We start from the raw sequence: 55,241 nt of genomic DNA on the forward strand, positions 1-55,241 counted from the left end.
CTTACGTACAAACTTTGGTTGAAATCTCCACTGCTGCATGGAAATGCATAGCGAGCAGGCAAACAGACATCCTCTTTTATATATGAGAGGGTGAGAAGCCAACGGATAGCAGCGATTTTTGTTCTAAACAGAGTTAAGTACAGAAATTAGATAAAGAAAACAAACTAGATTAACGACATGTTTAGTAGTGAATTTGATATTCCACTCGATGTCAGCATAGAACAGATTGAATTGACCACCATATTTTTTAAAAATAATTCTTCTATCTATTTATATATATTTTTATTCATTTAAATAATTTTCACATACAGCTATGACGACAATTTACAGTGAAATTTTTAACAATGACATGAATTAGACACAACACAGTAGCAATATAAAAACAACTATACTTCACTCTGTTCAGAAAAAAATAACCATGCCCCTTAGTTTCTCAGCTCCTCATATATAAGCAGATAAATTTCTGTAAGTGTTTTTATAAAAGTAACTTGTACCCCTTGGCTTCTCTCCTCCAAACGTGTGCCATTCAAACGCTTGCGACTACGTCCGCGGTGAGATCTAAAACCACGTATCTAAACTAACATTCGGGTTGAATCATCACTGAGTGGGTGAATCTAAAGTTCGCCCCGGTGTCCCCCTCCCTCTTCCCCTGTGCCCCCGACTGTACCTCCCCCGCCCGCTTCGCCACCACTCCCTTCTGCTCTTGCCCCGCTTCCCCTGCGACTGCCACACCGCCGACTGCAGCTTCTCCTCGAACTCAACCCTCAGAGCCTCGCAGTCCTCCGCCACCCAGCTCTCGATGACTCTCCTCCTCTCCTGCCATTTCTCCTCTTCGCCCCGCGCCCCCGCCGACTCTCCGAGGTCCCCTTCCTCCTTGGAAGTCCCCGTACTCAGCGGCTCGACCCTCGACGTGCACTGTCTCAGGACCAGACTCCTCAGTTCCTGAAAATAAAGTTGTTCACTCGGATCCGAAACTCGTAGATCCTTTTAACCTCCTCGGTCCTGGCGTAATGCATGGAGTTGAAATCAGGACCCAGGTTGGGCTAAGTATATTTAGAGCTTTTATCGTTAGCTTTTAGTACTCATCCGCTCAACATCAACTTGAAAATGAACATAATCTGAATAGGTAAAGGAGGTCGATTCAATGACCTTTTTGACATACCTTGTGTCGTTCAACCTTGGAATTAGTGAATCGACAATTAATCCTGTGGTTTCATATGATTTTAGAGGGGATCGATACTATGACTTTATGTCATATATTGTCTCGCTTACCCCAAATATTTGCATTAATTAGTCAGTCGGGCAGTGATCGGGAAAGGGTTTTATAGTAGGAGGGTTGTTCAATAAGTCATTAGAATCTTGAAGAAATTGCTCTCTTAGTATCGAAAATTAATGTTAACTAGAAAGTAGCACTCGTGACTAGTCTGTTGCTAGAGTTTCAGCTGTATCGATCCAATAGTTTTATTGCTGTTGCCGAATATTTTTCATTTGTTCATTTGTTTTTTAAAAGTGGATAAAATTGAGTTATTTGCGGTAATCAAAACTTGGTTTTGAAAGGGCTAACGCCGAAAGATATAAAAACTAACTTGAATGAAGCTTATGAAAGATCTGCTCCTGCGTTCTAAAATATTTCCAATTGGGTAAATGAGTTATAATGTTGGCATACATTAAAAAAAATCAACACTGTTCCGGACACTCTGTGGAAGTGTCTACCCCCCAAATATGATTGACAAAATCCACGATAAGGTTTTTAGTGCTGGACGAATCAAAATGCGCGATCTAGATGAGGCCTTAGGCATAACGCAATGCATAATTACTTTAACATTGCATGAAAACTTGGGTGTGAAAAAATATCGGCAAAATTGCTGCCACGTTTTCTCACATTGGAGAATAAACGCAATCATGTGGTCAACTCAAAGGCTGTTTTGGCGCTTTTCCTTCGCAATCCTGAAGATTTTCCGCATCAATTCATAAATTTTGATGAAATATAGATTCATTACTTCACCACAAAAAACAGGTAAACAATGGAATTTTGAAGATGAACGAGCTCCAGAGCTGCTGCGAAGATGTTGAAATGGGTCGGTCAAGTTATAGTTACGATATTTTGGAATGTAGGTGGAATTATATGCATCGATTAATTGGGAAAGGGAAAAATGAAAACAGGTGAGTATTATGCATCGTTTTTGGACCGGTTGATGGACAGAAAAGAAAAGCGCCCTCATTTGAAGCAAAAAATGTCTACCTTCAAAAAGACAATGCACAGTTGGACAAATGTTCAAAGTCAATAGACAAAATTATAGAAATAAAGTTTCAATTATTACAAAATTCACCGCATTCACTAGATTTGGCATCCGGTGACTTTTTGTAATTTCATTACTTTAAAAAATGGCTATGTGGCCAAACGTTTACGGCTAAGGAAGAGGTCATCGCCCAAACCAATGCCTATTTTGAGGAGTTCCCGAAATTATATCCCGAAATTTTTGGACTGTTTAAAATGCTTGGAAAAAAGCTTAAAAAATTAATTGGCTGAAAGAAGACTGAAATGATAAAAATATAAAAATTTACTGACTAATAATTTATTTTTATACCTTTATCTAAAGACTTATTGAGCGACCGTTCTAGCTCTCACCGTTTGCTCCCGCAGATGTCGTTCCATCTTCCTCAGCTCCTCTTCCTTCAGCCTCAACTCTTCCTCCTTCCTCTTTTCCCGCTCATCCATCTCCTTCCTTCTCCTCTGCTCCCACTCCCTCGCTTCCCTCTCCCTCTTGACAAACCCATCGTTGATCATGTCCCTCTTCCTCTCCAACGCCTTTTTCTCCTCGTCAATTTGCCGGTAGAGTTTCTCCTCGCGCACCTTCAGCTCCGCCTCCTTCCGCCGGACCTCCTCCTCCCTCTGTGCCGCGTACTCCGACACCTCCTTCCTCCACTTGTGCACCCACTCCATAGCATTCGCCTCCCTTAATAAAGGCGTAAACCGGCGTTTTTTGGAATTATTCCGATCTATTTTCAACCCGATCGGATTTCACCCCGACCGGTTTGCATACCAATCGATTTTCATCTCGATCGGTTTTCATTCTGATCGGTTACCATCCCGATTGGCTTCAATCCCGATCGGGCTTCACCCCGATCGGCTTTCGTCCCGATAGATTTTCATCCCGATCGGTTTTTATCCTGATCGGTTTTCATTCCGATCGATTTTCATCCCGATCGGTAATCATTCAGAACGGTTGATTCTGTTTGGTTAACAACGGAATTTACTCTTCTTGACAATAATGAGAAAGTTCTAAGAAGAGTTGGAGAAAAGAGAAGTCTTCTAAAACTTTAAGGAGAAGACGGGACAACTTGGTTGGCCAAATTATGAGACAGGATGGCCTAATGAAAACAATCGTAGGAAAGATGGACTGGAAAGGCAAGTGACGGCCCAAAATGAGTTACAAAGGAGAGGATATGAAGGATTTAAAAGAGAGGAATCTCGTCGCTATCAAAAGGCTAGTTGATTGGAGGACGGAATGAAGAGCTGCGTCAAACCAATCTTGGGATTGTTGACTCATGATGATGATAAGATTTTCATTCTTACGACAATATGAGTCCTCGCAGTGAGTCTTCGGAGTACAATGAATTAAAAAAATGAATGTTTTCTGTTTTGTATAGGTCAACATCGTTCACAGCATCTTCCTTTTTCAGTTATGTACCACATCCCTACAAACTTACAATAAGTTAGTTATTTTTTATTTGACCATCAAAACATTTACCAGAAATAATTTATATGGCAAAACAACGTTTGCCGGGCGAGCCGGGTATATCTACACATAATGTTACAAATCTGAGTAATCCCGCTTACCTCCTCTCCCTCTCCTGTTCTTCCTTTTCGAGGCGCCATTTCCTCTCGTCACGGTCCTCTGCCTCCCGTTTGCCCAGACGGCTGGCCCACGCCTCCACGTCCTGGTAACAGCGCTCCCTCAGGCTCTCCTCCGCCTTCCTCACTTCCCTCTCTCTCCTGTTCAAATCCTGCAGCCACACCAGCCCATCCGGCGAGTCACCCCGGAAGAGTTCCAAGGTCCCATCCCGAGCCATCTAAGCTCTTTGATCTGAGATCCCCAAAGCAGAAACAGGGAGTTACCTGATTTAGTGTTTTCCCGAGGGTGATACCGGTGAATTCCTCTCAGGTTTTACACCGCGAGGGATGCTTGCAGGCAGAACCCTGAGGATGATGCAGCCATAGAAATATCGGTTAACAAGCCACTCACCAGGTGAAAAAAACCCGAGAAGATTTCTCCAGGGACACAGAGTTGCATGATTTGATTCTTTCCCAGCGTATTACACTGTTGAAATATTTTCGGGTTTTCCACCGGGTAAGTTTCTTGAAGGATGGGAGCCTTATTCAGGGCCTCAGGGCATGATAGTAGAGGTGTCCATCGAAACTTCAGCCCAGAAGAAACTCAACCGGTGGAAAACTCGAGGAGATTTCTCCGTTTCACCGATTTCATGTTAGGAGGACGGATGATTCACAAACAAAACATCAAACTATTCACATAACCAAAGTTTCTGTCTATTATTATCATCATCATCATAAAATACTTGCAGTTCAATCCATTTCAATTAATCTGATTAATATTACTTATAGACTCGTGTAAGGAGTAGTAAAATATCCCTGAGAAAGCCACTAAACTCACCATTTTCAACCAATTATCTTAATAGTTTTCTGGGAGAGGGCACCCTCACTACCTGTTTACCTTGGTGCATATTCCATACCCCCCAGTATTTAGTTGCGTCTAAAACCCCCCTCGGCTCAATTCCTAGCTGCGCCCTGCCCGTGATAATCAGTCTCCTTCAACAAAGAGGTCAATTAATCTTCCTTCTCCCTCACTCCGGACGATATATCCGAAATGGATAAGGTCTTATCTTCCTCACCAACACCCAAATTCGATCCGGTGATGTTCGTTAGCAACACTACCATATCGACGGCTAGCATTGATTGCCATAAGAGCTCTTAAACCATCTAATAGACAGCATGCCATGCCACTGCAAAGTATTCTCTGTCGTTAGGGGTAAACATACACCCTATTAACAGTATATTTTGTCCTGGAAGACAGTCAAGTTTTGTTAGTTTTTGTCAAAGGTGTAATTTAGGATTCAGAACCTTTCTGACACTGCTTTTGTGGACAAGTTGAGTGACATATGGCGTGTAATTCAATTTCCGTTTGTTCAGCAAACCATCTGACATTCCCATCCGGCAGTTTGGCATCTTTTAGTGATTATGCCGAACTTTTGGACACTATTGCATCTAGCGCCAGGGGTCCACGTGATTTTTGACGGTTTCTGTGAAAATTGTAAACAATGCTCTCAATAATTAATTCGATGACTTCCGAGAAATATGCCATCAAAAATCAATTTTGACACTAAAAAATTGTATATAGATAAAAGTGATGTCCAAATTGTCTTCGGTGCTGATATACTTTTGGGGATCGCCTGGGGACATCAACAACATTTTCGACCGCTCCAAGACCACACATGCATGGAATGTTGCAAGAGAACAGGGCCAGATCAAGGGGCCCGTGACCTGGACAACCCACCAAGTTGTACATCAATCAACACGACGTCTAAAGGACTGACAATGAGAAGTCCGCAGTACTATATGTATATTATCATTATTATAAAAATACTGTAATATTGGGCCAAATTTATGAAATTAGTCCCCCTCCTAAATTCGCCTATGATTGTTGACCAATGATGACAATGAAAACACATAATATTACAAAACTGAGTTACTCCATATATTTTACTCCGTTCTTCATTTTGCTTAGCTGCTATGTCACACCATCAAATCAGTTATTTTATTCCTAAAGCTGACGTTTCAAGGCCCATAATTTTGAGCTCCCTCATCCCTCTATTTTTAGAACAACATTGAATGTACTAAACTATGAGATAGACGAGTCTCTTTATAACAGATAAAAAGTTATAGCCATTGAAAAAAACAAGCTAAAAATCAATTGCAAATAAAATGAAGTATTTAATTTAACTGATCACTTTCTGGTAATAATAGTAGATACTTACCATTTTCAACCCTTCCCAAACCATGCATGCACGTAATGTTGCATGAGATAAAAGGCCGGATTAAGAGTGGGGCAAAGGACACCACCCACCAACCCAGGGCCACATGAGCCTTCAGGGTCAATATAGGGGTAAATCTCACAAAATCGGAACAGAAAAAAGCCATCATGTATGTGGGGATTCGGAGTGAAGCTGGTTCATTCTTTTTTTAACATGCTGTTGTAAACACTGACGTTAATAAATGATAAATAAACACTATCCGTTGGCGTTGATATTGTAGCTTTGAACGCAACCAGTAGCACGCCAAGCGGTTTCGTCGGATACACAATTTGCGCGTGCAGCTCTTTGTTTATTTAGGCCTCCCACCAAAACGGCATCCTAAATCTGGGCCTGCACGAGATATAGCATTGAAGAAAACATCCTTCGCTGAAAAGATCGACAATTTAACATTATGAGTTCTACCAGTGTATAATCGTTGACAGATATTCTTGTAGACGAACTATCATGTACACCGCAAGTAATTATTTGATTACTTGATCGAAGGTGAATGATTTCTCATCTCACTAAGGAGAACCCTACTTTTTTGTGAAACTTGCGCTGGTGGCACAACTTACCTTTATCGAACTCCGCTCCGGGCTGCCTTCTGTGAATTCCCGTCGGCATCAAACGAAATCAGCTCCCTCCTATCGGCGCCCAGTAGAAGTAATGACGACGGTAATCTTACCACGACCATTATCATCTTGAATGACATGATACCTGAGGCCAAAGATATAGAGCTTACGTTGATAAGAACGAGATAATGACGTCACGAGTCACGCCAGGGAATTGGTTGACGAAAATAAAATTGAACTAAGAAATTTTAAGCGTGCGCCGTTGGATTAATAAAGAGTTAGTTGAGGACCACCCAAGTGCCCCTTCACGTCGGTCAAAATTGAATTCAGCTTCTTCCCATTAAAGTGCAAAAGTAGCGTTGAAAAATGTGAATTCTCTAACAGCGTTTAGCCAAGAGCATTCCTTATGCTTTCTTCTTTCATGCTTCCCTATCATATATATTCTTCCCTATGATTGCTTGTGGGCATGTAAACTTGAACCACCACAAGGTTGGTGGGTCGTGCCCCAATTTCTATCACAAGAATTCTGTCGCTAACCTGATCTATACCTACCACACGCTTACCCATCTTCCCGTTTAATACTAAAGCTACCCCTCGTTGACTTTCCTCCCCACCACTTTGTATACCCCTGTACCCGTCAATCCAGTAGTCCCCACTGTCCTTCCACCTAGCTTCGGATAGACCCAAGATATCTATCCTCCCTTTCTTCATTTCCTATTTTGTATTTTCTAGCTTACCCGCCCTCATAGTTGTCCTCACATTCCACGTCCCTACATTCATCGATGCCTTCTTCTTCTCCATCCTCTTGGTCTTCTTGTCCTCCTCCTTGGATGCTGCTGCTGAAAAATATGACGATGATGCGTCTCTGAGAGGATTTCGTATGATTAGGACCCCGCTCGTGAGGGCTGGGTCCCGCGATTCCATCCTAGTCTCGTTCGATCAAACTCCATGCTTTCAGGGAAGAGATAGTTGGTAGGGTTTCCCACTTCCATTCCAACATTGCTTTTTCCCTGTAACCATCACGTGGACCACCTTTCGCCTGGCTCCTTTTCCTCGACCTATCTGGCATGGGTGGCAATACCGGGAATAATTGCGAATTAATCCCGCCAGCGCAACTCTAGGGGTCATAGGAACGCGCAAGGATTTTCCACCGCGACAAGGATGTAGCCCAAGTGAAAGATTCTTAATATCATATCACGCTATTCACGCTAACGATATAAGCTATGGTAATGTTTCTCAGTACATTTTCTTGCCCATAACTTTTTTCTATATTTTAAGTCGTCTTCATCCACTTTCCAAATCCTTTCATCTCCGCTTCTTTGAGTCGCTTCCCTGAGTTCTAGCAAACACTCGAAATATTTGTTTATTTGAAAAGAGGTTATTTTCGTAACCTTTTTTAACCCTTCATTGCATTGGGTATCCTATTTGCATTGGATATACTACGCTCATTGCCGGCTATTTCTGAAGGGCACAATTCTTTATCCCTAACGCATGATGAATAAGATATGTTCAACTCAGTCGTCATAGCATATGGTCCTCGAAGCAGTCAGTAGGTGCAAAAGGTAATCAGCTTCTAATTATGTTGAAGAAAGTCAGCTTCCCGCATGAGAAACTAGTAAGAGGATTTACCCGAGTGATATCTATTTATTTATGTATAAGGCCCCTTAACCACCACTCACTCGTACAAATGTTTGGGATGAACGAGACGAGAAACGACAAAAAGTCTTATGGCGACCCGCTCTAAAATTGTCTGAACCCCAAGGAAAAATTATGAAAACCCTACATTTCCCATTATTTATCTGTCTATTAATTAAAAATTGAATAGATGGTGATTAGTTTAAAAATGGTCACCAAAATCCAATGGCAGCGCGGCGATAGTTGGAAGGAAATTCAAACAAATAATCATAGCAACATATTTGTATATGCAAACTAAAGGAGCAAAATTGGAGAAGAAGATAAAGGAATAAAAACGAAAAGATGATAAAGATAAGGTAGGAAATTTACAAAGTAATTTTTGAAAAGTCTATTTCTTAATGGCTTCTTTCCATATGAACGAATTTTTTCGCATCAAAGCGTAATCAAAGGAAAAGAGGAGAATTATAAGGAGGAAAATTACCTATTCGTTAAATTACATTCTGTACATAAAATTTCGGTGTTATTAAATCGAAAGTGTGATTGTTATCAATTCCATAGTTAACAAGTGCACATAATGCCATTTTAAAAACATGATTCGTGCTTTTGACTGTATTTTCCTGTCTTGTTGCCGATAGACGATTGCAGTAGAAAGATATCAAAACAAACCTTCCTTAGAAGAAAGGTAGGCCAAATGATTTTATTTTCATTTTTTGTGGTGGTGATAGTGTTTTATTTTTTATTACATTCTGTTTTCTGCTAATATCCTTTTTAATGTGCAATTTTATCCGTGAGCTGGGGCATCAAAGGCAGTGAATAATAAAATATGGAGGCTAAGTGAAATTTTAGGTATTTCTTATTCAATTATTTGTCTTACGAAGATCACATTTCATTGATTGACTACGTTATTTAGCTGTAAGCATCTTCGAAATCGTCAAATTTCTAAGCTCACCAGATGATCTTACTGCGCCTTGTATTGGATATTAAATTTGTAAGGAGGTTTTAGTGTATCCCGGCTCATTGAAACTTTATTGAGAGGTATTCCTTAAGTGGTGTCATTCGCGATTATGATAAATAATCTTTCGATAAAAATCGTCATACTAGGCCCAATTCATGCTAAGAATCTCCTCTTTGCGAATTTGCACTAGATATTGATATTTAGTTCCTACGTAATTCTGTTGTCTGTATCCTCCTCTCATAAGCTTACGAAGGGAAACCGCAGTCACACCTTATTCATATTTCAAGAATTCAGTTGAGTAATATGAAAAATAATTAATAAGCGTGTTTTTAATATTTAACATGGCAATCAACTAGCCTGGTCGATAGAGTCTGTAACTACGCGTGGGGGGCCCGTGTTCAAAACCCTATTCAGGCACATTTCTTCTCCGCTTTTTTGTATTTATTCTGAGGAAACCTACATTGAAATACTAATTTTATGATTTTCAATCAGAACAACGTTTTTCTGGGAGGAAAATCTTTCATTTGCTCACGCTACGTGGGGTTTATTATGCGTTTGATCATATTTTTTTACCGAATTGATGGGTGCCATGTTAATGGTATTTATAGAACTGCATTTATCAAAATTGTTTTGTCAAAGTAACAGAAATATGTAATGCTCCATATTAATCCTAAAAAGTTATAAATTTGCATTTTCTTATATGCTTGTTCGGTTGTGTATTTTGTCCAACACAAAGTCGAGCCACGCCACCTGTTGGCGATGCCACGAAATATCGAATTTCAATTTTCTTTTGTTTTTTGGCACTCCGCGAACGGGAGTGAATTTGTGTTGTAAGTGAGTCGTCCTGTGAATTTCCTACGTGCGTTATCGAAGAGCAACCCTGGAAGACGGAACCATCGTCTTGCCCGCGGCGTGCCCGGATCGGTAAGTGGTATGCGACAGCATGGCTCGACTTTGATCGAATAATTGTAATAGTAATTCGTTATATACAGTCCAAAATTAATATAATCACGTTCCAGAGTGATCAATGCTCTTATTTTTTCTTTTATTTTACTTACAATTTCGTCACATTATATGTTTTTTTCCACGTATAATTTTTAATAACGTATTTATAATGTATAAAAAATTATTATTTTTTGTGGCTAGAATTGCATTTAAATTTAATAATGGTAGCCTCCACACTGGTGTTAACCACTGATGCTACATAACGCTCTTTCAAATTGTCTTACCAAAGTTATAAATTTTAGACATTTGGAGCAATAAACTTATGATTATTATTTCGAGGCAAATGAAATTAGCACATAATTTCTCTCATCACTTCAAATTCCTTTCGAAACAGAATAATCTCACTTTCATGCTTCTCTTTAATTTATTTTCACAACCCTTGTAATTAGCATATCACTGTGTTCCCGTCAGATTAGTACAAGCTAATCTTTGTAAGAATCAACGTCATTTCAAAGATGAGAATTCTTCTCAATTATTGAGGCTGATTCGTAGGTATTCCCCACGCTCGCCTCCTCAATACTTCTACAAGGCGATTCACCACCTTCACTTCCTTCTTCACTACGTCTCCACTCTGGGCTTCGCACCGAACATCCATCTCATGCTCTTGGTTAGCGTTCTTCACTTCTTCACTCTGTCCCCCAGTGGAGTACTTGTTACCTACCAGCGGATCATAGTTTGATTCATGAAGCTGTTCCTCGTAGTTACTGAGGTCATACATTTGCCATTTCTCACTATCATCGAGCTTTCGTTGCAACTGGTATAATCCTTTTTCTTTCATTTCAAGGTTTTCTTTTAATTTGTTTGTATCTCTTTTGCAGTTCTCAAGCAGAATGTTCATTTCCACCTCCATTTCCATTCTCACAGCCCTCTTCGCTTCATCCACGTCTTTCTTCATTTTTTCTTCCCAGTTTCTCGTCATATTATTTTTCTCTTCCATCCAATCTCTTCTGTTCTTTTCCGTTTCCCTTTTCCATTCTTCCCTCTGCAATTCCGCATCCGATTTCAACCTTCTGTTTTTCTCCTCCAACTGCATGCTCAAACTCTCTACCTCCACCAATTTCCATCTCATTTCCTCCATCTCTTTCACATTTTTCGCCGTCTCACGTTCCCATTCCATTTTCTCATTCTCCAATTTACCCTTCAATTCGCTATTCTGAGTCTTCCACCACGAATCCACCTCCTCCACCCTCTTCCTCCACTTTCCCTCCATCTCCTCCTCCGCTTTCCTACTCCATTCTTCCCCCGGAAATTCCGCATTTGATGTCGATCTTTTGTTTTTTTCCTCCAACTGCATGCTCAACCTCTCCGCCTCCACCAATTTCAATCTCATCTCCTCCATCTCCTTCACATTCCTCGCCTTCTCACGTTCCAATTCCACTCTCTCATTCTCCCATTCATCCTTCAACTCGCTATTCTGAGTCTTCCACCATGAATCCACCTCCTCCACCCTCTTCCTCCACTTTCCATTCAACTCTTCCTCCACACTCCTCCTCACCTCCTCCTCCACTATCAACCGTTCCTTCCTCATTCCAACTGCGATCGCCTGCCTCACGGTTTGCTCCCTAAGTTCCTCGTTTTTTTCCAATCCTTCCGTTTCCTTCTCCATACTCGCCCTCTCCTCCTCCAGTTCTTCCTCAACATTTTGCATCGTCCCCATCACTTCATTTTGGATAATCTCATCCTTCATCTTCTGATCCACTGTTTTCGATATATTCTCTTGTCCTCTCTTCTCTTTTTCTGCCTTTGAATCCCTCTTTCTAGTGTTCCCGATATCTGTACCCTTCGTTTTCAATTCCAATCTGCAGTGTTCTTCCATCCTCTTCATCATTTCATCCACTTCAGTCTTCTTTCTCTCCAGGTCTTCCACTACCCTACGGATGTCTTCCTCCTTCCTCTCAAGATAGCCACTTTTCATCTTCAGCTCTTCCTCTTTTTCCTTTAGCAATCTATCCACCTGTTCCTTGATCACCATATTCATGTATTTTATGGCATCCTTGTCTCCTTCCTTCCTCGCTGATCCCATGCCTCCGCTTCTGTCTTCTCCTTCCATGGTCTTTGATTCTCCCGCAATATTTCCTCCTTTATATTCCGTTTATCCACTTAGATCATCTACTTGCCCGTCACCTATTTATCTATCCAAATAACCTCTTTTTTAAACTGCAGCGTCGCGTAAGGTTCAAGTCAATCGTCCACGTTTTGTGAGGGAAGGTGTTGCGTGACCAAATTTTCGTTTTCACTACGCCGCGCCGCGCTGCTACCAACTTGGACGATCACAATCACCCTATTTATCCATCGAACTCACTTCCGTTTTTGCTGCAGCGTCGGGCGAGGTTCCAATCAATCGTGGGTGGGGTTCCAATCAAAGGCAGGAGTTTCGTGACGAAATTTCCGTCTTGACGATCATAACATCTCCCTAAAAAAAAAGAATAAATATTCAAAATTTTACACTTGCTGCTAAGGTTACAAGTTCTAAAAAAGTTTCCTACCAAAGCTCACAGCTCCCGAATACCCGCAGAAAAATGGCGTGGAAAAGAAGTCACTCTGATTAATATCAGAACTTTTGGTTTGTGTAGCCAAGCCTAAAATACCTTCGGAAGGAAGTAGGATGGATGGCTCTGAAATTCGGGAGGTTGCAGCAAACGGAAACCTTGTCAGCGACATAACCTTTCCCAACCCATTGTCTTTATTACTCCTCACCCTTCCAAAACCCAAACCCGACAACCCGAATCACACACCTTGTTTTCCCCCCTCCTCCCCTACCCCCATTTAAGTTATATATTGAGCAATTTAAATTTCTCTAAAAACAGAGTGAAGTCTTAGGATCGCAAATGAAGGGTTGGATATTTCTGGATCCAAATACAAAAACTTCTATACCTCAATCTCGCAATGACTAATTTAAATCATTTTTTCTCAAGAAAACAACCTTAATTTTTGCAATGATATTCTATCTGTTTTAGATACAATTAATTTTGAATACAACACATATGATAAGGGTTTGTTCATTGATTCATCTGATGTCAGTTTAAAGACTGTTTTCTTACATACTGGAATATAACTTTCCTCGAAATCATTAGCTCATGGAACTGAGATGAAAGAATCTAACCAGAATATGCAAAAAAAATTTTCATTGCGCAAAATTTGTGGCAACTCAAAAGTAACTGCAAATTCACTATGCATAAAGTTTGACTACACGAAATGCTGTTGCTTCTCCTGCAAGTGGGAAAGCAGAGACAGAAAACTCGTTAATAGAAAAAAGATTGACAATAACGTTAAGCACTCGTTTCTGCATCGAAAATGTCCTTTTTCTACCTTTTTACGATCCTAAAATATTATTTTGACGCCTATCTATGTATTAAATTAGGGCATTTAAAAATTTTATAAAAGATATGTACTAAAATGGTGCTGAAAAATGGTACTTCTTTAAAACAAATGTCATTTAAGTTAGTGAGGCAAAGATCAAAGAAGGAATTTTTATTGGGCAAAAGATTTTTTCAAGAAGTTCTGATGTATTCGAAACTTTGACAGCAAGAGTTCAACAGAAAAAGCGCGTGGAAGGCATTCAAAAATTCAGTTAAAGATTTTATAGGAAATATAATGTTTAAATATTTTTGTGATCTGGTGGCTGATATAATTAAATTGCACAAAGAATGGGCTGCTCTACGCCTTTAAAAATTCACTTCATCGGCTCACAGCTGGACTTTTTTCCTCCAAACCTTGGCGCCGTTATTTATGAACACGATAAAGTTTCCACCAGAATAATTTATAAATGCACAAACGGTACCAAGAGAAGTTCAGCAACATGTTATCAGATTACTGCTGGAAACTGAAAAGGGATTCACTAGAAGCTAAATATGCGAGAAAATTCCAAGTAATAACCATTTTTTCACATTATTTTCATTCACAATTTATTTCCTAAAACTCCATTTAATCCTCATTTAATGCGATCATGCTAAGAAAACTTAACGTGATAAAAAACATCAGGCCCAGTTTTGGAATCAGTCCGAAAAATACCTATGGAATCACCAAAAAATATGACTAGAACAGAAAATAATATTTTTTGTTGATCAGTGTTATCGAATGAGTTGCAATCTTATCTCATGATCTAGGGCTATCATTCTGATTTCAACAACGAGTGCATCTGGCTATTTATTGATTTTTATATTCCATTGTCTTACGAAGAAATTTCTGAAAGACTAGATGCAAAATAATTTTTAAAAAAATCCACAATTCAATGGAAGCAAAAGTTTCAAAGAAATCTTAAACTCTACAAAACCATCTATTTGTTCAATAGCACAAACTCACTTCAAATATGCTTACGGAATGACATAATTTCATCATAATTTTTTTGAGACTTTATTCCATGGAGTTGATTCTCGTTCTCCTTTCGCCCGCGTCTTCGCTTCCCCAAGGCAACTCCAAGCGAAGCGAAAATTTTCTCCGCGATTATTCGCATTCTTTTCGCCACGCCTATCGCTTCAGTTCGGGTAACTTCGTTCTCTTGGCGAAATGTTGTGACGTAAGGAATGTTGAATTACCCATACGCGCACGGGGAAAAGGATAATTCCAGCGATCAACACACTGCTTCCTCAGTCCGTAGCAGTTGAACAGGTTTGTTGGTGAGTTCAAATCATATTTCTAAAGTATATTATGCCATGTTTTGTTTATTGAGTGAAACTATCAAATTTTTATATTTATTATTTTTGTACAATATTGCTAATTCATTAGCCATTTCCCGTAGTTGAACATAAAACGATTCTCTTTGTTTTCTATATTTTTCGTAATGTAAACGATGAGTCCAAAAGTAACTCCGGCGAAACTTAGGACTAATGTTTTAGTTAGTATTTTCAATTTTAACCTAACCCAGATGGCGCCATATAAGAGATTTATCTGTTTCTAGTGGTTATCTTAAGCCTGAGTCACACGATCGTTTTATTCCGTCGCGAAAAGTAAGCGCCCTAGTGATCACTTTTCTGAATCACACGGTCCCTCCTCCCGTCGCCTTTCGCATCACTTCCGATATCACAGCTCGATGTCAGAGGACCCGTATAACGAAAATATAGAGCGTGTTTGTTTATCTATGTAGTTCCCACGATTGTCAAACGTTACGCTGCAATCGCTCCATACGGGAATGCGTTCTGATTGGCTGATATGGGGTTTTAATGACGGTTTCAATGACGGAAAAAGTAACCGGACGAGTGATGGAAAATAGTGATGGGAATCCTCATCATTAGAGTGATCGCGAAAAATACGAGTTTGGTTTGAAAAGTTCTCGGAGTGTAATAAAAAAATATTCTTACATCACTGAAACTTATTCAATTTTTCAATATAGTCTCCTTTTAGATTACTACATTTGGTCCAACGACATTCTAGTGCCTTGATCCCATCTAGAAAATGAGATTTCTCTAGGCCTGAAAAATAGCAGTCAACTCCGGCTTGCAGTTGTTCATTTGAAGTAAATCATTTTATCCACCAGGTCCACCATCAAGAAATATCAATTTTGGGAAGAGATGGAAGTCTGACGGAGGCACATTAGGTGAATAAAGCGGAAGTGGCAGCAATTATAACCATGGTTCGTGTAACTTTGCCATGGCGACAGCACATGTGTGAAGGCGCGCATTGTATTGATGAAAGATGACGTTCTTCCTTGCTAAATCTGGCCTTTTTTCGCGTATATTTTGCTGAAATTAGTCCAAGAGGTTAGCATAGTATTTTCTATTAATTGTTTGCCTAGTGGGGAGAAAATCTATAAACAGAACACTGATGCCACCTTCACTGATCCCCTTCACATCCCAGAACACTGATGCCATGACCTTTCCAGTCGAAAGAATTGTCTTTGCGTTCTTTGGTGGTGGATAATCATCATGTTTCCACAGCTTTGGCTGTTTTTGTCTCTGGGGAATAGTAATGGACCCAAGTTTCATTTTTGATCAAAAAACGGTGCAAAAAAACTTGTTATTTTTCCCTAAAAACGGTTAAACATTGTTCGGATATGTCCATTCTCATGTGTTTTTTATCCAGCGTCAAGAGTCGCGGCACTCATCTTGCAGATAATTTTTCCATTTCTAATTTTTCCGTTAAAATATAATAAACCCTTTTTTATGACATCTGGCAAGCAAGAGTAATTTCATCCACTTTCAATCGGCGATCCTTCATTATCATTTCGTACACTTTTGAAATGATTTCTTGAGTAGAGACACTTCTTGGCCGACTTTGGCCATCATCTAAGCTCCCCCGACCAAATTTAAATTCTTTTGATCTCTTGGCAACAGTTGACTATGAAGGTGCAGAGTCCCCAAGTGTATTCTGGAAATCGGCATGAATTTCCTTTGCTTTCATAGCTATTTTTACGAAGTACTTAATCACTGTACGAATCTCGATTTCTTCCATCTTTGCAAATTACTATGCGGGAACAACAAAAAAGTCCCGTCACCGTCACAGTTCTCTTCCACGAGAATTGACGTTGTATGTGTTTACAGCGAACAGTCCTATAGATATCACGTGAAAAGTTCGTTGCTCTAGCGCTGACAACTCGTGGTGATTCCAAGAACTTTTCAAACGACTCTCGGGGTATATATAAAGAATTCTGTGGTTAAGGGCGGTTCAGCGTCTCCTGATTGGCTACCAGTCCCCTTGTATTTTTAAGAGGTGGTCCCATATATGGCTTAAATTATAGCCACAGTCTCTGAGTATTCGGTATTGGATTCCTGAATCCCTGATGGCGATGGTCGAGTTGTCCATCGAAACGTTCGAAGGAGAAATGGAGGACCTGACCCGGTGCGAAACTCGAGAAAACATTACTGCAATTGTTCTCCGGGAAAAAACCAAAAATGATATCAGACTAAAAATGAGCTTTATGGAAAAGTGTTTGTAAAGAGTCTATTTGACATTTAAGTCTATTTCCTTGGGTATCGTTTCGGAGAAATCAAAACACAGCGAATCTTAAGACCTTAACGACGCTCTCACATTGCTACGGCAGTAGAAATCATTGGTACAAAGTGTTGGATCCCTGGTAAGCGATAGAGTGTGGTGAATAATAAACAATAAATGGATTTGTGCGGTACACTTACTTGCCGACTGCGAAGTCTGACACCGCGCAGACTGAGGTGATTTCCATTCGGCCGATATAGATGTTATCTTCTTACTTACAAAGTTTAGAAGAATTGCTGCCACTGGTGATATTTCCTCGACTATAATTATCTCACAAAAAATGATAAAAGAGTCCAAAGATTCGACAGTCTCGCAGATAAGGAGAGAGAAATGACTTAATGAATAACGTCAGTAAGATTATTGCAGTAAGTTGACATTCTTTCCTCAACAAACTTCGTTCGAGTGCTACTTTATCACTCTCACCTCTTCATCGGTCTTTGGATATCTTAAAATTATGATTAAAAGGCACCAAAAATGGCAACGAAACAAAAATTAAACGAGAATGGCTGGTGTCTCTCCACAGAAGGCCTAATGCAAATTTACCTTTGCTAAGATGATGGTCACGGGAACAATTCGCTTTCTTAATATCCTATTAAATTTGAATTATGCTCTAATTGAATAATAGATTCAAATTATGTATGTTCCGCAGCTTGGCTGTTAATTTTATTATAATAAAAAAATTAAATATCTTTATCCAAGTTGAAATAAGGTACATTAATTAAACTAATCACGCGGAATCTTTGCAAATAGTTAAAATATTAGGCACAACTTGGAAAAATGCATGCCTTAGTGCGCTGCTGGCGTAGATAATATTGAACTAACAGCGAGGTCTGTGCTGTAACCTGTTACTTACACAAACGCCCAGGTTGTATACAACAATGCACTTACAAGCACACAAAAACAAATGAGTGACGAAACACAAAATGCAACACTCCGCCTTATTTTACTTTTAGGTAGACTTTGTCGAAGAAAATAAAATTTAATAAATTGAGCAAATGCCAAAGCTTTGCAAAGGCTGGTTTTTTAGTTCCTTTGGTAAGAATATCAAATAGCTCGTCGAGGAAAGGGTTCCGGATTAGCGACCCTTCGGAGGGTGTGCCACGCCCATCCTGGGAGCAGGGATGGGCATGAGTCGTCTTCATGAATCACGAATCGCGAATCACAAACTGTGATTTTTGATTCGTGATTCGGATCATTTTTTTCAGGATTCGTGAACCGTGAGTCGACTCCTATTTTACTAGTTGAGGTGATTCGTGAGCCGAATATTTGTGATGCAGCTCACGATAAACTGACGAATCACGAATTAATTTCACTGCTGGAAACGTACGTCATTCTTTCACCGAAAGTTACTGTATACGTATAAGTCAGAAGTGCAACCACACGGATAATTCAAACTTCAAAAATATATTTTACACTGTATTACTGATTCGGTCAAATATGAATTACAATCGTTTTGAACAAGATAGAAATGAAATTTGAAAATAGCAAAGACATCTACCTGGGAGTAGCTGCTCCATGACCCCGCGAAACGCATCTTAACCGTTTCCTTCTAATTTGTCACTAAAACTAGTAAAGGAAACAAAATATAATAATCCAGTTTAGTTTTCTTTTAATATTATTGGTTTTTAATGGCAGTCCATGGACTTAATTTTGTACGATTAAAGGAGACGGACCCGTATATCTGTGAAAACCCAATTTTAGTCGTCTCTATCAACACGCAAAAAATATTTGATGCTATAGGTTATTAACTTCCAGGTTATTTAAGGTTAAAATCAAGATTTTTTGCGTCCAGAAGCTATAAGGAGACGACATATTCCGTGTTCATGAATAAAATTTTTTAGAATGATTAAATTTAAGCATAAGTTAGTCCAAAATATTTCTCCGAAAATGGAGAAGAAAAAATTTAAGACAATTTCATTTCACTAAATACTAAGCAAAGAATGTTTTGCCTCCACAGGTATGTTTTTTCATTCTTCAGCGCATGATAGGAACTCAAAATAGGGTTCATTCTGAGGCATGCGTGTCATAATAGAAGAGTGAATTTTTTTTACAAATAAATAGACGCTGTAATATTTTATTGATATAGTCATAATACGCAGAAGTTTTAAAATGTAACTGGAAGTTAAACTGGAGTAGACAGAACAAAATACTAAATATTACTGAGTAAGTCATGAATAAGCTGTGGTTAGTGGTCAATCAATAGTAATGCCTCATTTACAGATATTCTTAGCATCCTGGCTCTTCCGGAACTTCCACTTTTTCTGTCTTTAAATCGTCTTTATCCGCTCAAGAACTATTTTAGACCTTTCTGTACACTTATAGGTAAAATCTACACTCTTTTGACAGTTCACTGTTATTGCACCATTGTCATGTTCATTTTTCCATAAAATCATTATCTTTCTATGTCTCCGATGATCTTTTCATTCCCACCTAATAATATTTAGACCTGGCTTAGTTACATCTGTTGGAAGTGAGATAGAGAATACAATTCCTTCGGCGTTGACAGCATGTTACATTATACTGCCTTCTTTAGCATCACATCATTATTTTTTCATACGTCCACCGTAATTCTTCATTGATAAATGCTCAGATTTCGTTCACTGCGATTCTTCTGGATAAACGTTGCATTTCATGAACAGAGTTAATTCAATGTAAAGCATTTCATTATCGTTACAATAATAAACTATGTCTCATATGTCCTCCCTCTTTTTCGCACAACATTTTTCAGTTCATCGATACTTTCTGTCTTTCAACTCGTCTCCACCCAACTCCTCCCCTCCTTCCCTGAATACGTTTCCCTCATTGCTAGTCAACAACTCACTGCTTTGATCATTTGATTGCAGTTGGCATTGGCGATTCGTTTCCCTCATCCTTTCCATTTCCTTTCGCAACTTCATCATCTCACTATCGTGTTTCTCAATTTGCTTTCGCATTTCCATCATCTTCTGGTCGCATTTATCTTTAATTTTTGATATGCTTTCATTAAACTTATCATCAAGCTCCCGTTCTGTTACCACAAGCCAATCCTGGGAGGAATCACTGTCATTCCCGACATGTGAATTCTTACCATTCACCGAGGCTGATTCGCAAGTTCTGCTCCCAATCGCCACCTCAAAGTCTTCTTTACCGTGATTGGCTGACTTCACTTCTTTCTTCACCACGTCTCGACACAGGTCTCCGCACGCAACATTCATGTCAACCTCTTGATCAGTGTTCTTCACATCATCACCCTGTCCCCTAGCGGAGCACTTGATACCTGCTAGTGGATCATATTTTGATCCATTAAGCTGTTCCCTGTGGTTACTGAGGTCTTGCATTCTGTATTTCTCACTACCTTGTCCTTTGCCATTTGAAAAAGACAGCACTTTCGCATCATCTTGGTTAAACGCATCATACACTTTCCTAGAATTAGTTAAATCCTCATGCTCTTCCACCGACCCAACTACTGCACTCGCAACGTCACTCATGAATGAAAATAATGAAATTCTTTTCGAATATGCATTCGTGAATATTTTAGTTTTGCTTTTTCCTGCACATTCCCCGCTTTTTCCGAAATCCTCCAACTTCCCACTCACCTGGTGAACGTATTCAATCCACTTTCTCTCCAATTCTCCAATAAACTTCTCCTTTCTTTCAACCGCTTTTTGTCTAGCATTCCAGGAGTCACAAGTGTCACCAGACATTCCTTGTCTCACATTGTGGGAATAAGACACAACTCTTGTGTCAAGAGCATCTGAATGTTTGGGCCGCTGTTGAGTAGCCAATTGTGAATAATACTCCGTCCGATATCCCGCAAAACGCCTGACTTCGCTGACTGTCCAACGTTGAAGTTCATTCAACTCCTTCAATTGCATGCTAAACTCTTTCTCCTTAGCGTCAACCTCATTTATCTTGGAATTGAGAACATTTTTAGTGTCATAATTTTGTTTTTTTAACTTAATAATTTCAATTTGATACTTATTATTCAATTCATATTTTTCATCCTCATACTTTGAAGATATAGCATCGAGCTTTCGTTGCAATTCATATAACCCTTTTTCTTTCATTTCAACGTCTTCTTTTAATGTCTTTATTTCTCTTCCGTAGTTCTCATGCATATTATTAAATGTTTCCTCCATTTCCATTCTACCAGCCTCCTTCGCTTCATCCACGTCTTTCTTCAATTTTTCTTCCCATTTCCTCGTCATATTATTTTTCTCTTCCATCCAATCTCTCCTGTTCTTTTCCGTTTCTCTCTTCCATTCTTCCCTCTGCAATTCCGCATCCGATTTCAAACGTCTGTTTTTCTCCTCCAACTGCATGCTCAAACTCTCCGCCTCCACCAATTTCAATCTCAACTCCTCCATATCCTTCACATTTTTCGCCTTTTCACGTTCCCATTCCATTTTCTCATTCTCCCATTCACCTTTCAACTCGCTATTCTGAGTCTTCCACCACGAGTCCACCTCCTCCACCCTCTTCCTCCACTTTCCCTCAATCTCCTCCTCCGTTTTCATACTCCATTCTTCCCCCGGAAATTCCGCTTCTGATGTCAACCTTTTGTTTTTCTCCTCCAACTGTATCCTCAACCTTTCCGCCTCCACCAATTTCAATCTCATCTCCTCCAACTCCTTCACATTCCTTTTCTGTTCACGTTCCAGTTCCACCCTCTCACACTCCCATTCACCCTTCAATGCACTATTCTGTGTCTTCCACCACGACTCCACTTCCTCCACCCTCTTCCTCCACTTTCCATTCAACTCTTCCTCCACACTCCTCCTCACCTCCTCCTCCACTATCAACCGTTCTTTCCTCATTCCATCTGCGATCGCCTTCCTCACGGTTTGCCTCCAAAGTTCCTCGTCTCTTTCCAATCCTTCCGTTTCCTTCTCCATACTCGCCCTCTCCTCCTCCAGTTCTTCCTCAACATTTTGCATCTTCCCCATTACTTCATTTTGGATCAACTCATCCCTCATCTTCTGATCCACTGTTTTCGATATATTCTCTTGTCCTCTGCTCTCTTTTTCTGCCTTTGAATCCCTCTTTCTAGTGTCCCCGATGTCTGTGCCCTTCGTTTTCATCTCCAATCTGTAGAGTTCTTCCATTCTCTTCATCATTTCTTCTACTTGAGTCTTCCTACTCTCCAGGTCTTCCACAATCCGTCGGATGTCTTCCTCCTTCCTCTCAAGATAGCCACTTTTCATCTTCAGCTCTTCCTTTTCTCTCTTCAGCGCTTCATCAACCTGTTCCTTGATCACTATTTTCATGAAAAGCATGGCATCCTTGTCTTCTTTCGTTCTCGCAGATTCTATGCCTCCGCTTTCGCCCTCTCCTTCCATGGTCTCTCACAATATTTCCTCTTTTATATTCCGTTTTTACCCTTAGATCATTTCCTTAACCGTCATCTATTTATCTATCCAAATCACTTCTTTTTTCAACTGCAGCGTCGGGCAACGTTCAAGACAATCGTCCACGTTTTGTGTAGGAAGGTGTTGAGCGATCAAATTTTCGTTTTCACTACGCCGCGCCGCTACCAATTTGACGATGGCAATAACCCTAGAATGAAAAGAGGATGATAGAAATGTTATACGTGCTCCCAAGAGTTCAAGTTCTGAAAAGGTTTCCTACCACAGCTCTCCCAAATACCCGCAGATAAATGGTATGGAAAAAAATTGAGTAATATTAAGATTTTTGGTCGTTTGCATTGCATTCACAATCAATTTCAGAAATACTTTCATCTAGAGGGGAAAAAAGGCGTGGATATGTTAGATTATTGTACCGGAGGGTAAAGGCTATGGAATCCGTAGTCGCATAAGATTGTATTATGTAGAGATGTCGTTTTTAATGAATCTTTATCATTACCTAACTTCATGCTTGTATGTTTTTAATCACAATTAAATGTTATTTGAAGATTATGCATAGAATTGTGAAGAAGGAATTATTAAAGAGAATACTGTGGTAACATTTGAATATTTTCCTGAAGTAGGCGGAGAAAGTTCAGGTACTAATTTTAATGAAATTGCCCTTAGAACAGGTAGGAATAGAAAAAAACGAAGAGGCATAAACATTATTTTGTGGGAAGTAGATTTGCTCGTATGTGTGCCAGCTCTTTTTCAGACATTTTACAAAATTTTTCATGGTCTTATGAAGAAATTTCAGTAAGATTCAGTACAGTTCTGAGAAGAGTTCTGAGCGTGTTGATTTTAAGTGCCACCTTGTCAGACATCTTGAATTAATTGAAATTGTTAGAATTTGCTAAGTTCTCTTTAAAAATCAGAATTATGATATTCTTAACGAAAGAATTCAAAAACCAGCCCTTGTAAAGCTAAGGTATTCCAGCCAATGTTTTAAAATTTATTTTCTTTTGTAAAAATCTAACAAAAATAAAAATAATGCGGAGTGTTGCAATGCGTGTTTGTTTACTCATTTATTTGTGTGCTCTTGTATGTACTTTATGATCATTATATTTTCTTTTGAGGCGAGAATGAGGCCACGAAAATAAAATAATTATATAAATTAAAAGGGAAATTTAAAATGCCGTATGTTAATCAAACTAAAAGAAAAAATGAATCACCCTGATTTTTCCTATTATCCCACGCTTAAGTTATTAAAAAAGATTTATGCTCAATTGAAAAAACAATGGGATTTGAACATTTAATAACGGACGGTTGATTTTACATACTGACATTTATTTTACTTAGAGAGCGGCAAACAGTAATGTTTACAGTCCAAAAGGGCAGCTCATGTTTCCTTTGGATTGGGGAAAACAGCGGAAGAATTTATTTTCATTCGATTCTAGTTGTACTTGAAATCGTGAATTATTACAATGCAGCTGAGAGATGAATAGAAATGTTTATATTGTAATATGGCGTCTCATACTTTCTTTGAATAAGAATAAATAGCGTGTGAATTCATTTTCATCTAGGCATAATTGTAATGAAACTTTAAAATCGATAAGTATGTATATGTATGTATGTATGATAAGTATGTGGACTAAATATGAGAAAAAAATTGGTCCTATGGTCAAACAAAAATACATACAAGAAAGAATAATTTAGTGAAACGTGTTATTAAGAGCCTATTGAACGCCTTTACTCCAGAGAAATCGATAAGCAGAGAATCTTTAGACCTTTTCATTGAAATGAATTTAAAATAACTAAGGCAGTGGGAATCATTTATAAAAAAACATTGGTTTCCTGGTAAGCTATACGTAGACGTGAATTCTAAACGTTATATAAATTGCTGCCATAACTTACCGCTTGCAAAGCTCGTCACCGCGAAGGCTAAGTTGAATTCGGTTCAGTCGCAATGGATTTTAGCTTCTTCCTTTAGAAACGCCGAAGAAGTACTGCCGATGGTAACATATTTACACACCGTTATCATTCCGAATAGAATGATAACAGATTTCAAATAATTGACAATCTCGATGATAAGGAGAGAGAGGTGACTCGACTGCGTGAATGAGCGGATTGCAGGAAATTGAAAACATAGACATTTTCTCTTACCAAACTCTCTTTAAGTGGTACTACATCACTTTCATCTCATCATCGTACATCATAAAATACCCATTCAGAAACACCGAAATAATTACACAGCAAGCATGAAGCAATCTATTACGTGAATTCATACTCTACCTTTAATCATTCATTACGTCTTACAGAGTTATTTGAATCAGGACATAAGCAGCATCACCTTTCTTAGCATCAAACTTTCTCAATTCGTTTCATATAGTTTCATTGACTTCCGAGAGGTGACCGCGCTATACGGAGCTGTTAAAATGGCGTCCGTAACCGACGTGCGTTCCAAAACAACGGACAATGACTGAGTTTCTTTTGGCGGAATACCAGGGATACTCACACGGTGATAGGTGCTTGCAGTATGTCTACAGTGATTTGGTAATGGACGAAAGCACGGTGAGTCGTTGGGCAACGCAAGGTTCATCATCGCAGCGACGTCGACACCGACATTGACCAGTGGAATGGTTCCGTGCAGGCATACAGGCCCTCCCTTCAAGATGGCGTCAAGCTGTAGCATTGAATGAAGTTTAAGTTGAAAATTAGTGTTGTCTTGCTAAAAGATTGGGTAATAACATGGTACATTTGAATTCTGAATATAACAACCACTGTTTCAGAAAAAATGTGTTACATTACTTATGTATCTCCTCTCGTACGCATAAAATCGTTTGAGGCTTTATTTTGTGGAAGATAGATAATTTCGATCGATAATTTGGATGATCGATCGATAACAGAACACAAATGGCAATTTACACACTAGGTTGAAAATGACATAGGTATGGTATGAAAACATTGTCGGTTTTTGAGTTTTGAATTAAATTGTGGAACTGTTATCTTGGATATCCTTTTTCCAGGTTGCCTTCAGCCAGTCCTGCAATTCCGATTTCACACTGAAAGACGTTAAGGGAGCTTATTTAATGTATATTTTGTTTAGATTGTATATTAACAATAAATGAAGGGATATCCTTTACAGAGCAGCACAAGTTGGTGATGAATGATCGTATGCAGAGGAATGTAGAACTGATGTTTACCGATAATAAAGATAGAAAACCATCGTGTCTGTTCATTTCATAACTTTTATTACTCCAATGCCAGCGATAGCATCAACATTACTCCTCAAACACGAAATACATTCCCGAATAACGTAAGAATACAGGTAGATATTACACAAAGGATGGTGCACATGTATAGTCAATGTGGCTTAGCAGATTCCCCTTAGTATGTGAGGAAAGATTTCCTCTATGTTCCATCTTCGTTATTACGTTTCAGTTTGTTGAGTTCAGTTGTTATGTTTCAGTTTGAAATCCTTCAGATGCCATCGCTGCGGTGAGCGACTCAATGGAAAAATGGGAACAAAGGCAGGCGTCGAAAGGTGGAAAGCGGTCCTAATGCCGTTCTCATCCATTGCTCTTCCTTAAGCTCCCCCTTTATCCTGTCTATTCCTCTCCGCTCCTCATTCAAAATTTCCTTGGCGCTCTCTAACTCAGCCTGCAATCGTCTACCTGCTTCGTCCACTCATCCAGCCTCCTTTTCTCCCCATCCGTCTCTTCATGCATCATTCTCACCACCGTCCTCAGAGTTTCTTCCCTCCACAAAGCCTCCTCCCTCATCAGAGCCTCCTTACTCCCCTCTCCATCCTTCCTAGCCTTCGTTACAGCGTCTTTAAGATGAACCCTGCGCCTCGCGATTTCCTCTTTGAACTCCCTTACGCGGCTGGCTTTCTCACTATTTTCCAATTCCCTCCTCTCCTCCTCTTGCCTCCGCCTATCACACTCCTCCTCCTCCTGCCTCCTCCTCCACGCCTTCTCCTCCACCGCCCTCTTCTTCTTCATCTCCTGCTCCTCTCCGTCCATCCTCCTCCTCCACGCCTTCTCTTCATCCGCCATCTTCTCCCTCCTCTTCTCCTCCTCTATGTCCATCCTATCCCTCCTCTCCTTCTCCTCCTCCTCCATCTTCTCCCTCCTCTTCTCCTCCTCCATGTCCATCCTCTTCCTCCTGTCCTTCTCCTCCTTCTCCATTTTCTCCCTCCTCTTCTCCTCCTCCATGTCCATCCTCTTCTTCCTCTCTTTCGTCTCCTCCTTCATCGCCTCCTCCCTCTTCAACCTCTCCTCTTCCACTCTCCTCATCTCCTCGGCCTCTCTTTCCCTCCTCTTCGCCTCTCTCTCCTCCGCTTTCTTCTCTTCCTCCTCCCATATTCTATGCTGTTCCTTCTTCACCTTCTCCTCCTCTTCCCTTATCCTCCTTTCCTTCTCTCTCACCATTTCCTCCTTCTTGCGCACCTCCTCCGTCACTCTTTTCTCCTTCTCATCCAGTTCTCGCGACCTCTTCTCCGCCATCTCCTTTATCTCCTTCTCCCTTTCCATGATCTCCTGGCGTGCCTTCTCCTTCATCCTCTCCACTTCCCTCTTCGCCTCGGCCACGTCTTCCTTCATCTCCTCCTCACGCTTCCGTAGGTCCTCCTCCCTTTTCCTATACTCTTCCTCCAGCTTCTTCGCGGTTTCCTTTATTTCTTTTCTCCTTTGTTCATCCCATTCCATCGCCTCTTTCGCTCTTCTATCTCGTTCCTTCTCATCCATATCATAGCGGGCTCTTCTTTCCTCGCGCGCTTCATCAATCATCTTGTATACCATCTCCAGTAAATTGTTTATAGTGATGTACTGTCTTTCTATCATCACTCTCTCGTCGGCCCTAAGCCTCCGTTCCCTCTCAATCGTGTCAGATCGGTCAAGAAGTTCAACGGCGTCTTGCGAATTGACTTTCGTTTCCTCTCCATCTTTAACTAGTGGAGTCTTGGTCCCCGCCTCCATTAACTCCTGTCCCGTCGAACTGAAAAGATAGGGTGAAGGGTAGTGTTGTAATATCTTCTCTTTATCGAGTCTCCATCATTAGTATAGAGGAATGGGGCGGGGTTATTTCAATGGGGAACTTACATGGGTCGTCGATTTCTATAAAAAGTATTTTGAACAGGTTAAATGGATATAATATCTAGGAAAAATGCCTTTTGTCTCTCTATTCATCATCAAAAGAAATAAGAAATTTGACTTTAAAATCGAGCAAAATTTCTCTGAACCGACCACTGCGCGAAGACACACGAGCTCTGCCGAAGCAAAGCGTGACGTCATATGAGCATAAACTGCCGTCAAGGCCTGGTTACACGGTACATTAGAATGTACAAGAATCTGTACATTTTTCTGAATGGTTTTCTGAACAGATTCTTGTACATTCTCATGGACAAGATCCACGAGTAGGTGGTAACACGGTACATTTTTTCGGACATTTTTTCGTACATTTTTAAATGCGCAACAAATTATTTCAACTTCAAATATAAACCGATGGGGAACATGCAAACTTTTTTAAAAGTACTAGAATAATAAGATCCTTACCTCAAGTGTACTTGCCGAAAATTTCGCGGATGAATAATGTTTTATAGCTGAGATATGAGTCTTTAAAAATAATCTTCATCGACTGTTTGAAAACACGTGATGGAGCGTGCGCGCGTTACATCACGGCATGGAATCCACTGATGACAGACTGAGGAAGTGGATAGAAAAACTGTCTATGTAGGGACTCAAACGCAAATTTGGTGAATATAATTGCTGCTTTAACGTCAAATTTCGGATTGTGAATATATTGGGTTGCCAAGGCGTTTTTGAAATAAATAAAGGCGATTTTTTGGGGGGCTTTGGAAAGATTAAATTAAAATATGTTGATTGCAGATTGTGATCTACGTTACACACCTATATCATTTGCTTAATGCAGTAAGTATCAGTAGCGGCTCGTGAGTCAAATGCTGGGGGGGGGGGGGCGCACTCCACCGCACTCCACCGGGGGGTTTTAATTTTTTAATATTTCGTGTATTTTATTAAGTTTTTACGGCAATCTAGGAATTAAATTTTGTGATGCCATATGTTCCGTTTTTTTTCAACAAAAATACCTTGTTTTCTAATAAAGCTTGATTAATAAATACTTAATGCAGTAGACTCTCGGTCATACGGATCGGGTTAGTCCGGACTCTAGATTATACTGATCAATGATCTTGAAGATTAAAAATATATTTGCTGCGATATTTTACAAATACAAACGAAAATACGTAACTTTAGGTTTTAGCGCCTACATTCTTCGTGCGGATATGCCCGCAACACACTTCTGTTGTTCGTTTTGCAATCATAATGCGTTATTTGTCAAATCTATACAATATTTGCAATGATTTAGGTAGCAATGACACTTGTAACACCTGAGGAGGGAGGGGAGTGTCACTGACTTCCACTAGGCAACAAACACTACTAGAATGCACGCGCTTTGCTATGGCAGATGTAAACTTTGAATGCGGTGTTCGCGTTGCTTCTTCAATACCATATGATTTAAAATCAATAATTAAACATATCTCACACATTTTTAACAGAATCTGAAATACTCACATTCCTTTAGTTATATTGCAGAAGTCCATCCCTCTTTCCTTTTGTCCAGCAAAGTGATCAATTACACGTTCGTTGAAATCAGCGCCGGACAACAATTTCTTTCTGATTAAACACATGGCAAAAGTACTAGTCTATAATAAACAAGGGACTTAATAAACAAGGGACGACACAAAATAGGCCGACGAAAAATACGGCCAAAAAGAACAAGGTGCCTGGACACAGAATTGGGACAAATTTTCCCTATATTTCCCTTAAACACAAACGAGCACGGTTGATTAATTAAATTGTCTTCTTGAAAGCACATACAGCACTAAGAAACTTCTTAATCGGCAATTGCGCACAGTTAACTCCTCGAAAATGATGTCTGAACTCATTTCACTCCGTTCTTTCCGAGAGTCTTGCCTGATCTTGCCGTTACTATAACGACGACTCAAGGGAGATAGAAGTCGTGGTCCACTAATGCTGATTCAGCTGAGGGACGAATTTAAGGTCAGCAAAGGCAGTCAAGCAAACAAAAGACGTCACGGACCATCTCCTTGAGTCTAAGATTCATATGTGGTAAACACACGAAACGCCAACGGGTCGCACTTGGAATAACCATGTCTTCGAAATCATTGCCATGATATAATAGAAAATAAATTCTAGATCGTAAAAGAAGACGACTCTGAGCCACAGATGGGAGCTGTAAGGATCTCCGCACCATGATATGAACTCTTCGAAGCCACTTAAAGCAGACCCAAGTGGACATTTTCCGTCAGACAGCTACCGCTCTGCCGCTGAGGAATTAGGTGAACATGAACTAGTAGAACAAGGACGGCTAGAAAAATGATGAACCTACACACAAAAGGTGCATTGTACGCGGCACTTCTTGACATTCATTGAATGACTCTATTTAAAGTCACGTTTTACGGGTTAAATCGTGTTCAATCCTTCACTCTATCACGCACGCACCGATTTCTTAAATTATAAATCAGAGGGGAATGTTAACTGATTTTTCCCAATACTGCAGGTCTTTTGATAAATTTATCTGAAAAATAGGTTCCGCATTTCTAATCATCGGGAAGATATGAATACATTGTTAAGGCCTAAATATTATAATATTAATTTCCCCAAGGTTCTTGAAATTCGTAATCATAACAGAACTGTGGCAAATACTCGAGAATAGTTTTCCTACGTCAATACGGCCTTTAACTGGTTGGATTTTATGTGCGAAAAATCCACAGAGAAAAAAAAAAAAAAAAAAAAAAAAACCATTCGCCTTGACCGGGATTTTTTTTTTTTTTCTCTGTGGATTTTTCGCACAATTGTGCATTGCGGGTGACTCCCGTAAAAGTTATCACCGTGGCTAGTCCCGGTATACTTAAAATTCGTGGATTTTATGTGTTCCAGAATTCAAACACCCAAAAACGCAAGCATAATGAGATAATTCATTTTCTGTAGCAATACCTACCAGTAATTAAAAATTAAAATCGTATAACTACACCCAGTATAGTGACCATTCTGATTCCGTAGGTCCCTTTTCTGTGGCAGCACCAAGTAGACGCCAGATTATACGCCCGCCGGGCGGCGCAGCGATGTCAACTCACTCGTCGCTCTGCGCATTCTCGGACGACGTCCCAAGACTTCGATAAGGCACAACGCTAGACGCGTCATAGCACCAGCGGCCCCCACCACTACCACTCTCCATATAACTGCATGGGGATGGATTGGGACGTTCTGGCCAGCGCCCCACGGCTACAAATACGAACTTCTCGCGCTATTTCTTTTCGTGTTTTTCCTACACTTTCGATGTATGCGACTGAAAAATACTTTGATTAATTAGATGTATAATTATAAATTAATGGATATTTATTTTTTTTACTTTTTCAAATATTTGGGAGGGGCGGCGTCCGAGAGTCCTTATGGGCAAGCCGCCACTGGTAAGTATATTGCAGCATGGACCTTCAATAGAAAAACGTGTGAAAACAATATTTTTTTTGCTTGAGTTTTTGCTTGCCGTGAGCACATTTTCAAAATTTCTCGTGCCCTTAAGCCGTGTGATATAATAAACAGGACATAATAAAGGCAGTTGAATTTTATACTTGAAAGCGAGTGTGTCGTGATTTCTCTCCATCCTTCTCCTGTGAATCGGCGCACGCTACAGGAATACACGAGAAATATGAGGCTTATGGCAAGGTAAATTCAATATTTATTACTGCGATGCCCATAACGTTCGCTGCATGTCAACGCAACACCTAAAATTTCGACTCGTTTTGCAGTCGGCCTCGATTCAAAAACAGGAACTTGAGTAAATACAGCGTAAATAGTACTTGAATCTTATTTATTTGCCTATCACATGCTTTTTTTATGACCTTTTAACGATCATTTGGATCTCAATCTTGGACAATTCTCGCGGTTCATACATTCAGCGCCTTTCCATCTGATCCTTCCTTTTGCCCATCCCCTTTTCTTGTGTTCCATTCTTTCGCTACCCATATCCAATCAGTGAGATATCCAAGTCAAGCAAGATCATATCAAATCGCTCTGCTCTAATTTCATTCAGACAATCATACAATTTGAACTCAGAGTCACCTGGTGGCAGAATACGAAAACGACACATTCATTTCATCTGGCTTGTATAGGCGACTTCTTTGTTTACGTACGGCCCCGATAGTTATTTCGATTTGCAACTATATATAATTGCCATTTCATTGTTTTCATATCAAAAAGTACTATAGGTTGTATCTTATCATTTTATTTTAACTTAGGTCATTGCCGGTCCAAATAAGGAAATAATGGATATAGTTTGCAGATGGCAAGGTTCAGCTCATCGGCGGCGCAGCGAGGGGGGCTTTTGGGGGATAACCCCCCCCCCCCCAGAGCTCAGAGAAATTTTTAAGTTTAATCCATTTTACTTATTTGGATCAGTATTACTTATAGAATAGTGTTAGAATCAATCAAATATTCCTCAGAAAGCCGTGAAACTCGCCATTTTGAACCATTATTCTTAAAATTTTCCTTAAGGAGGGTTCCTGCAACTTCTGCTTACCCCACACCCCTAAGTATTAGTTGTGCCTAAAACCCCCGCTAGCCTTAATTCTTAGCTTCGCCCCTGCAGCTCATGATGCAAGAATTTTCCCTTAAGCTAAGATTGGAGACCAATGAAGTGAAGGGCACCCTGCTAGGAGATAGTGGGTATCCTCTAATACCATATCTGTTTACCAGTTTTAAGACCAATGTATGCTTCTGAGAGGAGGTAAAAATGAGAGTATTTGTGATTCATGTTGTACTTTTGGACAAAATTTATAGCATCTCAATGCCTTAAACATGGTGTTTTAAGAAAATTAACCTTCCAGGTACAACATCTCCCACATTAAGACAAGGTGCACAGTGGAGCGTACATTTGGGGTGTGGAAACATAGATTTTCATGCCTCAGTATGAAGCTCCGCGAGAAGTTATTTACTGCACAGAGGGTTATTTTGGCTTGTGCAGTTCTTCACAATGTGGTTATGCAGGATCATGATCCTATGCCAGAAATGCCCAGGTTGGAAGTCCATGTACCAAGACTCCAACCTGTTCATGGTCGCCTAAATGCCATTCGGGTGGCATTTATAGAGGGGCATTTTGGTGAAGAGGTAATTATCTTTGGAAACATTAATATGATATGAAAATTACCATTTCAACTCCATTTGTCTTACTTTAAGATAAATCAAAGAAGGAAATGATATGCAAAAATGGAAATCTGTATGACATTGGTTGGAAAGATTTCAATTTTAAGCTTCCATAATTTCATTTATTTTGAAAGCTCACTGATAAATTATGTTTCAATTTGATTTAAGATTATATTCAGTGTACTCCATTCTTGAGAATTCACCATGTTAATCTTAAGATCTAACGTCAATGTACCTTTGACTTAGATTACTCATTATATGGAGTCCTGAAATTGTAAGGTATACATGTCCTAACGAAATCATACAATGTCATTTTCCTTTTAAATAGGGCAATGTTATTGAACATCAGAATGTGGCATAGGATTTGATTCTACATAAACACAATGAAAAATACTTCAAGACCCTTGAAACCCTTGGCATGTAAATAACTTTATGTGGTGTGGCACCCTGTCCCAGGAAGCAGACCAAAGGTATAGAGGATACTTAATGACTCCAAGGATATCATTTGTCTCATTGGCATGTCATCTCCTTTTGAAAATTTTTTATCATGAGCTTCAACTTGTCATTTGCTAACATATCCATAATTAATTCTGTTTTTGGGTAAAACATCTTTGTACTATTCGCCGACTAAGGAGCATGGTTGCAGTGCAATCCACAACTCCAGGACTGCTTGCATTGCGCAGTATCTTATGCTGAAATTGGCAACTTCATCTTGAGGCAAATTGTGGTTTGAAAATATCCAGATGAGGCAAACCGCGGTTGCTGAGGAATTCTACTTCTGAATAAATGGGATTCTGCCTATCCCTTTTGTGTATTCTTCCAACATAAATGCAGGTGTCTTCCATCACGTACCTTCATAGTATACAGTTCATTTGCAATGGATATTAATAAATAAATTATGTTATTCTGATTTAAAACCATGTAGGTAGTTCCTTCATTTCCCTTTCTACTCTAGGCTCTCACAAGCTTTGCATGTCCCTTGCAATACATGAATATAGATAGCAAAATGAAGCATATGGATACAGCTCTTTTCATGGCTATAATCCTAATTTCAGGCATTTGTCTATGTGCCAATTATTTTATTATTATTATGTATTATACTAAAATTTATCTAACAGGCAAAATCAAGGACCATTGTACCATGTTATGCCCTTTCAAATTGCCCATTTCAAATTTGTGAGGAAATACAATGTCATGGAAAAGTAATCATGAATGATTCATAGGCGATCAGATTAATATATTAAAAATAGGATTTGACAATTTAATTTTAGGAAATTATATTAAACAATTCTGTCTTGAAATTAGCATCATTTAAAAAAACGTCAGCAAAATTACTTTTCATTAACAACTGAAGAGGTAGTCAGTCCCATCATGAAACATGACTGTCTGATGGTAGGACTGATCGAAGGGAAGAGCAACAGGGGAGGGTTATGTAAGGTCGACCCACTTTCCATATTCTGTGTTGCTAACATATCTTACAACATGGAGCAGGTAATCAAGAATGAAAAGCAGGAACTTGATGTCAGCACTAGTACATTGGAGAATTGAGTCAAGAGCCTTCATATTAATGACATATCTGACTGAAACTACGCAGAATATCAAATGAAATCTTAAAATAAACGTCTCCTACAAAGGCAGCAATGCTTTGAGTAAGCAGTGAAATTACTAATTAAGGGACCCAGATAGCACAAAGTAAGTGAGTTAACCGTTTCTTATGGTTTTCTTACGGAAAAAATTGATAAGCAGCTTATCGTAAGCTAAGGGACTTATATAAGGCAAGGGTAAGACGTTAGGGACGTTTAGGTAAGGAATGCCGTCAAATATCCTCAGGCAATGTAAGTCACTTCTGTTGGAGCGCCAAAGGCGGCTGAACAGCGTACTAAGCATGCTACGCGGCTCATCTTGACATGAATTTAAAGGCTATTGGGGAAATTTAGCGAGTTTTTATAAGGGCTGAACAACTGATAACAGATTTTCCCGTAAATAGAAAAAAATTAATAACTGCAAGCAACCGGCTAGTGAAGATATAAAGCATAGTACAAGTACTCTATCCATGCGGCGGAAAGAAAAAAAAATAACACCAGGGTGAACCCGAACGTGCGACCCTCGGAATCGAAGTACTACACGCTAACCACTACACCACAGCAGTTGTTAAGAGGATGAGGCGTAGTTACTAATTAAATATCCAATTATGTAAAAAAAAACTTGTTTGCCATGTGCATGAAAAACTGAATTTATTCAAGGTCCATACATTTTAACATTTATGAATTTTAAATTATGGTTTGATAACCCGATGACTACAATACGTATATTAGATGTTCATTCCGGCATTTTTATATTATTCCACGTTGGTATTCTTGGGAAATTGTGTTTTTCTTACGACCTTCGTTAAGCTATCAGTTCATAAATGTGAATGATTTTCAAATTATGGCGGTATGATGTTATTTCTCCTCATAATATAGAAGCGCCAATAATAAAAACATTGTTTTAATGCATAAAGGCCTTAATTAACACTCTGTAACGATGGGATAATAACAGCATCTACGGAAGTGCTGAAAGTTTGGCATCCATTTTGCCATTACTCTGGATGTTTGTCGTCCTGGCCGTAAGAAACCCATAACAAGCTTACTTGAGAAGCGACTTCCTTATTTCTTCCTTTCACCTTATCTCAATGACTTATAGTGTGCTAGCTGGGGAGCTGTGTAAGCAAAGTATTTCATTAGTATTAAATGATTTTCATGCATGGGAGGTATTAATAGCAATCGTTGACATTTCACATGAAAGCAACTATATGCTAGAGCAACAATGGTTAACCGGGAGGCAGTTATGACTGACATGTCAACATAGATATTACTCACTTAATTTGCTAAACGAAAGTTTTTCCTATCAATAGTTTGTGTTACCTTCAGCAACATGTTAAAATGATCCAAAAAAACTGCTTCATATTGAACCACATACTACACCTTTGATGTTGACCACTTATGGTAAGAAAGGAATGCATAAAATTAAAAATAATTATTACATCACATCTTGCTTTTACCTACGTCACCGGATTACCAGAACAGGTTGAAAGAAAGAGTAATTAAAAGAAAGGGAAATGTAGCTAAATAAATTTAACCATGTTCAATTGAATTTAGCTTTATTTAAAATTTATAAAAAAATACAAAAACTCTAAAAAAAGGAAGGACGAAGTTATTGGTTGGCAGACAAAATATATTTCTGAGAGCAAGAAGACGATGCAAAATTTAATGCAAAGAAGGCAAAATTGCTGGTTGGATGTGCAGAATTACAGGAGGAAGAGTTGGGATATGGCTAATGAAAGGCAGGAGTCAAGCAGAATGGGAAATAGCCATGCAGGTGCAGAGGATCTCTTTCCAGTTACAAAAAGGGCACCATCAACACAAGAAATGGTCCACGAGAAGGCATGGAAGCAGGAGGGACTCATGGCATCTTTAATGAGACAGCGGTATCCAGCAGTCCAGGAGAGAGAAGCAGGAGGAGGAGCAAACCAATGCCAAGGTAGAGGAGGAATTCATAGAGGCGTATCTGAAAGCTTACAAAGAAGTTGGCACATAAGCATATGATACATACAAACTCCATACAACAATAGACAAATTAGGCCCTTCAAATCATGCATTTTTCCTTGATATCAATATGCAAACACAATGGTCATTCACATGCTTTTAATGTATTTATTTATAATCCTTCATTTAAGGGAGCATTGCATGGATTAAATTTTAGCGAACTGGGTTTAATAACAGCAAGACTTCATGTACCGTACTGAAAAGTTGGCTAGTTGGCATTTGAAAGTTCCCACCACTAATATGCCAACTATGCAGAACACTGAAACATGCATAAAACTTAACATACATATGTTTTGTTTTCATTATTCCTAAACTCGGCTGATTTTAATGAATGTACTTTCCTGAATAGCCATTGGATTAGAATCATAGGCAAATAACTTTAAAGATAACAAGATAATGGAGAATTTTTAACAAGAAAGACACTGGAAACACCTTTACGTAGGTGAAAGAACTCACATATTAGGAATAATGAATAACTTAACATCTCCAGTAAGAAATAACTTCTCCTTTTTTTAGTATATTAAAGGTATTGAAATATAAATTCATGCCAATTCTATAACTAAAAACTATTAAGAGAAAATAGATAAATCAAAAAATTAAAAAAAGTATGCGACCATGACATGCATTATGCAAGAACCAATGAAAAAATACCTTGAGCTTCAATGTCAATGCCTGTGAATACACACTCCATGAAATTTTAAACAAAACCAAATTAGAGGAAGGACTTCATGCCTTAACGAATTTAATATTTTAATGAAGGATGATAAAAAAGTTCGATAACGGGCAAATGGAATGAGTGGAAATAGAAATGTGTTCATGAAGAACTGGAGGTAAAGCATTCCCTCCAAAAGCCGTCTATCACTGGTAGAGATATTATTTCATGCTGTAGATGTTTCATTTCTCACTATTCCAATCACATCATAGAAAAACAAGATAAAGAACAATGGAATGTCCTTGAAGGTAAAGGGAAAGCTGTGCTTATTGTAAGTTAGCTATTTGCAGAAAAATTATTCATCAAGAGGTGCATGAAGAATTTTAAAATGAACACCGATGCATTATGAACTCACAATAGGAATGATTATTTCCTCATGGGCACATTTCAGATTCTACTCATGTATTTGGCTGTTGATAAACTTGTTGTACCATTAGAATAACAATATATCATAACTAGTACCACACGCTTCAACTTAAGTTGGCCAATTGGCCTCCTCTGTTTGAAGATGTAAGCTTAAGATACGCCTCTTAAATTCCTCCTCCATCTGGATGATATTTCCAGCAGTCTTGGTATTGGCTAGCTCCTGCTCCTTGATTACACGTGCGATCTCTGCTTCTCTCTTTCGGATCTGCTGGATGGCATCCTCCTTTTCACTATATGATGCCATGTGCTCCAGCCTAGCTTCCACCTCCTTCTCAATGGCCGCTTCCCTGGTAAATCGTGCCCTTTTTGAACTTGAAGAGATCCCTGCATCTTGCATCCTCGGAGTGTATACTTCCTCTACAGGTCTGTCTTCTAAATCTGAGGAAACATCAGAAAGTATACCGTTGATTAATGAAAAACATCCGATAACATTCCTAGAAATGGTATCAAGAAACTCGACTTAACTTTAGTCATTGTGATTATATTTGATATCCGATTACAACTTCCATAAGTCGCAGAAAAAAACAACATAATATGTACACAAAGGCTAGTACGATTCAGGTAATTTTCTCTTTAACGAAGTGTTATTCTTTCATGCACCATTAATAATTTTTGACTGACAGATGACACACATGATACTTTTTTGATTGTTGTTAACCTCAGTGTGACACTATGGAATTCCCTTCACTAATGATAGGTACATAATCCTTATTTACAATCAACTAGCCTGATATCTCAGAAATTTTGAGAGGAAGCAAACACTCCGGGGTCCCATCTCGGATCACGGTCCCCAGCATTCGGCGGTGAGTAGGAGATGGACGGCATGGCTATTTCCATCTCTGGGGGCAAATCTTCCCGGCTGGTGGACGGCCTTTGTCCGCCACCATTCCTCATCCTCTCCTGCCTTTCATTAGCCAGCTCTTTCCTCTCTCTCATCTTGAGATTGTCCCAACTCTTCCTCAATTGCTTGGCGGTGCGCTGTGAGGTAGAGAAATTATCCGCAACATTGAGGTTTACGACATAAAATAAATTACTGGTCAAATTAAAAATCAGTATTCATCACTACAGCCACAATTTATAATGCTACGTATATTCAAAACTGTACTTACTTTACCTTGAAAACACAATTACAACTATTCCGCCAACAGTGTGGAGTAGTTGTATTGTTACCGCTACCACGCCGTAACTAAAAGCTCACATCAATAATTCCAATAACATTCCATATTTAATGGAATTATTGTTGTGAAGTTTTTGGTTTCGGCGTACGAAAATAAGATTTATTTGTATTGCATGGCGTGATTCACATCCCATCTTGCATTGCTAAAGAAGGGAATTACGTTGCAAGTAAAATCTCTGAAGGCGACATAATCACAAAGGTTGTTTGCAATCTTCCACCAAAATGCACTTTATGAGGATTCCAGCAAAGAATGGAAAACAAACTTCAAAGATTTATCACCCGATTTTAAACCCCAAAGGCAATGAATGATTGCCAGGAACTTAAGTAATGTATAAAAAAGTCCTTCTTCTGAACGGAGTTACACGAGTTATGGTGGATTGCCGTTGAAATTGAGCAAGCTGTCTCGCGAACCGCCGTGCATAAATAGTGGCAACAGCAGAATTGCTCCTCGCAAGTTTATCCCCGAATTTCCCGATAGTTTTAAAGCAACGGTTTCGTTAAATAGTAAGCGATGAATCTATAACCATTTCTCATAATTAATTGTTCATCGAAACACCTTTCCTACAATCGGACAATACATTCATCACCATCATACCTCCTAAGTTACTTCCCTTCAGAACAAATTCATTCGAATTAAATTCGTCCTGCACATCTAACAAGACTTTCGCCTGCTTCGCATTTGATAATGCATCCGTCTTCTTTCTCTCCAACACCTCCTCACGCTAGGGTGCCTTCTGCGTGCCTTCACAATCAATTTTATTTTATTTATTGAATAACTTATAAAATATTTTAATGTAAATTTGTACGTATGTACTTATAGAGTTTTCAATTAATTAAAAAAAAACAATTTACGACTTAATTTAATTTTTTTAGATTTTTGTCACAATGCGAATCAAAAGAGGATGCAAATTAAATGATCATCTAAGAAGTGAATCTCGTTTTATTTAAAAATTCCAGAAGCGATTACTTTGTCAAATGTGCGAATTGCAACGGATATTTTTTTAATTTTGTACGGCAGTAGGAATTATATTTCGAAGCACTTGGAGATGAAGCACCCAAGAACATAAAAGATATTTACATAATGCTGCATCTTCCTCCAAAATACAGAAATTTTTAGTGAAAACAACTTATGGAGACGAAGAAAAGAAACTAGCATTAGCAGAAGGGTGTCTTTCCATGCTATTTTTCATAATCATCCTTCAGATCTAAGGTCTGTACATCACAAGTTATCAAAATTGTTTTGCATCACACATGATAATTTAATTTTTTAGATTTTTGTCATGATGCGTATCAAAAGAGGATGCAAATTCAAAGATCATCTAAGAAGTGAATCTCGTTTTATTTAAAAAATTCCAGAAGCGATTACTGTGTCAAATGTGTGAAACGCCGTTCAAACAGCTGCTGATTTGTTGCCCGCATATGAGGAAAATATTGTCTTTGGAGGATAAAATGATCTTTTTAATGAGGTATCATTTTTAAATATATATATTTTTTAGAAAAGGGTAAAATCTTGGGCTTCAGCACAAATCTTGATAGAGTACAAATGGTTATAAATATTTCATCATTTGAAGCAAAGCATATTCCATACAATAGTGCACTAAAATTAAGGAATATTCTTTGCCCTTACCACAAGCTAATTCTGGGACTGAACGCGTTTTTTTCTACTGTAAATGAAGTGTGTGCATCAGAAAAATCACCACCAAGTGTTGAGACTTTGAAAGCAATTCAGTGTGTGAAATATAACTAAAAAATTCGTGTGAAAAATTTCATGATCTTTTCCGCAAAAGACATGAAACTAAGAGGGCATGGGAGGCCTGTCGGAAAATACCGCGATGAAATGGAAAAATTTTGGAAGGGGGGTAAGCGCGTTGCATATTTTTTTAATGACCTTTGACCCCCAATATGACTTCTGGAGGTCAAAATAAATTGTTATACGGATCTATGAACTAACTAACCGACTTTGGCACCCTTCAAAACCTACGGTTTGACACGTTGGTTGTCATGATGGCCCGACGTTTAACTCTGTGACCTTTTACCCCCATTGAGACCTCGATGGTCAAAAAATCAACAATACGGATCTATGAAATGAAAAACCGACTTTGGCACCCTTCAAAACCTATGGTTCGACACCTCGGTTGTCACGATGGCCGGACGTTTACCTCTATGACCTTTGACCTACGTATTAACCTTGGAGGTCAATTAGTGAATAATACGGGTATTTGGACAATACCAATGACTTGGACACCCTATAAAACCCATGGATCGACACTTTTGTTGGTATACTATTCTTTTTCCCACTCTTATGACCATGCCGGTGGCCTTACTGGGTCAACGGTTGAATTTTCGTAAACAAAAGTGCTATTTTCGGGTTTCTCGGGTCCGAAAACCTAAGAATTGCCATATTGGTCAATGAAATTCAGACATTTTTCTATCTCGACTTTTTTTAACATTTAAACCCCATAAGGCAAATTTAAATTTTTGGTTTGGACCCACATTGTGAGGTCAGGAGGTCACAATTGTAAAATTTTGGTTACACTCAACAAAACTTAGGACCTTTCCCCATAAGTAGTCCTCGATGCAAAGTTACGAAAATTACAGGTCAAAAATGACACACGACCCTTGGGACAGTCTGTATATTCATTTTCCAGGAATGTCACCGTTAGATTAATCTACTAGTAAATAAATAATATTTCTAAAATAATTTTGCCTTTTTATGGACCCTTCCCTTCACCTTTTGTGGTATATCGTGGGATTCTGTTCCAGCCGTCTTTCTAATGTCACGTAGGATTTTTCAAGATGCGTATTTTCAGTGTAAATACGTTAATCTAGGCTTCATTGTGTTGGATTTATAAATAAAACGATTGGTTTAATTGCTTTTATTGAAGATTACCGAGATCGCAATAAACTGTTTTTTGCGCAAAAAATTACGTGATTTTTGCCAGGACCCTTTCTTTTTACCAAGAGGGGCGAATCCATGGTCTAGGGGGAGGAAAGCCATGGTCTAGGGGGGGGGGGAGCGAGCCAAGTTGTGACATTTTAGCATGGAAAAGATGAATGAAACCAACATTTTAAGAAAATTATAGCAGCGCTTCATTAGTTTATGATTATTAAAAACTGAACCTGTCGGATTTTCTCTGGGTGAAGGCGGCATTACGCCCACGATTTCGAATTGGTGTTTGTTTATGGGAAGCTTAGGTATACAAATATGCAAGATTAGCTCTAATGGGAGTGACGAATGCCGTTTATTTCATTATTTAATATTATTTTGAAGTGTTAAGCATAGATATTTCGTATCTTTCCTAAACATAGGATAATTGTTAACCCTAAATTAGATTAAGATCTCTGAGGAGCGTAGATTAGCATAACACATACCCGTCAATGGTATCACAAGCTAAATACAGCGGGAGAGCTCCCTCTTGGTGACTACGGTCGTTTAAATTCCAATTGATATCTAATAATTGTGCCCTCATGATCTACTCAGTTGGAACTATTTAGATAACATGACTAGGACAATATGTTTGAATAACAGTTATCATTAATAAATATTCCTGATAACATTCCACGTTACTCATGTTCACTGAGTGTATGTAATTAGCTATTTTTCGAATATTCCGAGTTAGGAAATAAAATTTAAAAATCATAATAATACATAGGCAAGGGCCATCATTACATGCATGATTATCGACATTATGGTCGCCATATTAACTTCAAATGCTATTTATAGTTAGGAAGAATATTTTAAGAATGAAAATGCGTAAAAATGCACAACACAACATAGGTATTGTACGTTTGGCTGAAATCATAAGATGATATCGATGATATCATCTTATGATTTCCAGGCCGATTTTTAGGAGCCGACGCTTTTTGCCTTTCATTTGTTTTCGCAACGCAGAGCTGTGAAGGCACCCATAAATATAATGTCAACCAACAACTTCGTCTATTCCCTTGCGAGGCGTACCATACGTTGGTCCTCCATTTTTATTAATGAATACAATCCTTTTTTTACCGTCCAAGGCCCTTATATACGGGCCATGTTTCCGTCTTCCAACTTCCTGGCGCAATGAACTGTGGGTAGCAAACGTCACACGAAACGTCATTGAAGCATGACGTAGATATGAGCATTTCAGCGATCCAATCAACACTCACTACTTCGAAGAGGATGAGTTTGATTTCCTTGAAGGAACGTTCTTGACTGCGAATAGTAGGTGGAGATGCAAATATAACTCTTCCCACTCCGGCGAAGAGTAAGAGAAATAGTACCGTTAAAAAATACGTCCCTAAAGATTGTCCACAGGGACGACCAATTCCTCAATCGCCGAAGCCATTATGTCGAAATGACACCACCACAATTGTGCTCAGCATTTAGCGACGGAATCGTTTTCAATCAATCACTTCGTCTTCTGTTCATGACCCATCGGAGGGTGAACAAAAACCAATCTCGTATATAGTTTTAAAAGCTCATGTATATTACCTTAAGTGGGGAGCAGCTCAAGGCAGCTATCGTCTGAGCGTCGCGCCGTTTCCTCTGCTGCTCTGTGGGGAATTTGAAGAGGATGTAGGAGCTCGGGCGGCCGATAAAATTTACGACGACACTAGTGTCTCCTGGTTTAAAATGGCCGAAATTCTCGCCTCGGATAGGTTTTCGGCAACCCACGATAACACACTCTCCCTCAGCGACGTCTTCGTTCCCAGAATCGGTGTCCGTTCGCCTCTGTAACGCTCTCCCAGATATCTACGACTTCTCCGAGAGCCGCTCACGTCTCGACTGACGAGTTTCATCACGCGCTCGCTCATGGTGCTGATTCTCGAGAAAGAGTTCTTTCCGCTCTTTCTTAGAAGTGAACGGATCACGCGAGGAACTGGTCCCGTGATGAACTGCCTCGTGAGGAAACGGTCTCGCGAGAAACGGCTGCTCCGAATCTCTTGCCTCTATGATTAGTAGCATTCAGTGGCGAATTCAGGAGTGGGGTTTACGGGGGTCATGGCCCCTCTACCATTTTTGTCAAAATTTTTTAGTTTTTCTCAGTTTAATTGTTTTTTTAAATCCTTGTGAAGAAGTACAGGGTATGTATATGCAAATGCATGGCTACAAGTCCCAAACTTTAGAGTAATTTGAGTTGTATTTATCGTAGAGCAAGGGTCTTCCACCTTTTTAAATGCAAGGGCCAAAAATCGAATTCACATCATCCGCAGGTCCACAATGCTCCACGTCACTTTACCACCACATCAATGAAATACAAAAGAAACGTATAATATCAAAACCACGCTTAGTAGAAGAGAATCCCTTAAAATTGGTCACTGGATAAAAATTATAGTCGAGTAGAACTATTAACGAATAACATTGAAAGAGAAAATGGAACCCCTACATAACAGTATGTGAAGAAGTCCCCAGTAGTTTCAGATCGAATAAGAAAAACATGAGAATTCCTGCAAAGTTTTCATGATTTTCTTTTCGAAATTATTTCCACATCGGATATTCGGACCTAATTTCCCCATTTAGATATATAAAAAATAAAGATTCTTATTGCAAAATTTTAGTTCCATCATTGATTAATGTTTCCTTCCTTATTTTTTTAAACAAAAATTTAATAAAATGTCAATAATGCGATACTTTCCCGATAACCCTAACAATTCATGCATGCATGTAGACTTAGTCCATTGTAACCATGTCTTATATCAGAGGCAAATGAGATAATTATCTTGGGATGAGGACTTAATCGGGGTGAAATGCATATAACGCATACAATAAGAAAAAATACGAGTTTTAAACTGAGGTGAATCATGAGACTCGAGGAAAGGGGGCGACCAGTCATTACGTGAGGTTATTTTGGTGATTTTTGAACCCCACTCCAACCCCTTCGTGAGATATCGTGAGAGTTGGCTCGACCCCCTCCGCCCCTGTAATCTCTCGTGAGATTGTTCAAAATGCGTATTTTCAGTGTAAATACGTTACTCTTTGCTTCATTGAGTTTTATTTAATAAAAGAAAACAATTTGTACATTTTTTAACTTTTGATTAGGTAAGACTAGTATTTAAGATTACAAAGATCGTAGTCTAGAATAAAATTTTACTCTGTTTCTTGTGGAAAAAGAATTACGTGTTATTTGCCAGGGCCTTCCTTTCTCGTAAAAAAATCACCGGAGGAGGTGAAAAATCTTTTGGTGAATAGCGAAATTATTTTAGAATATGAGGAGTCTTTATCCTCTGACTCAGAATAGAATTTAATGTGGCACACATTTGTTTTGAGAAATTTGCAATAAAAATATTTGTCAATGGTATTCATTTTTATTATTAATTACTCTTCAATGGCCAAAATTTCAGGTTTAAAAGACTCAATAGCAATTTTCAATCATCACATACCTTATGAGAAGCTACTAAATAGCTTAAACATATTTGATAATGGAAGAAATTCTGTTTTTCTCTTGATATTCCCATATCAAAATTTCGACTTGCCCTTGGTAACTATGGTTGCCGAATAACTTTTCCCTATTTTTAAATTTTATTGCCCTCCTAAACGTTATTCTGGACTGAATCATCCGAAATAAGTTTCATTTTGTCCATACAATACCCGATTTGCAAAAAAGTTTCATTCATTAAGCAATACTTAAGATTACAGCGATTTTTGGCCAGCTTTTTTCGATTTCAGCCCACTGTGCTCGTCAAATAGGATGCGAATCAGCTGGACCCACCCACTAAACGCCTCACGTAATCACGAAATGGATGCCCAGTAAGCGATGAATGACTTCCGGAACAGATATTTTATTCTTTTTGAGCATAATCATTCAATGGCTAAATTGAAATTTACCGTTGCATATGATGTACTAAACCTTGCAGGCATTCTTCACACATTATTATGACACCTGAGACCAGCAGCAAATGAGAAATCAACGTTGCTGCGTTTGACACAGCATCTTGTGGATCTGCATTCACTCCGATGAGTATTCCGCGCCTTGCTTCGTTTCCTCCGGCTAAATTTGGCTCCAGCTCAAACCTGATAAACCTCCCGCGCTTCTTGGAAGTCGGTCATTGTTGCAAAGGCCGGTCCTCTTCGGAGCGCGGTGACGCCACGCAGCAGACACGAGCTGAGCAAACCGTCGCAGACACAGCAGCTCAAGGTCTGGGTCGGGGACTACGACTCGCCAATCCCTTTACATGCCACGGTATGGAGGGGGAGATTCCAATATTACCAGGAAGATAAAGATGAATAATAAGATATATTTTGAAAATAGATAATAAGCTTGGGGTATAAAGGCCGCCACTCACCTGACCCATGCTGTACAATGTACATTATTAATTTTACAATTTATGTCTTGAAGAAATTAAAGTGTTTATTATTTATTATTATAGCGGGTATATTTCATCAATTCTAATTTCCAATTTTTAACAAATACACTCTTTTGGCCACTTAATTTTCTTTGATATTTCATTCCATTCAATTCTAATATTTTGACGGCAGCAATGCTACTCATAAGACAATATCCCACGTGATAATATCAAGAAGAATAGATGGAATCGGAATCGATAATCGGGAATCGATTTGAAATCGGGAATCGATCGGTTTCGCCAATGTTCGATCACGCCGCTTTGATGGCGGCGTGGGCTGATAGCAAGAATGCCGCATAGTAATAAGTAAGTAATGCAAAGTTTCTTTTGTTTTTGAAGCTTTCCAACGCCTCACCATGGAAGAAGAAGGATATTCATGTGCAGCGATCTAGTGTAAACTATTTCTTGTGCCCATTAGCTAAACAAAAATTCTCATATGGTCTCAGTAATCATTCTGTTATGAAGAACCTTTATACCTTGTAATTGTCTAATATTAATTGCCTAAACAAATTAAGGTTATTTGAGGCAGAGCCAAAGAGTTTTAACCACAAGATACCGAGATTTATTTTCAATACGTAAAGATCATAAATAACTTTGGAATTGTTTTGATGCCATGGTGGGTCTCAACATTTGGTAAAATATCACAATTGGTAGTTTTGAATACAGCGGTAGCATGCTGATTGTGTCAGCCATTTTGAAATTGGCGCCGTTGAGGGAAAATTGGCCACCAGAGCGCAGCTCTGAAAATTAATACCCTTTAGAGATATGAAATGAAACACTTTGCAGAATGATCGTAGGCTTTCCCGGCGTAAAGAATTGTGGAAGGTTACACAGGATTTCCACCGGGTCAGGTTCTCCAACTCCATCTCGGCCGACGTTTCGATGGGCGAGTTGTCCATCGTCTTCAGTGCATGGAAATCCCGTGTAACCTTCCACGAAACACTTTGCATTTTCCACATTAAAAATTTATTAAGAACATATTATTTATTACATAGCACATTTTATTTTTTTTCCACATAAATACTAATTAAAAATTATGAGGAAAGTGCAATGTGTTTCACTTCATATCTCATAATGGATCTCCACAAAGTATCTGCCGTCCAATTCACAATACCCATTAGCCTTACGGGAGCTGCGCTTCCTCTTCTCCTCCTTCCATGGCCGGAACGGCGACATCAGAACGACTGATGTCTTAAGAATAATTAATTTACAAACATTAGGCCATTCATGTAGTCCTACTGTACTGAATATATAAAATTGAAAGATTTAACTTTCCCCCGGCGAATAGCTGACGTAAATAGTTCTCGGGCTTCCTTCCGGGTTTGATTCTTCATATCCATCCTCTCCGACGTTACTATGAATATGTCATTCATCGAAACGTCGCGACAACAAGGATGGAGATGGAGGATGTAATCCGGAATCGAAATCAGAAAACTGTGTACCAGTGAATTGCTGTGAATCTTTGTTGTGAATCATTGTTGTGAATTGTCTTGCTTGAAAATTAATCAATTGTTCGACGTAAGCTTTCCCGTTGGTAATGCTGTAGTGTGTAAACGCGTCAAAATAAAAATAATATCGCGAAAATCCGGTGGCTTCTGATTTGTGGCCAGGGGGATTTACGGGCTCCAGCCTTACCCCCACTCCCTGAAACATTTACCCTGTGTCAACTACATGTGCATCTACATACTAACCTGCGAGCCATCTCTAGGGTGTTTGGAAGGGGGTCATCAATACTATTCGCGGGTGACTACACGCGATACATCTGCTGAGGAGACCCCTGGCCCAGGAGTACCTATCATCTGACGCTAAATTTTTCGATATAAATAGTTACGTTTCATAATGAGTGGTGTCATGGTGCCGAAATTCCGCGGCAAAGGTTAAGAAACTTACAATAATCAAATAATAATTTTATCAATTTTTGTACCCCAGCATTTCTAAGACATTCGTTGCCAAAACCAAAATTTCTTTTAAAATGCGCAAACGTAACTTGTGATAAAAAATCGCACAAAGTAATATTTCATTTGTAAAAAAAGTAAAGAAAAGTGCGTTCCGGCACTGCTAATTTTGCTACGACACCACCGTTCATAATTTCTACCAATAGTCAACGACGATTAAGGTTTCAGCATTGTGCTTACTAAACATATTGCGGTTTTAATGAAATTAATTGTTTTTGCGATGCATGTGAATTGAGAAGAAAATATAGTTCGATCAACCCGGATACCACTTGAGCTACCCCGGATGCTAATATCCGTATACGTGCCTGGACAGCTTTGCCAATTTTTAGTGAACATTTTGAGGTTTCCAAGCCCTTGCAAAGAGACACCTGCGCTATCTAATTGACACTAACGATACTTACGTGATCTCGCGCTTCTAATCCCCTCACTCTTATAAGAGGGGGAAAGATACTTGAAGCAATGAAAAAAGAAGTGATATTGTCCGGTAAAATAATTTTTAGAATTGAAAAATATGCCATCAACAATTGCCGGGATCAAAACAACATCATAGTTTCCCGCTTGAGTGGAAAACAGCCTTCAAATCCTTTCAAATCGAAGGACTCTTCACTATCTTAAACCACACAAAGTTTTCACAGCAGCATTTGGTCCGAAAACCTAAAAGAAAAATGTTTTATGGAACCAAAAAACAGTCTAAGAACCTTGGCTACCCCCTGTGTAAATTTTAGGCTATTTGTCTGAATACGAGGTGTGTTCAAAAAATATCGCGACTTTTGTGTTTTTTCAAAAATTATTTATTTATTCATGAATATCTATGAGTTCTTGCCACAGGGTAGAACGGTCAATAAGGAATATTACCTGCAAGTTATGCGCAATTTGCGCGAAGCAATCCGCCAGAAACGCCCGGATTTGTGGAAGAAGAAAAATTGGCTTTTGCACCACGATAACGCCCCTGCTCACACATCGTTGCTTGTGCGCGACTTTTTGGCCAAAAACAACACACTAATGATGCCGCAGCCACCGTATTCCCCAGATCTGGCCCCCTGTGACTTTTTCTTGTTCCCTAAACTGAAGAGACCCATGAAAGGACGACGTTACGCTACGATTGACGAGATAAAGACGGCATCGAAGGAGGAGCTGAACAAGATAAAAAAAAATGATTTTTTGAAGTGCTTCGAAGATTGGAAAAACCGTTGGCACAAGTGAATAATATCTCATGGGGATTACTTTGAAGGGGACAAAATAGATATTCATGAATAAATAAATAATTTTTGAAAAAACACAAAAGTCGCGATATTTTTTGAACACACCTCGTATATTAGTCATTTGTTATTTAACTATTAGAGGTTTCAATTCCGTTTCAAAGAAACACTTGCGCTTTCTATTTGCCATCAACGATAATTACGTGATCCCGCGATTCTAATCGCCTAGCTCTTCAACGAGGGGGAACGATACTTGAAGCAAAGACGGACTTCCCAGAAGCGTGGCAGTGGAGATTTGATAAGAATCCGTAGATCGTTTGGAAGAAAATAAACAAGAGAGCGTGATCTTCCACGAAATTCCCCCTAACGCCTTTCGCAAAGCAAAGCGGCCGGCTATTCTGAAAGCAAACAGCTCGCGGAAGAATTTTCCCTGCATTTCCCTTCACTTAAGTTCCAATTCTCTGCATTCCTGAATCATAATTTAAAGTCGTTTAGCTTGACTATTAATCAATTTTGAATTGGTTTCTCTTCAAATGCATTAAGGGACTTGAATTTTAATGGAGAAGAACGTCTATACCATTTGGATTTTTCCATTAATTTACGCTCCCCAATATAGTGAAATGATGCCAGAAGAATGCGAACTGGTTAATCACGAGACCCAATGGCATTTGCCTTACTATCAAGCGTATCGTGGGAAGAGCTTCGGGTGATAGACTAAAATAGAGATGCTATTTTTCACTCGTCCGACCACACCTTAAATAACACTGGACGGCAAAAAATAATTTTTTCCCGAGCCCTGGTACCATTCCTGCTGATTCATATGTAAAATGACCTTCTGAATCCGAATATGACATCCGTTTTCCTCCATCACCCACCATTTTCGGAGGGCAGCCCCCCCTCTGATTTTCATCACTTTTGCAATAATTTGTAGGAATGAAAAGGATTATATTAACATTTATATTTTTTACTAGGTTTTTAGAGGTGAAAACTTCTAAAACATGATAATTAATGATAAGTATGTAGATTTGGGGGGATTAGTTTCTGTTAATGATTTCAAAAACTCATAAAAAATTATCAACCTTTCCTTTTTTCGCAATTTTTTCACTTATTTTCTTCATTTTTAAGCTCTCATTTCATCTTCCCCTACCCTAAATATCCCAGAATGATGGAAAAATATATCAACAGCTCATATTAGCAATAATAAAGACATTTAAAAACATGGCATAGAAAAAATAGTGAAAATTTGTGCCAGCAGTTCAGAAGGTACGCTACCACGATGGAGCCCTCAATACCACACGCGCCTCAACAAATAGAAAAATAACAAATGTGAAGAACGATGAATAACAAAAGTAATTTGGTATTTGATTTCCTTTTACACACTGAGGTAGAAGTTTCTTACACAAAAACCACCAGTAGGCCTAATATACATACAAAGATGTTGGACGACATTCAACTTCTCTGAAAATCTCCTCTCCTTTGGTGATATCTTCATGGAACCGTTCCCTATGTTAATTTGAAACCGCTCCAAAATATTCTATGAAAAGTTCCAGGTGTGAATGAAGGAAATGCATTTTTAGAAGAGATGGGTCGAATAGCATTTTTCTCAAATACGAATATCGAATACGAATGTCTAATTTTTTCCCGAATACCTCACTCGAATATCGAATTCTGCATTTCTGAATACTGAGTATTAGAGATGGGTCGAATAGATTTTTTCTCGAATTTCTATATTCACTCGAATATCGAATACTGCATGGACATTTTTTACCAATTTTAAATGCTAATGACAGTTGAAATAAAATACCTTAGGAATACTACCTCAGAAAATCTATTAAGGTTACAAATACCTAATTTGCAAACTTAATTGAACAGATTCAATAAAAATTCTTAAGTATACAAGGCTCTAAACAGAAACACTGCTCCTGTCACATTCACCCAAGACCACCTTTGATTAGAAATTGTTTTAAGCACACACATTAAAATAATCCAGTCAATGTATAATTGGCACCATCTTCAATAAATAAATTGAATTATTAATCCAACCTAATGAGTAAATAAGACCTTTTTTATTGGCACTCACAAGTAACTTAAAAAAAATGCAAATACAGTGCTACCTTGAAATTGGGCAAGGATAGCTGTCTTGAAGGAAGATGTTTTTTAATTTTCGCGAGCGGAGATGCTGTTCCACTTGCTGATGACGATGACAAAGAGAACGTAGACTGGGTAGATGGCATGAATTAAAAAAAAAACATCGTCGATTTCAAGGGACTTGTTGTCGCTCAGCTTCATTACGTCATCTTTGTGCTTTTTCAAATGGTTTTTTAAACCTGAAGTGGTATGCGATGCACCACGCGATATCTTCGCGCTGCAAAAATTGCACACTGCGTATTTATCTTCTAGTTCACAAATGTGAAAATGCTCCCACACTTCACTCGACATTGAACTTTATTATGTCTCCTCAATTCTGACGCAACTGTCACCCACAAATACATGGACAAACTTGCGCGCATGTAGCACCGCAATTCTTTTGTTTTTTTATTATATGCGCATTGAAGATTTTATTATTATTATTATTAAAGCTTTTCTTCGTTTACTGCAAACCTTAAATTAAATTATGAATGCACAATTACTTTACAATTTGAGTATGTAAAACGTAAACTTCATCATGCAACGAAAGGAACAGCGAATTGCAGCGAACAGCATGTCATAAAAGGAACAGCGAATCCCGCGGGCGGTCGACCATGCATTTTATACATACATTCTTCTTTGTGTTGTTTCATCAGCCTTATTCATGTTTTCATGCCTAATTTCTATGAGAAGTTGTTGTAAAAAGATTATTTATAGAATTAAACCTACGAAATCTGCAAACCTTAGAGTAACACCCAACCATTATCGATGGACTTGGAAATGGTTTGTCAATGGAATGAGAATCACGGACGATCTGTGCTCTGTAGTCGAAATTCGAATAATTGACCACTTTGTGTCCTCGAATATCGAATAGTGTAAAAAGCTGATTATTCGAGGTATTCGATGATTCGACTATTCGAACGTCCCATCCCCAATTTTTAGTGATGTGGCCTAATACGCTGACAGCAATTCCTCGACATGGGCGACGAAATCATCACTTCATTGTCACCCAAAAAGTTCTAACACACATTTCAGAATCCAAGGCAAGCTCAATTTGCTTTATGATTCAGGTGTTTCATAAACGTCGAATCTTGGAAAAGTTTCTAATTATGGGGGCCCACGAATTTGTTCCTTGGTTTTAGCCTCACTAAAACGAAGACTTTAAGTTAAAATTTGAAATTCAGCTCCCGTCTTGTCGATTGCTTTCACAAAATATTTCATCTGTCCTAGTTTGATGTGCAATGGTGGCAAGTGAATATTTTCTGTCGGAACCAGGGAAACATGGGCGACATTTTTATAACCATGTGTGAATCTTTCTCGCAGATGCCAGTTCCGTAAGATGTATTGTTTTTCTCAGGCGCGGCTGTTGTATTCACAAAGGAAGCAGTTCAGAAGCAGCAATTGTAGTTTGACCAAGTATTTCGTCAAATTACTGTAACAAGTGGTACAGCAAAAACTTGGAGCTTAATCTTAGTCCTGACCGCCAATTTAGCAGTCGGAGTAAAATTTATATGCAGTTTTAAGAATTAAAGAAAGAGGTTATTGTTGCGATGTTAAAGTCAATTCACCGCAAACATAGCTGAAGCGATGGGGATGATTTTTACGCACGTGTAACATAATTACACATTAAATCACGGTAATAATCACAACTCAAGCTCACATACAGACATTCACTAGGAAAAAGCCGGAGTACAACAACTTTTACTGTTTTGCACAATTTAAACTACTTTGAAAAAGGATCCTTGTCCAAAACAACTTCAATATACATATGTGATTTGAGAGGCTGATACTTTGTGGAACTCCATGATTAAGGAGAAAGAATACTTTTTAACTCCAATGAGAGTATAAAAATCTGACTCTTATATTTTTCGTGGAATAACAAAGTATTACTTTTCCTATTTTAGGTGCGAAAGAAAGAGAATTGCCGTCCAAGCCTGAGCGGGACAGGCGGGAGATAGTCCAGGAAATGAAGCTCATAAAAGTGAAAAACCTTGCAATTTTTTCAAACTGAATCGATTTGCACCAAAATTTGGGATTAGACTAATTATACCCCCTACTTCAAAATCTATATTATGCCGAAGGGCGCTTTTTATTTTTTAGGGGTGAAAACTACCCCTAAAAGCTGGAACTTAAAAACTTATTTTTTAAAGCTAAATACGTGTCAAATTTAGTTTAAATTATATGTATAATTATTTTTTTATGTTTGGAAAATAATTTTAAGGTGTTTCAACCCATAATAATCAACCCTTATTGGGGGTTAATGTAAAAAATAATTTTCAAACTGAATCGATTTGCATAAAAATTTGTGATTATACTGATCATACCTCCTTTAAAAATATTTTTCAAACCGAATCGATTTGCATAAATATTTGAGATTAGATTAATCATACCCCCTGGCTTCTTCAAAATCTATATTATGCCGAAGGGCGCCTTTTATTTCTTAGGGGTGAAAACTACCCCTAAAAGCTGAAACTTAAAATATTATATTTTAAAGCTAAATACGGGTAAAATTTAGTTTAAATTATTTGTATAATTATTTTTTTGTTTGGAAAATAATTTTAAGGCGTTTCAACCCACAACAATCAACCCTTATTGGGGGTTACTGCAAAAAAAATTATATACCCTAAAAATAAAAATTATTTATCACATTGTATCTTCTTATTCACTTTCTAACTCCTTTTATTATGTATTCACTTTTTTCTCTCATGATTTTAATCACAGCACAGAAAAGATATAATAATAGGATAAACAGAACAAACTTCGTCATGGTAACATAAACAAATAAATTTACATTTATGTAGACATTACATGAAACACAATCAAACGGAGACTGTATGGCTTCCAGTCTTCCCACCACATGCATGCACACAGGTCAATGTGAGCGACAGCACACATACTCACATATGTGTATGTATATATACATCTTATGGGTATGTGTGTTTATTTTGTAGCAAATTTGAGTGTATCGTTAGCTTCTAACGTAAAGTACACAAAGTATATGCTGATTATGAGGAATATTATGCTCTGAATTGTTGCTCTGAATAAATTTGATTGGTATTTCAAACATAGCTCCTTTATTTTTTATGATAGAAAGTTCATTTAAATTGTATTTTGTAGGGTTTTTACTGACTACAAGGTCATGTGAATTAAATTTTTTTCGAGTCATTTATTTTTAAAGGGGAGGGATTTAAGGGTTTAAATAAGGTGGAGCTCCCTTGGAAATAGAGGTTTTAATAATCAATATCTCACCAAATATTTATTGTATAGAAAATTAAAACACACCAAAATATTTGAAAGTAAAGAAGCTACAATTTATTACTCTTGCATTTTTTTCATATCTCCAGTTTTTTTGGAGTTATTTCGAAAAAAAGAGCATTTTTAACGAAATTGTAGAAAATGACTTTTCACTTTTTCCTCCATTTTTTTCAAAATTTAGAGCTAAAAATTAAAACAACTTCTAGGATCAATTAACAATACTTAAATAAAGAGAAATACTGAAGGGCATTGATCAATTTTGTCTATTGTGGTAATAAGGAGTTGTTTTCACTGATTTTTTCGTACAAAAAAGTAGGGACTGATCTTATTTTTAATCATAACTCGCTCAAATTTCATGATAAAAAATATTTTTTTCTCATTATAAGAAAGTTTTTAAAAAACACTTTTAAACAGATCACATACTTTTCCTCGAAAATTACATTTTTCCCGCTATTTGGCATTGAATCTTTCAAATTTAGCATATGACAAACAATAGATAACCATCAACAAGTTGTAGCTCGGTCCGAATTGGTCATAAAGGAAATATAAAATAAGATTTTTATTTAATTTTTTACAAGCTACAGTTTTGTAATTCACAATTTTCTAATAAAATTAATACTTTTCAAGTTATTTGCCTATAATCGATTGAAATCGTTGATTTTTTCGTGAAAAAACTGTTACTTTCAATCACAAATAACTCGAAAAATATTAATTTTACGCAAAAAATGGAAAGAACA

General features: G+C 38.5%; 3 protein-coding genes across 3 annotated transcripts; all 3 read right to left on the bottom strand.

Annotated features, from left to right (window-relative positions):
• Positions 1-597: 597 nt before the first annotated feature.
• LOC124158131 (trichohyalin-like) lies at positions 598-7,197 on the bottom strand. The gene is made up of 4 exons (XM_046533315.1): positions 6,666-7,197; positions 3,842-4,201; positions 2,630-2,957; positions 598-942 (listed from the first exon to the last, which is right to left on the bottom strand). The coding sequence occupies exons 2-4, from the start codon at positions 4,072-4,074 to the stop codon at positions 598-600; spliced, it is 906 nt and encodes a 301-aa protein (XP_046389271.1). The 5' UTR covers positions 4,075-4,201; positions 6,666-7,197.
• A 3,405-nt stretch (positions 7,198-10,602) lies between these two features.
• Positions 10,603-24,501, bottom strand: LOC124157456 (trichohyalin-like). The gene is made up of 2 exons (XM_046532168.1): positions 24,420-24,501; positions 10,603-12,670 (listed from the first exon to the last, which is right to left on the bottom strand). The coding sequence occupies exon 2, from the start codon at positions 12,305-12,307 to the stop codon at positions 10,730-10,732; it is 1,578 nt and encodes a 525-aa protein (XP_046388124.1). The 5' UTR covers positions 12,308-12,670; positions 24,420-24,501; the 3' UTR covers positions 10,603-10,729.
• On the bottom strand, positions 19,243-43,403 carry LOC124158132 (trichohyalin-like). The gene is made up of 3 exons (XM_046533316.1): positions 43,117-43,403; positions 26,180-27,503; positions 19,243-22,505 (listed from the first exon to the last, which is right to left on the bottom strand). The coding sequence occupies exons 2-3, from the start codon at positions 27,482-27,484 to the stop codon at positions 19,914-19,916; spliced, it is 3,897 nt and encodes a 1,298-aa protein (XP_046389272.1). The 5' UTR covers positions 27,485-27,503; positions 43,117-43,403; the 3' UTR covers positions 19,243-19,913.
• Between the last annotated feature and the right edge of the window lie 11,838 nt (positions 43,404-55,241).

This window comes from Ischnura elegans, chromosome 4 (assembly GCF_921293095.1).
Source record: "Ischnura elegans chromosome 4, ioIscEleg1.1, whole genome shotgun sequence".
Classification (NCBI taxonomy): domain Eukaryota; kingdom Metazoa; phylum Arthropoda; class Insecta; order Odonata; family Coenagrionidae; genus Ischnura; species Ischnura elegans.

Bases quoted from the DNA above. Each gene is read 5' to 3' on its own strand.
- LOC124158131 (XM_046533315.1), bottom strand. From the start codon at position 4,074: ATGGCTCGGGATGGGACCTTGGAACTCTTCCGGGGTGACTCGCCGGAT. The intron at 2,958-3,841 runs GTAAGCGGGATT...GCCTTTATTAAG, and splicing joins GAACAGGAGAGGGAGAGGAG to GGAGGCGAATGCTATGGAGT. The intron at 943-2,629 runs GTGAGAGCTAGA...CTTTATTTTCAG, and splicing joins GACATCTGCGGGAGCAAACG to GAACTGAGGAGTCTGGTCCT.
- LOC124158132 (XM_046533316.1), bottom strand. From the start codon at position 27,484: ATGGAGGCGGGGACCAAGACTCCACTAGTTAAAGATGGAGAGGAAACG. The intron at 22,506-26,179 runs GTAGACGATTGC...ATATTGTGAGAG, and splicing joins TGGATGAGTGGACGAAGCAG to ACCATGGAAGGAGAGGGCGA.
- LOC124157456 (XM_046532168.1), bottom strand. From the start codon at position 12,307: ATGGAAGGAGAAGACAGAAGCGGAGGCATGGGATCAGCGAGGAAGGAA.